The following is a 72,089-nucleotide window of genomic DNA, read 5'->3' as shown; positions in this document are numbered from 1 at the left end:
AGTAGAACACTGAAACAGTCAATTAAACCTGGTTTCCATCAATATCTTAGAGGACAACGCAAGTTAGGTCTGGGTTAGGTCTAAGATTTGCCCTCATCAGGATCACAGTTTAGCGTTTTTCACATACTTGTTGAACAGATCCTGGGATTTTTCTGGGTTGGATCACGAAGTAGTGTGGTACCACACTGAAACAGTCCATTAAACCTGGTTTCGCTCAATATTTTAGAGGATAACGCATGTTAGCTCTAGGTTAGGTCTGGGATTTGCTCTCATCAGGCTCATTCTTTCGCATATTTCTCATACTTGATGGCTAGATCCTGGGCGTTTTCTGGATTGCATCACGTAGTAATGTAGTACCACACTGAAACAGTCAATGAAACCTGGTTTCCATCAATATTTTAGAGGATAACGCAAGTTAAGTCTGGGATAGGTCTGGGATTTGACCTCATCAGACTCATACTTTCGCATTCTTCACATACTTGTTGAACGGATCCTGGGTTTTTTCTGGTTTGGATCACGTAGTAATGTGGGACCACACTGAAACAGTGGATTAAACCTGGTTTCGATCAATATTTTAGAGGATGACGCATGTTAGGTCTAGGTTAGGCCTGGGATTTTCCCTCATCAGACTCATACTTTCGCATTCTTCACATACTTGTTGTACGGATCCTGGGTTTTTTCTGGTTTCGATCAAGTAGTAATGTGGGGCCACACTGAAGCAGTCAAGTAAACCTGGTTTCGATCAATATTTTAGAGAATAATTCATGTTAGGTCTAGGTTAGGTCAGGGATTTGCTCTCATCAGGCTCATTCTTTCGCATATTTCTCATACATGTTGAACAGATACTGGGTTTTTTCTGGTTTGGATCACGTAGTAATGTGGGACCACACTGAAACAATCAATTAAACCTGATCTTGATAAATATTTTAGAGGATAACGCATGTTAGGTCTGGGTTAGGTCTAGGATTTGCTCTCATCAGGCTCATACTTTCGCATATTTCTCATACTTGACGGCTAGATCCTGGGCTTTTTCTGGATTGCATCACGTAGTAATGTAGTACCACACTGAAACAGTCAATGAAACCTGGTTTCCATCAATATTTTAGAGGACAACGCAAGTTAGGTCTAGGTAAGGCCTGAGATTTTCACTGATCAGACTCATACTTTCGCATTCTACACATACTTGTTGAACGGATCCTGGGTTTTTTCTAGTTTGGATCACGTAGTAATGTGGTACCACACTGAAACATTCAATTAAACCTGGTCTTGATAAATATTTTAGAGGATAACGCAAGTTAGGTCTGGGATAGGTCTGGGATTTTCACTCATCAGACTCATACTATCGCATTCTTCACATACTTGTTGGACGGATCCTGGGTTTTTTCTAGTTTGGATCACGTAGTAATGTGGTACCACACTGAAACATTCAATTAAACCTGGTCTTGATAAATATTTTAGAGGATAACGCAAGTTAGGTCTGGGATAGGTCTAGGATTTGCCCTCATCACGCTCTTACTTTCGCATATTTCTCATACTTCATGGCTAGATCCTGGGCTAATTTTGGATTGAATCACGTAGTAAAGTGGTACCACACTGAAACATTCAATGAAACCTGGTCTGGATAAATATTTTAGAGGTTAACGCATCTTAGGTCTGGGTTAGGTCTAAGATATGCACTCATCAGGCTCACAGTTTAGCGTTTTTCACATACTTGTTGAACAGATCCTGGGTTTTTTCTGGTTTGGATCACATAGTAATGTGGTACCACACTGAAACAGTCAATGAAACTTGGTTTCCATCAGTATTTTAGAGGACAACGCAAGTTAGGTCTAGGTAAGGCCTGAGATTTTCACTGATCAGACTCATACTTTCGCATTCTTCACATACTTGTTGAACGGATCCTGGGTTTTTTCTGGTTTTGATCACGTAGTAATGAGGTACCACAATGAAACATTCAATTAAACCTGGTCTTGATAAAAATTTTACAGAATAACGCATGTTAGGTCTGGGTTAGGTCTAGTATTTGCCCTCATCAGGCTCATGCTTTCGCATATTTCTCATACTTCATGGCTAGATCCTGGGCTATTTCTGGATTGGATCACGTAGTAATGTGGTACCACACTGAAACAGTCAATTAAACCTGGTTTTGATCAATATTTTAGAGAATAATTCATGTTAGGTCTAGGTTAGGTCTGGGATTTGCTCTCATCAGGCTCATTCTTTCGTATATTTCTCATACTTGATGGCTAGATCCTGGGCTTTTTCTGGACTGCATCACGTAGTAATGAAGTACAACACTGAAACAGGCAATTAAACCTGGTTTCCATCAATATTTTAGAGGACAACGCATGTTAGGTCTAGGTTAGGCCTGGGATTTGCCCTCATCAGGGTCACACTGTCGCAGTTTTAACATACCTGTTGAACGGATCCTGGGTTTTTTCTGGTTTGGTTCATGTAGTAATGTGGTACCACACTGAAACATTCAATTAAACCTGGTCTTGATAAATATTTTAGAGTATAACGCATGTTAGGTTTGGGTTAGGTCTAGGATTTGCCCTCATCAGGCTCATACTATCGCATTCTTCACATACTTGTTGGACGGATCCTGGGTTTTTTCTGGATTGCATCACGTAGTAATGTAGTACCACACTGAAACAGTCAATGAAACCTGGTTTCCATCAATATTTTAGAGGACAACGCAAGTTAGGTCTAGGTAAGGCCTGAGATTTTCACTGATCAGACTCATACTTTCGCATTCTACACATACTTGTTGAACGGATCCTGGGTTTTTTCTGGTTTTGATCACGTAGTAATGAGGTACCACAATGAAACATTCAATTAAACCTGGTCTTGATAAAAATTTTACAGAATAACGCGTGTTAGGTTTGGGTTAGGTCTAGGATTTGCCCTCATCAGGCTCATGCTTTCGCATATTTCTCATACTTCATGGCTAGATCCTGGGCTATTTCTGGATTGGATCACGTAGTAATGTGGTACCACACTGAAACAGTCAATTAAACCTGGTTTTGATCAATATTTTACAGAATAACGCAAGTTAGGTCTGGGAGAGGTCTAGGATTTGCTCTCATCAGGCTCATTCTTTCGCATATTTCTCATACTTGACGGCTAGATCCTGGGCTTTTTCTGGATTGCATCACGTAGTAATGTAGTACCACACTGAAACAGTCAATGAAACCTGGTTTCCATCAATATTTTAGAGGACAACGCAAGTTAGGTCTAGGTAAGGCCTGAGATTTTCACTGATCAGACTCATACTTTCGCATTCTACACATACTTGTTGAACGGATCCTGGGTTTTTTCTAGTTTGGATCACGTAGTAATGTGGTACCACACTGAAACATTCAATTAAACCTGGTCTTGATAAATATTTTAGAGGATAACGCAAGTTAGGTCTGGGATAGGTCTAGGATTTGCCCTCATCACGCTCTTACTTTCGCATATTTCTCATACTTCATGGCTACAGATCCTGGGCTAATTTTGGATTGAATCACGTAGTAAAGTGGTACCACACAGAAACATTCAATGAAACCTGGTCTGGATAAATATTTTAGAGGTTAACGCATCTTAGGTCTGGGTTAGGTCTAAGATATGCCCTCATCAGGCTCACAGTTTAGCGTTTTTCACATACTTGTTGAACAGATCCTGGGTTTTTTCTGGTTTGGATCACATAGTAATGTGGTACCACACTGAAACAGTCGATTAAACCAGGTTTCGATCAATATTTTTGAGGATAACGCATGTTAGGTCTAGGTTAGGCCTGGGATTTTCACTCATCAGACTCATACTTTCGCATTCTTCACATACTTGTTGAACGGATCCTGGGTTTTTTCTGGTTTGGATCACGTAGTAGTGTGGTACCACGCTGAAACAGTCCATTAAACCTGGTTTGGATCAATATTTTAGAGGATAACGCATGTTAGGTCTAGGTTAGGTCTGGGATTTTCACTCATCAGACTCATACTATCGCATTCTTCACATACTTGTTGGACGGATCCTGGGTTTTTTCTGGTTTGGATCACGTAGTAATGTGGTACCATACTGAAACAGTCGATTAAACCTGGTTTCGATCAATATTTTAGAGGATAACGCATGTTAGGTCTAGGTTAGGTCTGGGATTTTCACTCATCAGACTCATACTATCGCATTCTTCACATACTTGTTGGACGGATCCTGGGTTTTTTCTGGTTTGGATCACGTAGTAATGTGGTACCATACTGAAACAGTCGATTAAACCAGGTTTCGATCAATATTTTAGAGGATAACGCATGTTAGGTCTAGGTTAGGCCTGGGATTTTCACCCATCAGACTCATACTTTCGCATTCTTCACATACTTGTTGAACGGATCCTGGGTTTTTTCTGGTTTTGATCACGTAGTAATGAGGTACCACAATGAAACATTCAATGAAACCTGGTCTGGATAAATATTTTAGAGGATATCGCATCTTAGGTCTGGGTTAGGTGTAAGATTTGCCCTCGTCAGGCTCACAGTTTAGCGTTTTTCACATACTTGTTGAACAGATCCTGGGATTTTTCTGGTTTGGATCACGAAGTAGTGTGGTACCACACTGAAACAGTCCATTAAACCTGGTTTCGCTCAATATTTTAGAGGATAACGCATGTTAGCTCTATGTTAGGTCTGGGATTTGCTCTCATCAGGCTCATTCTTTCGCATATTTCTCATACTTGATGGCTACATCCTGGGCGTTTTCTGGATTGCATCACGTAGTAATGTAGTACCACACTGAAACAGTCAATGAAACTTGGTTTCCATCAGTATTTTAGAGGACAACGCAAGTTAGGTCTAGGTAAGGCCTGAGATTTTCACTGATCAGACTCATACTTTCGCATTCTTCACATACTTGTTGAACGGATCCTGGGTTTTTTCTGGTTTTGATCACGTAGTAATGAGGTACCACAATGAAACATTCAATTAAACCTGGTCTTGATAAAAATTTTACAGAATAACGCGTGTTAGGTTTGGGTTAGGTCTAGGATTTGCCCTCATCAGGCTCATACTATCGCATATTTCTCATACTTCATGGCTAGATCCTGGGCTGTTTCTGGATTGTATCACGTAGTAATGTGGTACCACGCTGAAACAGTCGATTAAACCTGGTTTCGATCAATATTTTAGAGGATAACGCAAGTTATGTCTGGGATAGGTCTGGGATTTGACCTCATCAGACTCATACTTTCGCATTCTTCACATACTTGTTGAACGGATCCTGGGTTTTTTCTGGTTTGGATCACGTAGTAATGTGGGACCACACTGAAGCAGTCAAGCATACCTGGTGTCGATCAATATTTTAGAGAATAATTCATGTTAGGTCTAGGTTAGGCCTGGGATTTGCTCTCATCAGGCTCATTCATTCGCATATTTCTCATACTTGATGGCTAGCTGCTGGGCTTTTTCTGGATTGCATCACGTAGTAATGAAGTACAACACTGAAACAGGCAATTAAACCTGGTTTCCATCAATATTTTAGAGGACAACGCATGTTAGGTCTAGGTTAGGCCTGGGATTTGCTCTCATCAGGGTCACACTGTCGCAGTTTTAACATACCTGTTGAACGGATCCTGGGTTTTTTCTGGTTTGGTTCATGTAGTAATGTGGTACCACACTGAAACATTCAATTAAACCTGGTCTTGATAAATATTTTAGAGTATAACGCATGTTAGGTTTTGGTTAGGTCTAGGATTTGCCCTCATCAGGCTCATACTATCGCATATTTCTCATACTTCATGGCTAGATCCTGGGCTGTTTCTGGATGGTATCACGTAGTAATGTGGTACCACGCTGAAACAGTCGATTAAACCTGGTTTCGATCAATATTTTAGAGGATAACGCAAGTTATGTCTGGGATAGGTCTGGGATTTGACCGCATCAGACTCATACTTTCGCATTCTTCACATACTTGTTGAACGGATCCTGGGTTTTTTCTGGTTTGGATCACGTAGTAATGTGGGACCACACTGAAGCAGTCAAGCATACCTGGTGTCGATCAATATTTTAGAGAATAATTCATGTTAGGTCTAGGTTAGGCCTGGGATATGCTCTCATCAGGCTCATTCTTTCGCATATTTCTCATACTTGATGGCTAGCTGCTGGGCTTTTTCTGGATTGCATCACGTAGTAATGAAGTACAACACTGAAACAGTCAATTACACCTGGTTTCCATCAATATCTTAGAGGACAACGCAAGTTAGGTCTGGGATATGTCTGGGATTTGCCCTCATCAGGCTCATACTTTCGCGTTTTTCACACACTTGTTGAACAGATCCTGGGTTTTTTCTGGTTTGGATCACGTAGTAGTGTGGTACCACGCTGAAACAGTCCATTAAACCTGGTTTGGATCAATATTTTAGAGGATAACGCATGTTAGGTCTAGGTTAGGTCTGGGATTTTCACTCATCGGACTCATACTATCGCATTCTTCACATACTTGTTGGACGGATCCTGGGTTTTTTCTGGTTTGGATCACGTAGTAATGTGGTACCATACAGAAACAGTCGATTAAACCTGGTTTCGATCAATATTTTAGAGGATAACGCAAGTTAGGTCTGGGAGAGGTCTGGGATTTGACCTCATCAGACTCATACTTTCGCACACTTCACATACTCCTTGAACAGATCCTGGGTTATTTTCTGGTTTGGATCACATAGTAATGTGGTACCACACTGAAACCGTCGATTAAACCAGGTATCGATCAATATTTTAGAGGATAACGCATGTTAGGTCTAGGTTAGGCCTGGGATTTTCACCCATCAGACTCATACTTTCGCATTCTTCACATACTTGTTGAACGGATCCTGGGTTTTTTCTGGTTTGGATCAGGTAGTAATGTGGGACCACACTGAAACAGTCAAGTAAACCTGTTTTCGATCAATATTTTAGAGAATAATTCATGTTAGGTCTAGGATAGGTCTGGGCTAAGCTCTCATCAGGCTCATTCTTTCGCATATTTCTCATACATGTTGAACAGATCCTGGGTTTTTTCGGGTTTGGATCACGTAGTAATGAAGTAGAACACTGAAACAGTCAATTAAACCTGGTTTCCATCAATATCTTAGAGGACAACGCAAGTTAGGTCTGGGATAGGTCTGGGATTTGCCCTCATCAGGCTCATACTTTCGCATATTTCTCATACTTCATGGCTAGATCCTGGGCTATTTCTGGATTGGATCACGTAGTAAAGTGGTACCACACTGAAACATTCAATGAAACCTGGTCTGGATAAATATTTTAGAGGATAACGCATCTCAGGTCTGGGTTAGGTCTAAGATTTGCCCTCATCAGGATCACAGTTTAGCGTTTTTCACATACTTGTTGAACAGATCCTGGGATTTATCTGGGTTGGATCACGAAGTAGTGTGGTACCACACTGAAACAGTCCATTAAACCTGGTTTCGCTCAATATTTTAGAGGATAACGCATGTTAGCTCTAGGTTAGGTCTGGGATTTGCTCTCATCAGGCTCATTCTTTCGCATATTTCTCATACTTGATGGCTAGATCCTGGGCGTTTTCTGGATTGCATCACGTAGTAATGTAGTACCACACTGAAACAGTCAATGAAACCAGGTTTCCATCAATATTTTAGAGGACAACGCAAGTTAGGTCTAGGTAAGGCCTGAGATTTTCACTGAACAGACTCATACTTTCGCATTCTTCACATACTTGTTGAACGGATCCTGGGTTTTTTCTGGTTTTGATCACGTAGTAATGAGGTAGCACAATGAAACATTCAATTAAACCTGGTCTTGATAAAAATTTTACAGAATAACGCATGTTAGGTCTGGGTTAGGTCTAGGATTTGCCCTCATCAGGCTCATACTTTCGCATATTTCTCATACTTCATGGCTAGATCCTGGGCATTTTCTGGATTGTATCACGTAGTAATGTGGTACCACGTTGAAACAGTCGATTAAACCTGGTTTCGATCAATATTTTAGAGGATAACGCAAGTTAAGTCTGGGATAGGTCTGGGATTTGACCTCATCAGACTCATACTTTCGCATTCTTCACATACTTGTTGAACGGATCCTGGGTTTTTTCTGGTTTGGATCACGTAGTAATGTGGGCCACACTGAAGCAGTCAAGTAAACCTGGTTTCGATCAATATTTTAGAGAATAATTCATGTTAGGTCTAGGTTAGGTCAGGGATTTGCTCTCATCAGGCTCATTCTTTCGCATATTTCTCATACATGTTGAACAGATTCTGGGTTTTTTCTGGTTTGAATCACGTAGTAATGTGGGACCACACTGAAACAATCAATTAAACCTGATCTTGATAAATATTTTAGAGGATAACGCATGTTAGGTCTGGGTTAGGTCTAGGATTTGCTCTCATCAGGCTCATACTTTCGCATATTTCTCATACTTCATGGCTAGATCCTGGGCTGTTTCTGGATTGTATCACGCAGTAATGTGGTACCACGCTGAAACAGTCAATTAAACCTGGTTTCGATCAATATTTTAGAGGATAACGCAAGTTAGGTCTGGGATAGGTCTAGGATTTGCCCTCATCAGGCTCTTACTTTCGCATATTTCTCATACTTCATGGCTAGATCCTGGTCTATTTCTGGATTGGATCACGTAGTAAAGTGGTACCACACTGAAACAGTCAATTAAACCTGATCTTGATAAATATTTTAGAGGATAACGCATGTTAGGTCTGGGTTAGGTCTAGGATTTGCTCTCATCAGGCTCATACTTTCGCATATTTCTCATACTTCATGGCTAGATCCTGGGCTGTTTCTGGATTGTATCACGCAGTAATGTGGTACCACGCTGAAACAGTCAATTAAACCTGATCTTGATAAATATTTTAGAGGATAACGCATGTTAGGTCTGGGTTAGGTCTAGGATTTGCTCTCATCAGGCTCATTCTTTCGCATATTTCTCATACTTGACGGCTAGATCCTGGGCTTTTTCTGGATTGCATCACGTAGTAATGTAGTACCACACTGAAACAGTCAATGAAACCTGCTTTCCATCAATATTTTAGAGGACAACGCAAGTTAGGTCTAGGTAAGGCCTGAGATTTTCACTGATCAGACTCATACTTTCGCACCCTACACATACTTGTTGAACGGATCCTGGGTTTTTTCTAGTTTGGATCACGTAGTAATGTGGTACCACACTGAAACATTCAATTAAACCTGGTCTTGATAAATATTTTAGAGGATAACGCAAGTTAGGTCTGGGATAGGTCTAGGATTTGCCCTCATCACGCTCTTACTTTCGCATATTTCTCATACTTCATGGCTAGATCCTGGGCTAATTTTGGATTGAATCACGTAGTAAAGTGGTACCACACTGAAACATTCAATGAAACCTGGTCTGGATAAATATTTTAGAGGTTAACGCATCTTAGGTCTGGGTTAGGTCTAAGATATGCCCTCATCAGGCTCACAGTTTAGCGTTTTTCACATACTTGTTGAACAGATCCTGGGTTTTTTCTGGTTTGGATCACATAGTAATGTGGTACCACACTGAAACAGTCGATTAAACCAGGTTTCGATCAATATTTTTGAGGATAACGCATGTTAGGTCTAGGTTAGGCCTGGGATTTTCACTCATCAGACTCATACTTTCGCATTCTTCACATACTTGTTGAACGGATCCTGGGTTTTTTCTGGTTTGGATCACGTAGTAGTGTGGTACCACGCTGAAACAGTCCATTAAACCTGGTTTGGATCAATATTTTAGAGGATAACGCATGTTAGGTCTAGGTTAGGTCTGGGATTTTCACTCATCAGACTCATACTATCGCATTCTTCACATACTTGTTGGACGGATCCTGGGTTTTTTCTGGTTTGGATCACGTAGTAATGTGGTACCATACTGAAACAGTCGATTAAACCTGGTTTCGATCAATATTTTAGAGGATAACGCAAGTTAGGTCTGGGAGAGGTCTGGGATTTGTCCTCATCAGACTCATAGTTTCGCACACTTCACATACTCCTTGAACAGATCCTGGGTTATTTTCTGGTTTGGATCACATAGTAATGTGGTACCACACTGAAACAGTCGATTAAACCAGGTTTCGATCAATATTTTAGAGGATAACGCATGTTAGGTCTAGGTTAGGCCTGGGATTTTCACCCATCAGACTCATACTTTCGCATTCTTCACATACTTGTTGAACGGATCCTGGGTTTTTTCTGGTTTTGATCACGTAGTAATGAGGTACCACAATGAAACATTCAATGAAACCTGGTCTGGATAAATATTTTAGAGGATATCGCATCTTAGGTCTGGGTTAGGTGTAAGATTTGCCCTCGTCAGGCTCACAGTTTAGCGTTTTTCACATACTTGTTGAACAGATCCTGGGATTTTTCTGGTTTGGATCACGAAGTAGTGTGGTACCACACTGAAACAGTCCATTAAACCTGGTTTCGCTCAATATTTTAGAGGATAACGCATGTTAGCTCTATGTTAGGTCTGGGATTTGCTCTCATCAGGCTCATTCTTTCGCATATTTCTCATACTTGATGGCTACATCCTGGGCGTTTTCTGGATTGCATCACGTAGTAATGTAGTACCACACTGAAACAGTCAATGAAACTTGGTTTCCATCAGTATTTTAGAGGACAACGCAAGTTAGGTCTAGGTAAGGCCTGAGATTTTCACTGATCAGACTCATACTTTCGCATTCTTCACATACTTGTTGAACGGATCCTGGGTTTTTTCTGGTTTTGATCACGTAGTAATGAGGTACCACAATGAAACATTCAATTAAACCTGGTCTTGATAAAAATTTTACAGAATAACGCATGTTAGGTCTGGGTTAGGTCTAGGATTTGCCCTCATCAGGCTCATGCTTTCGCATATTTCTCATACTTCATGGCTAGATCCTGGGCTATTTCTGGATTGGATCACGTAGTAATGTGGTACCACACTGAAACAGTCAATTAAACCTGGTTTTGATCAATATTTTAGAGAATAATTCATGTTAGGTCTAGGTTAGGTCTGGGACTTGCTCTCATCAGGCTCATTCTTTCGTATATTTCTCATACTTGATGGCTAGATCCTGGGCTTTTTCTGGATTGCATCACGTAGTAATGAAGTACAACACTGAAACAGGCAATTAAACCTGGTTTCCATCAATATTTTAGAGGACAACGCATGTTAGGTCTAGGTTAGGCCTGGGATTTGCCCTCATCAGGGTCACACTGTCGCAGTTTTAACATACCTGTTGAACGGATCCTGGGTTTTTTCTGGTTTGGTTCATGTAGTAATGTGGTACCACACTGAAACATTCAATTAAACCTGGTCTTGATAAATATTTTAGAGTATAACGCATGTTAGGTTTGGGTTAGGTCTAGGATTTGCCCTCATCAGGCTCATACTATCGCATATTTCTCATACTTCATGGCTAGATCCTGGGCTGTTTCTGGATTGTATCACGTAGTAATGTGGTACCACGCTGAAACAGTCGATTAAACCTGGTTTCGATCAATATTTTAGAGGATAACGCAAGTTATGTCTGGGATAGGTCTGGGATTTGACCGCATCAGACTCATACTTAAGCATTCTTCACATACTTGTTGAACGGATCCTGGGTTTTTTCTGGTTTGGATCACGTAGTAATGTGGGACCACACTGAAGCAGTCAAGCATACCTGGTGTCGATCAATATTTTAGAGAATAATTCATGTTAGGTCTAGGTTAGGCCTGGGATTTGCTCTCATCAGGCTCATTCTTTCGCATATTTCTCATACTTGATGGCTAGCTGCTGGGCTTTTTCTGGATTGCATCACGCAGTAATGAAGTACAACACTGAAACAGTCAATTAAACCTGGTTTCCATCAATATCTTAGAGGACAACGCAAGTTAGGTCTGGGATATGTCTGGGATTTGCCCTCATCAGGCTCATACTTTCGCATTCTTCACATACTTGTTGAACGGATCCTGGGTTTTTTCTGGTTTGGATCACGTAGTAATGTGGTACCATACTGAAACAGTCGATTAAACCTGGTTTCGATCAATATTTTAGAGGATAACGCAAGTTAGGTCTAGGTTAGGCCTGGGATTTTCACCCATCAGACTCATACTTTCGCATTCTTCACATACTTGTTGAACGGATCCTGGGTTTTTTCTGGTTTGGATCAGGTAGTAATGTGGGACCACACTGAAACAGTCAAGTAAACCTGTTTTCGATCAATATTTTAGAGAATAATTCATGTTAGGTCTAGGATAGGTCTGGGCTAAGCTCTCATCAGGCTCATTCTTTCGCATATTTCTCATACATGTTGAACAGATCCTGGGTTTTTTCGGGTTTGGATCACGTAGTAATGAAGTAGAACACTGAAACAGTCAATTAAACCTGGTTTCCATCAATATCTTAGAGGACAACGCAAGTTAGGTCTGGGATAGGTCTGGGATTTGCCCTCATCAGGCTCATACTTTCGCATATTTCTCATATTTCATGGCTAGATCCTGGGCTATTTCTGGATTGGATCACGTAGTAAAGTGGTATCACACTGAAACATTCAATGAAACCTGGTCTGGATAAATATTTTAGAGGATAACGCATCTCAGGTCTGGGTTAGGTCTAAGATTTGCCCTCATCAGGATCACAGTTTAGCGTTTTTCACATACTTGTTGAACAGATCCTGGGATTTTTCTGGGTTGGATCACGAAGTAGTGTGGTACCACACTGAAACAGTCCATTAAACCTGGTTTCGCTCAATATTTTAGAGGATAACGCATGTTAGCTCTAGGTTAGGTCTGGGATTTGCTCTCATCAGGCTCATTCTTTCGCATATTTCTCATACTTGATGGCTAGATCCTGGGCGTTTTCTGGATTGCATCACGTAGTAATGTAGTACCACACTGAAACAGTCAATGAAACCAGGTTTCCATCAATATTTTAGAGGACAACGCAAGTTAGGTCTAGGTAAGGCCTGAGATTTTCACTGAACAGACTCATACTTTCGCATTCTTCACATACTTGTTGAACGGATCCTGGGTTTTTTCTGGTTTTGATCACGTAGTAATGAGGTAGCACAATGAAACATTCAATTAAACCTGGTCTTGGTAAAAATTTTACAGAATAACGCATGTTAGGTCTGGGTTAGGTCTAGGATTTGCCCTCATCAGGCTCATACTTTCGCATATTTCTCATACTTCATGGCTAGATCCTGGGCTTTTTCTGGATTGTATCACGTAGTAATGTGGTACCACGTTGAAGCAGTCGATTAAACCTGGTTTCGATCAATATTTTAGAGGATAACGCAAGTTAAGTCTGGGATAGGTCTGGGATTTGACCTCATCAGACTCATACTTTCGCATTCTTCACATACTTGTTGAACGGATCCTGGGTTTTTTCTGGTTTGGATCACGTAGTAATGTGGGACCACACTGAAACAGTGGATTAAACCTGGTTTCGATCAATATTTTAGAGGATGACGCATGTTAGGTCTAGGTTAGGCCTGGGATTTTCCCTCATCAGACTCATACTTTCGCATTCTTCACATACTTGTTGTACGGATCCTGGGTTTTTTCTGGTTTCGATCAAGTAGTAATGTGGGGCCACACTGAAGCAGTCAAGTAAACCTGGTTTCGATCAATATTTTAGAGAATAATTCATGTTAGGTCTAGGTTAGGCCTGGGATTTTCCCTCATCAGACTCATACTTTCGCATTCTTCACATACTTGTTGTACGGATCCTGGGTTTTTTCTGGTTTCGATCAAGTAGTAATGTGGGGCCACACTGAAGCAGTCAAGTAAACCTGGTTTCGATCAATATTTTAGAGGATAACGCATGTTAGGTCTGGGTTAGGTCTAGGATTTGCTCTCATCAGGCTCATACTTTCGCATATTTCTCATACTTCATGGCTAGATCCTGGGCTGTTTCTGGATTGTATCACGCAGTAATGTGGTACCACGCTGAAACAGTCAATTAAACCTGGTTTCGATCAATATTTTAGAGGATAACGCAAGTTAGGTCTGGGATAGGTCTAGGATTTGCCCTCATCAGGCTCTTACTTTCGCATATTTCTCATACTTCATGGCTAGATCCTGGTCTATTTCTGGATTGGATCACGTAGTAAAGTGGTACCACACTGAAACAGTCCATGAAACCTGGTTTCGATCAATATTTCAGAGGATAACGCATGTTAGGTCTGGGTTAGGTCTAGGATTTGCCCTTATCTGGCTCATATTTTCGCATTTTTCGCATACTCGTTGGCCAGATCCGGGGCTTTTCTGGTTTGGATCACGTAGTAATGTGGTACCACACTGAAACAGTCAATTAAACCTGGTTTCGATCAATATTTTAGAGAATAATTCATGTTAGGTCTAGGTTAGGTCTGGGATTTGCTCTCATCAGGCTCATTCTTTCGCATATTTCTCATACTTGATGGCTAGATCCTGGGCTTTTTCTGGATTGCATCACGTAGTAATGAAGTACAACACTGAAACAGTCAATTAAACCTGGTTTCGATCAATATTTTAGTGGATAACGCAAGTAAGGTCTGGGAGAGGTCTGGGATTTGCCCTCATCAGGCTCATACTTTCGCGTTTTTCACATACTTGTTGAACTGATCCTGGGTTTTTTCTGGTTTGGATCACGTAGTAGTGTGGTACCACACTGAAGCAGTCCATTAAACCTGGTTTGGATCAATATTTTAGAGGATAACGTATGTTAGGTTTGGGTTAGGCCTGGGATTTGCGCTCAACAGGGTCATACTTTCGCAGTTTTAACATGCATGTTGACCTGATCGAGGGTTTTTCCTGCTTTGGATCACGTAGTAAAGTGGTACCACAACGAAAACAGTCAATTAAACCTGGTTTCGATCATTATTTTAGGTGATAACGCAAGTTAGGTCTGGGATTGGTTTGGGATTAGCCCTCATCAGACTCATACTTTCGCACACTTCACATACTCGTTGACAAGATCCTGGGTTTTTTCTGGTTTGGATCACGTATTAATATGGTACCACACTGAAACAGTCGATTAAACCTGGTTTCGATTAATATTTTTGAGGATAACGCATGTTAGGTCTGGGATAGGTCTGGGATTTGCCCTCATCAGGCTCATTGTTTCGCAGTTATAACATGCATGTTGACCTGATCGAGGGTTTTTTCTGCTTTGGATCAGGTAGTAAAGTGGTACCACACTAAAACAGGCAATTAAACCTGGTTTCGATCAATATTTTAGAGGATAACGAAAGTTATGTCTAGTTTAGGTCTGGGATTTGCCCTCATCAGACTCATACTTTCGCATACTTCACATACTTGTTGAACAGATCCTGGGTTTTTTCTGGTTTGGATCACGTAGTAATGTGGTACCACACTGAAACAGTCGATTAAACCTGGTTTCGATCAATATTTTTGAGGATAACGCATGTTAGGTCTAGGTTAGACCGAGGATTTTCACTCATCAGACTCATACTTTCGCATTCTTCACATACTTGTTGAAAGGATCCTGGGTTTTTACAGGTTTGGATCACGTAGTAATGTGGTACCACTCTGAAACAGTCAATTAAACCTGGTTTCGATCAATAGTTTAGAGAATAATTCATGTTAGGTCTAGGTTAGGTCTGGGATTTCCTCTCATCAGGCTCATTCTTTCGCATATTTCTCATAGTTGATGGCTAGATCCTGGGCTTTTTCTGGATTGCATCACGTAGTAATGTAGTACAACACTGAAACAGTCAATTAAACCTGGTTTCCATTAATATTTTAGAGGACAGCGCATGTTAGGTCTAGGTTAGGCCTGGGATATGCCCTCATCAGGGTCATACTTTCGCAGTTTTAACATACATGTTGACCTGATCGAGGGTTTTTTCTGCTTTGGATCACGTAGTAAAGTGGTACCACACTGAAGCAGTCCATTAAACCTGGTTTGGATCAATATTTTAGAGGATAACGCATGTTAGGTTTGGGTTAGGTCAAGGATTTGACCTCATCAGGCTCATACTTTCGCATATTTCTCATACTTCATGGCTAGATCCTGGGCTGTTTCTGGATTGTATCACGTAATAATGCGGTACCACGCTGAAACAGTCAATTAAACCTGGTTTCGATCAATATTTTAGAGAATAATTCATGTTAGGTCTATGTTAGGTCTGGCATTTGCTCTCATCTGGCTCATTCTTTCGCATATTTCTCATACTTGATGGCTAGATCCTGGGTTTTTTCTGGCTTGAATCACGTGGTAATGTGGTATCACACTGAAACAGTCCATGAAACCTGGTTTCGATCAATATTTCAGAGGATAACGCATGTTAGGTCTGGGTTAGGTCTAGGATTTGCCCTTATCTGGCTCATATTTTCGCATTTTTCGCATACTCGTTGACCTGATCGAGGGTTTTTTCTGCTTTGGATCACGTAGTAAAGTGGTACCACACTGAAGCAGTCCATTAAACCTGGTTTGGATCAATATTTTAGAGGATAACGCATGTTAGGTTTGGGTTAGGTCAAGGATTTGCCCTCATCAGGCTCATACTTTCGCATATTTCTCATACTTCATGGCTAGATCCTGGGCTATTTCTGGATTGGATCACGTAGTAATGTGGTACCACACTGAAACAGTCAAATAAACCTGGTTTCGATCAATATTTTAGAGAATAATTCATGTTAGGTCTATGTTAGGTCTGGCATTTGCTCTCATCTGGCTCATTCTTTCGCATATTTCTCATACTTGATGGCTAGATCCTGGGTTTTTTCTGGCTTGAATCACGTGGTAATGTGGTATCACACTGAAACAGTCCATGAAACCTGGTTTCGATCAATATTTCAGAGGATAACGCATGTTAGGTCTGGGTTAGGTCTAGGATTTGCCCTTATCTGGCTCATATTTTCGCATTTTTCGCATACTCGTTGGCCAGATCCGGGGCTTTTTCTGGTTTGGATCACGTAGTAATGTGGGACCACACTGAAACAATCAATTAAACCTGGTCATGATAAATATTTTAGAGGATAACGCATGTTAGGTCTGGGTTAGGTCTAGGATTTGCCCTCGTCAGGCTCATACTTTCGCATATTTCTCATACTTCATGGCTAGATCCTGGGCTATTTCTGGATTGGATCACGTAGTAATGTGGTACCACACTGAAACAGTCAAATAAACCTGGTTTCGATCAATATTTTAGAGGATAACGCAAGTTAGGTCTGGGATAGGTCTGGGATTTGCCCTCGTCAGGCTCATACTTTCGCGTTTCTCACATACTTGTTGAACTGATCCTGGGTTTTTTCTGGTTTGGATCACGTAGTAATGTGGGACCACACTGAAACAGTCGATTAAACCTGGTTTCGATCAATATTTTTGAGGACAACGCATGTTAGGTCTAGGTTAGGCCGGGGATTTTCACTCATCAGACTCATACTTTCGCATTCTTCACATACTTGTTGAACGGAGCCTGTGTTTTTACTGGTTTGGATCACGTAGTAATGTGGTACAACACTGAAACATTCAATTAAACCTGGTCTTGATAAATATTTTAGAGGATAACGCATGTTAGGTCTGAGTTAGGTCTAGGATTTGCCCCCGTCAGGCTCATACTTTCGCATATTTCTCATACTTCATGGCTGGATCCTGGGCTATTTCTGGATTGGATCACCTAGTAATGTGGTACCACACTGAAACAGTCAATTAAACCTGGTTTTGATCAATATTTTAGAGAATAATTCTTGTAAGGTCTAGGTTAGGTCTGGGATTTGCTCTCATCAGGCTCATTCTTTCGCATATTTCTCATACTTGATGGATAGATCCTGGGCTTTTTCTGGATTGCATCACGTAGTAATGAAGTACAACGCTGAAACAGTCGATTAAACCTGGTTTCGATCAATATTTTTGAGGACAACGCATGTTAGGTCTAGGTTAGGCCGGGGATTTTCACTCATCAGACTCATACTTTCGCATTCTTCACATACTTGTTGAACGGGTCTTGGGTTTTTTCTGGTGTGTATCACGTAGTAATGTGTTACCACACTGAAACAATCAATTAAACCTGGTCTTGATAAATATTTTATAGGATAACGTAGATTTGGTCTGGGTTAGGTCTAGGATTTTCCCTCATCAGGCTCATTCTTTCGCATATTTCTCATACTTGATGGCTAGATCCTGGGCTTTTTCTGGATTGCATCACGTAGTAATGAAGTACAACACTGAAACAGTCAATTAAACCTGGTTTCTATCAATATTTCAAAGGACAAAGCATGTCAGGTCTAGGTTAGGCCTGGGATTTGCCCTCATCAGGGTCATACTTTCGCAGTTTTAACATACATGTTGACCTGATCGAGGGTTTTTTCTGCTTTGAATCACGTAGTAAAGTGGTACCACACTGATGCAGTCCATTAAACTTGGTTTGGATGAATATTTTAGAGGATAACGCATGTTAGGTTTGGGTTTGGTCTAGGATATGCCCTCATCAGGCTCATACTTTCGCATATTTCTCATACTTCATGGCTAGATCCTGGGCTGTTTCTGGATTGTATCGCGTAGTAATGTGGTACCACGCTGAAACAGTAAATTAAACCTGTTTTCGATCAATATTTTAGAGGATAACGCAAGTTAGGTCTGGGATAGGTCTGGGATTCGCCCTCATCAGGCTCATACTTTCGCGTTTTTCACATACTTGTTGAACTGATCCTGGGTTTTTTCTGGTTTGGATCACGTAGCAATGTGGTACCACACCGAAACAGTCGATTAAACCTGGTTTCGATCAATATTTTAGAGGATAACGCAAGTTAGGTCTGGGATAGGTCTGGGATTTGCCCTCATCAGGCTCATACTTTCGCGTTTCTCACATACTTGTTGAACGGGTCTTGGGTTTTTTCTGGTGTGTATCACGTAGTAATGTGTTACCACACTGAAACAATCAATTAAACCTGGTCTTGATAAATATTTTATAGGATAACGCATGTTAGGTCTGGGTTAGGTCTAGGATTTGCCCTTATCTGGCTCATATTTTCGCATTTTTCGCATACTCGTTGGCCAGATCCGGGGCTTTTTCTGGTTTGGATCACGTAGTAATGTGGTACCACACTGAAACAGTCAATTAAACCTGGTTTCGATCAATATTTTAGAGAATAATTCATGTTAGGTCTAGGTTAGGTCTGGGATTTGCTCTCATCAGGCTCATTCTTTCGCATATTTCTCATACTTGATGGCTAGATCCTGGGCTTTTTCTGGATTGCATCACGTAGTAATGAAGTACAACACTGAAACAGTCAATTAAACCTGGTTTCGATCAATATTTTAGTGGATAACGCAAGTAAGGTCTGGGAGAGGTCTGGGATTTGCCCTCATCAGGCTCATACTTTCGCACACTTCACATACTCGTTGAACAGATCCTGGGTTATTTTCTGGTTTGGATCACATAGTAATGTGGTACCACACTGAAACAGTCGATTAAACCAGGTTTCGATCAATATTTTTGAGGATAACGCATGTTAGGTCTAGGTTAGGCCTGGGATTTTCACTCATCAGACACATACCTTCGCATTCTTCACATACTTGTTGAACGGATCCTGGGTTTTTTCTGGTATGGATCACGTAGTAATGTGGGAACACACTGAAACATTCAATTAAACCTGGTGTTGATAAATGTTTTAGAGGATAACGCATGTTAGGTTTCGGTTAGGTCTAGGATTTGCCCTCATCAGGCTCATACTTTCGCATATTTCTCATACTTCATGGCTAGATCCTAGGCTTTTTCTGGATTGCATCCCGTAGTAATGAAGTACAACACTGAAACAGTCGATTAAACCAGGTTTCGATCAATATTTTTGAGGATAACGCAAGTTAGGTCTGTGATAGGTCTGGGATTTGCCCTCATCATGCTCATACTTTCGCGTTTTTCACATACCTGTTGAACAGATCCTGGGTTTTTTCCGGTTTGTGTCACGTAGTAGTGTGGTACCACACTGATACAGTCGATTAAACCTGGTTTCGTTCAATATTTTTGGGGATAACGCATGTTAGGTCTAGGTTAGGCCGTGGATTTTCACTCATCAGACTCATACTTTCGCATTCTTCACATACTTGTTGAACGGATCCTGGGTTTTTACTGGTTTGGTTCACGTAGTAATGTGGTACCACACTGAAACATTCAATTAAACCTGGTCTTGATAAATATTTTAGAGGATAACGCATGGTAGGTTTGGGTTAGGTCTAGGATTTGCCCTCATCAGGCTCATACTTTCGCATATTTCTCATTCTTCATGGCTAGATCCTGGGCTTTTTCTGGATTGCATCACGTAGTAATGAAGTACAACACTGAAACAGTCAATTTAACCTGGTTTCCATCAATATCTGAGAGGACAACGCAAGTTAGGTCTGGGATAGGTCTGGGATTTGCCCTCATCAGGCTCACACTTTCGCGTTTTTCACATACTTGTTGAACAGATCCTGGGTTTTTTCAGGTTTGGGTCAGGTAGTAGTGTGGTACCACACTGAAACAGTCGATTAAACCTGGTTTCGATCAATATTTTTGAGGATAACGCATGTTAGGTCTAGGTTAGGACGGGGATTTTCACTCATCAGACTCATACTTTCGCATTCTTCACATACTTGTTGAACGGATCCTGGGTTTTTACTGGTTTGGATCACGTAGTAATGTGGTACAACACTGAAACATTCAATGAAACCTGGTTTCGATCAATATTTTTGGGGATAACGCATGTTATGTCTAGGTTAGGACAGGGATTTTCACTCATCAGACTCATACTCTCGCGTTTTTCACATACTTGTTGAACAGATCCTGGGTTTTTTCAGGTTTGGGTCACGTAGTAGTGTGGTACCACACTGAAACAGTCGATTAAACCTGGTTTCGATCAATATTTTAGAGGATAACGCAAGTTAGGTCTGGGATAGGTCTGGGATTCGCCCTCATCAGGCTCATACTTTCGCGTTTTTCACGTACTTGTTAAACTGATCCTGGGTTTTTTCTGGTTTGTATCACGTAGCAGTGTGGTACCACACTGAGACAGTCGATTAAACCTGGTTTCGATCAATATTTTAGAGGATAACGCAAGTTTGGTCAGGGATAGGTCTGGGATTTGCCCTCATCAGGCTCATACTTTCGCGTTTTTCACATACTTGTTGAACAGATCCTGGGTTTTTTCTGGTTTGGGTCACGTAGTAATGTGGTACCACACTGAAACAGTCGATTAAACCAGGTTTCGATCAATAATTTTGAGGATAACGCATGTTAGGTCTAGGTTAGGCCTGGGATTTTCACTCATCAGACTCATACTTTCGCGTTCTTCACATACTTGTTGAACGGATCCTGAGTTTTTTTGGTTTGGATCACGTAGTAATGTGGGACCACACTGAAACAGTCAATTAAACCTGGTCATGATAAATATTTTAGAGGATAACGCATGTTAGGTCTGGGTTAGGTCTAGGATTTGCCCCCATCAGGCTCATACTTTCGCACATTTCTCATACTTCATGGCTGGATCCTGGGCTATTTCTGGATTGGATCACCTAGTAATGTGGTACCACACTGAAACAGTCAATGAAACCTGGTTTTGATCAATATTTTAGAGAATAATTCTTGAAAGGTCTAGGTTAGGTCTGGGATTTGCTCTCATCAGGCTCATTCTTTCGCATATTTCTCATACTTGATGGATAGATCCTGGGCTTTTTCTGGATTGCATCACGTAGTAATGAAGTACAACACTGAACCAGTCAATTAAGCCTGGTTTGCATCAATGTTTTAGAGGACAACGCATGTTAGGTCTGGGATAGGTCTGGGATTTGCCCTCATCAGGCTCATGCTTTCGCAGTTTTAACATACATGTTGACCTGATCGAGGGTTTTTTCTGCTTTGCATCACGTAGTAAAGTGGTACCACACTGAAGCAGTCCATTAAACCTGGTTTCGATCAATGTTTTAGAGGACAACGCATGTTAGGTCTGGGATAGGTCTGGGATTTGCCCTCATCAGGCTCATACTTTCGCATTCTTCACATACTTGTTGAGCAGATCCTGGGTGTTTTCTGGTTTGCATCACGTAGTAATGTGGGCCCACTCTGAAACAATCAATTAAACCTGGTCTTGATAAATATTTTACAGAATAATTCATGTTAGTTCTAGGTTAGGTCGGGGATTTGCTCTCATCAGGCTCATTCTTTCGCATTTTTCTCATACTTGATGGCTAGATCCTGGACTTTTTCTGGAGTGCACCACGTAGTAATGTGGTACCACACTGAAACAGGCAATTAAACCTGGTTTCCATCAATATTTTAGAGCACAACGCATGTTAGGTCTGGGATAGGCCTGGGATTTGCCCTCATCAGGGTCATGCTTTCGCAGTTTTAACATACATGTTGACCTGATCCAGGGTTTTTTCTGCTTTGCATCACGTAGTAAAGTGGTACCACACTGAAGCAGTCCATTAAACCTGGTTTGGATCAATATTTTAGAGGATAACGCATGTTAGGTTTGGGTTAGGTCTAGGATTTGCCCTCATCAGGCTCATACTTTCGCATATTTCTCACACTTCATGGCTAGATCCTGGGCTGTTTCTGGATTGTATCACGTAGTAATGCGGTACCACGCTGAAACAGTCAATTAAACCTGGTTTCGATCAATATTTTAGAGGATAACGCAGGTTAGGTCTGGGATAGGTCTGGGATTCGCCCTCATCAGGCTCATACCTTCGCGTTTTTCACGTACTTGTTGAACTGATCCTGGGTTTTTTCTGGTTTGGATCACGTAGCAATGTGGTACCACACTGAGACAGTCGATTAAACCTGGTTTCGATCAATATTTTAGAGGATAACGCAAGTTTGGTCAGGGATAGGTCTGGGATTTGCCCTCATCAGGCTCATACTTTCGCGTTTTTCACATACTTGTTGAACAGATCCTGGGTTTTTTCAGGTTTGGGTCACGTAGTAGTGTGGTACCACACCGAAACAGTCGATTAAACCTGGTTTCGATCAATATTTTTGAGGATAACGCATGTTAGGTCTAGGTTAGGCCGGGGATTTTCACTCATCAGACTCATACTTTCGCATTCTTCACATACTTGTTGAACGGATCCTGGGTTTTTACTGGTTTGGGTCACGTAGTAATGTGGTACAACACTGAAACATTCAACGAAACCTGGCTTCGATCAATATTTTTGGGGATAACGCATGTTAGGTCTAGGTTAGGCCGTGGATTTTCACTCATCAGACTCATACTTTCGCATTCTTCATATACTTGTTGAACGGCTCCTGTGTTTTTTCTGGTTTGGTTCACGTAGTAATGTGGTACCACACTGAAACATTCAATTAAACCTGGTTTCCGTCAATATTTTAGAGCACAACGCATGTTAGGTCTGGGATAGGCCTGGGATTTGCCCTCATCAGGGTCATGCTTTCGCAGTTTTAACATACATGTTTACCTGATCGAGGGTTTTTTCTGCTTTGCATCACGTAGTAAAGTGGTACCACACTGAAGCAGTCCATTAAACCTGGTTTGGATCAATATTTTAGAGGATAACGCATGTTAGGTTTGGGTTAGGTCTAGGATTTGCCCTCATCAGGCTCATACTATCGCATATTTCTCATACTTCATGGCTAGATCCTGGGCTGTTTCTGGATTGTATCACGTAGTAATGCGGTACCACGCTGAAACAGTCAATTAAACCCCGTTTCGATCAATATTTTAGAGGATAACGCAAGTTAGGTCTGGGATAGGTCTGGGATTTGCCCTCATCAGGCTCATACTTTCGCGTTTTTCACGTACTTGTTGAACTGATCCTGGGTTTTTTCTCGTTTGCATCACGTAGTAAAGTGGTACCACACTGAAGCAGTCCATTAAACCTGGTTTGGATCAATATTTTAGAGGATAACGCATGTTAGGTTTGGGTTAGGTCTAGGATTTTCCCTCATCGGGCTCATACTTTCGCATATTTCTCATACTTCATGGCTAGATCCTGGGCTGTTTCTGGATTGTATCACGTAGTAATGCGGTACCACACTGAAACAGTCAATTAAACCTGGTTTCGATCAATATTTTAGAGGATAACGCAAGTTAGGTCTGGGATAGGTCTGGGATTTGCCCTCATCAGGCTCATACTTTCGCGTTTTTCACGTACTTGTTGAACTGATCCTGGGTTTTTTCTGGTTTGGATCACGTAGTAATGTGGGACCACACTGAAACAGTCAATTAAACCTGGTCATGATAAATATTTTAGAGGATAACGCATGTTAGGTCTGGGTTAGGTCTAGGCTTTGCCCTCGTCAGGCTCATACTTTCGCATGTTTCTCATACTTCATGGCTAGATCCTGGGCTATTTCTGGATTGGACACGTAGTAATGTGGTACCACGCTGAAATAGTCAATTAAAACTGGTTTCGATCAATATTTTAAAGGATAACGCAAGTTAGGTCTGGGATAGGTCTGGGATTTGCCCTCACCAGGCTCATACTTTCGCGTTTTTCACATACTTGTTGAACAGATCCTGGGTTTTTTCTGGTTTGGTTCATGTAGTAATGTGGTACCACACTGAAACAGTCGATTAAACCAGGTTTCGATCAATATTTTTGAGGATAACGCATGTTAGGTCTAGGTTAGGCCTGGGATTTTCACTCATCAGACACATGCTTTCGTATTCTTCACATACTTGTTGAACGGATCCTGGGTTTTTTCTGGTTTGGATCACGTAGCAATGTGGTGCCACACTGAGACTGTCGATTAAACCTGGTTTCGATCAATATTTTAGAGGATAACGCAAGTTTGGTCTGGGATAGGTCTGGGATTTGCCCTCATCAGGCTCATACTTTCGCGTTTTTCACATACTTGTTGAACAGACCCTGGGTTTTTTCTGGTTTGGGTCACGTAGTAATGTGGTACCACACTGAAACAGTCGATTAAACCAGGTCTCGATCAATAATTTTGAGGATAACGCATGTTAGGTCTAGGTTAGGCCTGGGATTTTCACTCATCAGACTCATACTTTCGCGTTCTTCACATACTTGTTGAACGGATCCTGGGTTTTTTCTGGTTTGGATCACGTAGTGATGTGGGACCACACTGAAACAGTCAATTAAACCTGGTCATGATAAATATTTTAGAGGATAACGCATGTTAGGTCAGGGTTAGGTCGAGGCTTTGCCCTCGTCAGGCTCATACTTTCGCATGTTTCTCATACTTCATGGCTAGATCCTCGGCTATTTCTGGATTGGACACATAGTAATGTGGTACCACACTGAAACAGTCAATTAAACCTGGTTTCGATCAATATTTTAGAGGATAACGCAAGTTAGGTCTGGGATAGGTCTGGGATTTGCCCTCATCAGGCCCATACTTTCGCGTTTTTCACATACTTGTTGAACAGATCCTGGGTTTTTTCTGGTTTGGGTCATGTAGTAATGTGGTACCACACTGAAAGAGTCGATTAAACCAGGTTTCGATCAATATTTTTGAGGATAACGCATGTTAGGTCTAGGTTAGGCCTGGGATTTTCACTCATCAGACACATGCTTTCGTATTCTTCACATACTTGTTGAACGGATCCTGGGTTTTCTCGTGTTTGGATCACATAGTAATGTGGGACCACACTGAAACAGTCAATTAAACCTGGTTTCGACCAATATTTTAGAGAATAATTCATGTCAGTTCTAGGTTAGGTCTGGGATTTGCTCTCATCAGGCTCATTCTTTCGCATATTTCTCATACTTGATGGCTAGTTCCTGGGCTATTTCTGGATTGCATCACGTAGTAATGAAGTGCAACAATGAAACAGTCAATTAAACCTGGTTTCCATCAATATCTTAGAGAACAACGCAAGTTAGGTCTGGGATAGGTCTGGGATTTGCCCTCATCAGGCTCATACTTTCGCGTTTTTCACATACTTGTTGAACAGATCCTGGGTTTTTTCAGGTTTGGGTCACGTAGTAATGTGGTACCACACTGAAACAGTCGATTAAACCAGGTTTCGATGAATATTTTTGAGGATAACGCATGTTAGGTCTAGGTTAGGTCTGGGATTTTCACTCATCAGACTCATACATTCGCATTCTTCACATACTTGTTGAACGGATTCTGGGTTTTTTCTGGTTTGGATCACGTAGCAATGTGGTACCACACTGAAACAGTCCATTAAACCCGGTTTCGATCAATATTTTAGAGGATAACGCAAGTTAGGTCTGGGATAGGTCTGGGATTCGCCCTCATCAGGCTCATACATTCGCATGTTTCTCATACTTGATGGCTAGATCTTGGGTTTTTTCCGGTTTGGGTCACGTAGTAGTGTGGTACCACACTGATACAGTCGATTAAACCTGGTTTCGAACAATATTTTTTAGGATAACGCATGATAGGTCTAGGTTAGGCCGGGGATTTTCACTCTTCAGACTCATACTTTCGCAATCTTCACATACTTGTTGAACGGATCCTGGGTTTTTACTGGTTTGGATCACGTAGTAATGTGGTACCACACTGAAACATTCAATTAAACCTGGTCTTGATAAATATTTTAGAGGATAACGCATGTTAGGTCTGGGATAGGTCTGGGATTTGCCCTCATCAGGGTCATTCTTTCGCATTATTCTCATACTTGATGGCTAGATCCTGGACTTTTTCTGGATTGCACCACGTAGTAATGTGGTACCACACTGAAACAGTCAATTAAACCTGGTTTCCATCAATATTTTAGAGCACAACGCAAGTTAGGTCTGGGATAGGTCTGGGATTCGCCCTCATCAGGCTCATACTTTCGCGTTTTTCACGTACTTGTTGAACTGATCCTGGGTTTTTTCTGGTTTGCATCATGTAGTATAGTGGTACCACACTGAAGCAGTCCATTAAACCTGGTTTGGATCAATATTTTAGAGGACAACGCATGTTAGGTTTGGGTTAGGTCTAGGATTTTCCCTCATCAGGCTCATACCTTCGCATATTTCTCACACTTCATGGCTAGATCCTGGGCTTTTTCTGGATTGCATCACGTAGTAATGAAGTACAACACTGAAACAGTCAATTTAACCTGGTTTCCATCAATATCTGAGAGGACAACGCAAGTTAGGTCTGGGATAGGTCTGGGATTTGCCCTCATCAGGCTCATACTTTCGCGTTTTTCACATACTTGTTGAACAGATCCTGGGTTTTTTCAGGTTTGGGTCACGTAGTAATGTGGTACCACACTGAAACAGTCGATTAAACCTGGTTTCGATCAATATTTTTCAGGACAACGCATGTTAGGTCTAGGTTAGGCCGGGGATTTTCACTCATCAGACTCATACTTTCGCATTCTTCACATACTTGTTGAACGGATCCTGTGTTTTTACTGGTTTGGATCACGTAGTAATGTGGTACAACACTGAAACATACAATTAAACCTGGTCTTGATAAATATTTTAGAGGATAGCGAATGTTAGGTCTGGGTTAGGTCTAGGATTTGCCCCCATCAGGCTCATACTTTCGCATATTTCTCATACTTCATGGCTGGATCCAGGGCTATTTCTGGATTGGATCACCTAGTAATGTGGTACCACACTGAAACAGTCAATTAAACCTGGTTTCGATCAATATTTTAGAGGATAAGGCAAGTTAGGTCTGGGATAGGTCTGGGATTTGCCCTCATCAGGCTCATACTTTCGCGTTTTTCACATACTTGTTGAACAGATCCTGGGTTTTTTCTGGTTTGTGTCATGTAGTAATGTGGTACCACACTGAAACAGTCGATTAAACCAGGTTTCGATCAATATTTTTGAGGATAACGCATGTTAGGTCTAGGTTAGGCCTGGGATTTTCACTCATCAGACACATGCTTTCGTATTCTTCACATACTTGTAGAACGGATCCTGGGTTTTTTCTGGTTTGGATCACGTAGCAATGTGGTACCACACTGAGACAGTCGATTAAACCTGGTTTCGATCAATATTTTAGAGGATAACGCAAGTTTGGTCTGGGATAGGTCTGGGATTTTCACTCATCAGACACATGCTTTCGTATTCTTCACATACTTGTTGAACGGATCCTGGGTTTTTTCTGGTTTGGATCACGTAGTAATGTGGGACCACACTGAAACAGTCAATTAAACCTGGTTTCGACCAATATTTTAGAGAATAATTCATGTTAGGTCTAGGTTAGGTCTGGGATTTGCTCTCATCAGGCTCATTCTTTCGCATATTTCTCATACTTGATGGCTAGATCCTGGGCTATTTCTGGATTGCTTCACGTAGTAATGAAGTGCAACAATGAAACAGTCAATTAAACCTGGTTTCCATCAATATCTTAGAGGACATCGCAAGTTAGGTCTGGGATAGGTCTGGGATTTGCCCTCATCAGGCTCATACTTTCGCCTTTTTCACATACTTGTTGAACAGATCCTGGGTTTTTTCTGGTTTGAATCACGTAGTAGTGTGGCACCACACGGAAACAGTCCATCAAACCTGATTTGGATCAATATTTTAGAGGATAACGTATGTTAGGTCTAGGTTAGGTCTGGGATTTTCACTCATCAGACTCATACTTTCGCATTCTTCACATACTTGTTGAACGGATCCTGGGTTTTTTTCTGGTTTGGATCACGTAGTAATGTGGAACCACACTGAAACAATCAATTAAACATGGTCTTGATAAATATTTTAGAGGATAACGCATGTTAGGTCTGGGATGGGTCTGGGATTTGCCCCCATCGGACTCATACTTTCGCACACTTCACATACTCGTTGAACAGATCCTGGGTTATTTTCTGGTTTGGATCACATAGTAATGTGGTACCACACTGAAACATTCGATTAAACCAGGTTTCGATGAATATTTTTGAGGATAACGCATGTTAGGTCTAGGTTAGGTGTGGGATTTTCACTCATCAGACTCATACCTTCGCATGCTTCACATACCTGTTGAACGGATCCTGGGTTTTTACTAGTTTGGATGACGTAGTAATGAAGTGCAACACTGAAACAGTCAATTAAACCTGGTTTCCATCAATATTTTAGAGGACAACGCATGTTAGGTCTAGGTTAGGCCTGGGATTTGCCCACATCAGGGTCATACTTTCGCAGTTTTAACATATATGTTGACCTTATCGAGGGTTTTTTCTGCTTTGGATCACGCAGTAAAGTGGTACCAAACTGAAACGGTCCATTAAACCTGGCTTGGATCAATATTTTAGAGGATAACGCATGTTAGGTCTAGGTTAGCCCTGGGATTTTCACTCATCAGACTCATACTTTAGCATTCTTCACATACTTGTTGAACAGATACAGGGTTTTTTCTGGTTTGGTTCACGTAGTAATGTGGTACCACACTGAAACATTCAATTAAACCTAGTCTTGATAAATATTTTAGAGGATAACGCATGGTAGGTTTGGGTTAGGTCTTGGATTTGCCCTCATCAGGCTCATACTTTCGCATATTTCTCATACTTCATGGCTAGACCCTGGGCTGTTTCTGGATTGTATCACGTAGTAATGTGGTACCACGCTGAAACAATCAATTAAACCTGATTTCGATCAATATTTTAGTGGATAACGCAAGTTAGGTCTGGGATAGGTCTGGGATTCGCCCTCATCAGGCTCATACTTTCGCATATTTCTCATACTTGATGGCTAGATCCTGGGTTTTTTCCGGTTTGGGTCACGTAGTAGTGTGGTACCACACTGAAACAGTCGATTAAACCTGGTTTCGAACAATATTTTTTAGGATAACGCATGTTAGGTCTAGGTTAGCCCTGGGATTTTCACTCATACTTTAGCATTCTTCACATACATGTTGAACAGATACAGGGTTTTTTCTGGTTTGGTTCACGTAGTAATGTGGTACCACACTGAAACATTCAATTAAACCTGGTCTTGATAAATATTTTAGAGGTTAACGCATGTTAGCTCTGGGATAGTTCTGGGATTTGCCCTCATCAGACTCATACTTTCGCACACTTCACATACTCGTAGAACAGATCCTGGGTTATTTTCTGGTTTGGATCACATAGTAATGTGGTACCACACTGAAACAGACGATTAAACCAGATTTCGATCAATATTTTTGAGGATAACGCATGTTAGGTCTAGGTTAGGCCGGGGTTTTTCACTCATCACACTCATACTTTCGCATTCTTCACATAGTTGTTGAACGGATCCTGGGTTTTTACTGGTTTGGATCACGTAGTAACGAAGTGCAACACTGAAACAGTCAATTAAACCTGGTTTCCATCAATATTTTAGAGAATAATTCATGTTAGGTCTAGGTTAGGTCTGGGATTTGCTCTCATCAGGCTCATTCTTTCGCATATTTCTCATACTTGATGGCTAGATCCTGGGCTTTTTCTGGATTGCATCACGTAGTAATGAAGAACAACACTGAAACAGTCGATTAAACCTGGTTTCCATCAATATCTTAGAGGACAACGCAAGTTAGGTCTTGGGTAGGTCTGGGATTTGCCCTCATCAGGCTCATACTTTCGCGTTTTTCACATACTTGTTGAACAGATCCTGGGTTTTTTCCGGTTTGGGTCACGTAGTAGTGTGGTACCACACTGAAACAGTCCATTAAACCTGGTTTGGATCAATATTTTAGAGGATAACGCATGTTAGGTCTAGGTTAGGTCTGGGATTTTCACTCATCAGACTCATACTTTCGCATTCTTCAGATACTTTTTGAACGGATCCTGGGTTTTTACTGGTTTGGATCACGTAGTAATGTGGTACCACACTGAAACATTCAATTAAACCTGGTCTTGATAAATATTTTAGAGGATGACGCATGTTAGGTCTGGGTTAGGTCTAGGATTTGCCTCCATCAGGCTCATACTTTCGCATATTTCTCATACTTCATGGCTGGATCCTGGGCTATTTCTGGATTGGGTCACGTAGTAATGTGGTACCTCCCTGAAACAATCAATTAAACCTGGTCATGATAAGTATTTTAGAGAATAATTCATGTTAGGTCTAGGTTAGGTCTGGGATTTGCTCTCATCAGACTCATACTTTCGCATTCTTCACATACTTTTTGAACGGATCCTGGGTTTTCTCTGGTTTGGATCACGTAGTAATGTGGGACCACACTGAAACAATCAATTAAACCTGGTATTGATAATTATTTTAGAGGATAACGCATGTTAGGTCTGGGATAGGTCTGGGATTTGCCCTCATCAGACTCATACTTTCGCACACTTCACATACTCGTTGAACAGATCCTGGGTTATTTTCTGGTTTGGATCACATAGTAATGTGGTACCACACTGAAACAGTCGAATAAACCAGGTTTCGAGGATAACGCATGTTAGGTCTAGGTTAGGCCGGGGTTTTTCACACATCAGACTCATACTTTCGCATTCCTCACATACTTGTTGTACGGATCCTGGGTTTTAACTGGTTTGGATTACGTAGTAATGTGGTACCACACTGAAACATTCAATTAAACCTGGTCTTGATAAATATTTTAGAGGATGACGCATGTTAGGTCTGGGTTAGGTCTAGGATTTGCCCCCATCAGGCTCATACTTTCGCATATTTCTCATACTTTATGGCTGGATCCTGGGCTATTTCTGGATTGGATCACGTAGTAATGTGGTACCACACTGAAATTGTCAATTAAACCTGGTTTTGATCAATATTTTAGAGAATAATTCGTGTTATGTCTAGGTTAGGTCTGGGATTTGCTCTCATCAGGCTCATTCTTTCGCATATTTCCCATACTTGATGGCTAGATCCTGGGCTTTTTCTGGATTGCATCACGTAGTAATGAAGTACAAAACTGAAACAGTCAATTAAACCTGGTTTCCATCAATATCATAGAGGACAACGCAAGTTAGGTCAGGGATAGGTCTGGGATTTGCCCTCAACAGGCTCACACTTTCGCGTTTTTCACACACTTGTTGAACAGATCCTGGGTTTTTTCCGGTTTGGGGCACGTAGTAGTGTGGTACCACACTGAAACAGTCGATTAAACCTGGTTTCGATCAATAGTTTTGAGGATAACGCATGTTAGGTCTAGGTTAGGCCGGGGATTTTCACTCATCAGACTCATACTTTCGCATTCTTCACATACTTGTTGAACGGATCCTGGGTTTTTTCTGGTTTGGATCACGTAGTAATGTGGGACCACACTGAAGCAGTCAATTACACCTGGTTTCGATCAATGTTTTGGAGAATATTTCATGTTAGGTCTAGGTTAGGTCTGGGATTTGCTCTCATCAGGCTCATTCTTTCGCATATTTCTCATACTTGATGGCTAGATCCTGGGCTTTTTCTGGATTGCATCACGTAGTAATGAAGTACAACACTGAAACAGTCAATTAAACCTGCTTTCCATCAATATCTTAGAGGACAACGCAAGTTAGGGCTGGGAGAGGTCTGGGACTTGCTCTCATCAGGCTCATACTTTCGCGTTTTTCACATACTTGTTGAACAGATCCTGGGTTTTTTCTGGTTTGGATCACGTAGTAATGTGGGACCACACTGAAACAATCAATTAAACCTGGTCATGATAAATATTTTAGAGGATAGCGCATGTTAGGTCTAGGTTAGGTCTGGGATTTTCACTCATCAGACTCATACTTTCGCATTCTTCACATACTTTCTGAACGGATCCTGGGTTTTTTCTGGTTTGGATCACGTAGTAATGTGGGATCACACTGAAACAACCAATTAAACCTGGTATTGATAAATATTTTAGAGGATAACGCATGTTAGGTCTGGGATAGGTCTGGGATTTGCCCTCATCAGACTCATACTTTCGCACACTCCAGATACTCGTTGAACAGATCCTGGGTTATTTTCTGGTTTGGATCACATAGTAATGTGGTACCTCACTGAAGCAGTCGATTAAACCTGGTTTCGATCAATGTTTTGCAGAATATTTCACGTTAGGTCTAGGTTAGGTCTGGGATTTGCTCTCAGCAGGCTCTTTCTTTCGCATATTTCTCATACTTCATGACTAGATCCTGGGCTGTTTCTGGATTGTATCACGTAGTAATGTGGTACCACGCTGAAACAGTCAATTAAAACTGGTTTCGATCAATATTTTAGAGGATAACGCATGTTAGGTCTAGGTTAGGCCTGGGATTTTCACTCATCAGACTCATACTTTCGCGTTCCTCACATGCTTGTTGAACAGATCCTGGGTTTTTTCTGGTTTGGATCACGTAGTAGTGTGGCACCACACGGAAACAGTCCATCAAACCTGGTTTCGATCAATATTTTTGAGGATAACGCATGTTAGGTCTAGGTTAGGCCTGGGATTTTCACTCATCAGACACATGCTTTCGTATTCTTCACATACTTGTTGAACGGATCCTGGGTTTTTTCTGGTTTGGATCACGTAGTAATGTGGGACCACACTGAAACAGTCAATTAAACCTGGTTTCGACCAATATTTTGAAGAATAATTCATGTTAGTTCTAGGTTAGGTCTGGGATTTGCTCTCATCAGGCTCATTCTTTCGCATATTTCTCATACTTGATGGCTAGATCCTGGGCTATTTCTGGATTGCTTCACGTAGTAATGAAGTGCAACAATGAAACAGTCAATTAAACCTGGTTTCCATCAATATCTTAGAGGACAACGCAAGTTAGGTCTGGGATAGGTCTGGGATTTGCCCTCATCAGGCTCATACTTTCGCCTTTTTCACATACTTGTTGAACAGATCCTGGGTTTTTTCTGGTTTGAATCACGTAGTAGTGTGGCACCACACGGAAACAGTCCATCAAACCTGATTTGGATCAATATTTTAGAGGATAACGTATGTTAGGTCTAGGTTAGGTCTGGGATTTTCACTCATCAGACTCATACTTTCGCATTCTTCACATACTTGTTGAACGGATCCTGGGTTTTTTTCTGGTTTGGATCACGTAGTAATGTGGAACCACACTGAAACAATCAATTAAACATGGTCTTGATAAATATTTTAGAGGATAACGCATGTTAGGTCTGGGATGGGTCTGGGATTTGCCCCCATCGGACTCATACTTTCGCACACTTCACATACTCGTTGAACAGATCCTGGGTTATTTTCTGGTTTGGATCACATAGTAATGTGGTACCACACTGAAACATTCGATTAAACCTGGTCTTGATAAATATTTTAGAGGACAACGCATGTTAGGTCTAGGTTAGGCCTGGGATTTGCCCACATCAGGGTCATACTTTCGCAGTTTTAACATATATGTTGACCTGATCGAGGGTTTTTTCTGCTTTGGATCACGCAGTAAAGTGGTACCAAACTGAAACAGTCCATTAAACCTGGCTTGGATCAATATTTTAGAGGATAACGCATGTTAGGTCTAGGTTAGCCCTGGGATTTTCACTCATCAGACTCATACTTTAGCATTCTTCACATACTTGTTGATCAGATACAGGGTTTTTTCTGGTTTGGTTCACGTAGTAATGTGGTACCACACTGAAACATTCAATTAAACCTGGTCTTGATAAATATTTTAGAGGATAACGCATGTTAGCTCTGGGATAGTTCTGGGATTTGCCCTCATCAGACTCATACTATCGCACACTTCACATACTCGTTGAACAGATCCTGGGTTATTTTCTGGTTTGGATCACATAGTAATGTGGTACCACACTGAAACAGACGATTAAACCAGATTTCGTTCAATATTTTTGAGGATAACGCATGTTAGGTCTAGGTTAGGCCGGGGTTTTTCACTCATCACACTCATACTTTCGCATTCTTCACATAGTTGTTGAACGGATCCTGGGTTTTTACTGGTTTGGATCACGTAGTAACGAAGTGCAACACTGAAACAGTCAATTAAACCTGGTTTCGATCAATATTTTAGAGAATAATTCATGTTAGGTCTAGGTTAGGTCTGGGATTTGCTCTCATCAGGCTCATTCTTTCGCATATTTCTCATACTTGATGGCTAGATCCTGGGCTTTTTCTGGATTGCATCACGTAGTAATGAAGTACAACACTGAAACAGTCGATTAAACCTGGTTTCCATCAATATCTTAGAGGACAACGCAAGTTAGGTCTGGGATAGGTCTGGGATTTGCCCTCATCAGGCTCATACTTTCGCCTTTTTCACATACTTGTTGAACAGATCCTGGGTTTTTTCTGGTTTGAATCACGTAGTAGTGTGGCACCACACGGAAACAGTCCATCAAACCTGATTTGGATCAATATTTTAGAGGATAACGTATGTTAGGTCTAGGTTAGGTCTGGGATTTTCACTCATCAAACTCATACTTTCGCATTCTTCACATACTTGTTGAACGGATCCTGGGTTTTTTTCTGGTTTGGATCACGTAGTAATGTGGAACCACTCTGAAACAATCAATTAAACATGGTCTTGATAAATATTTTAGAGGATAACGCATGTTAGGTCTGGGATGGGTCTGGGATTTGCCCCCATCGGACTCATACTTTCGCACACTTCACATACTCGTTGAACAGATCCTGGGTTATTTTCTGGTTTGGATCACATAGTAATGTGGTACCACACTGAAACATTCGATTAAACCAGGTTTCGATGAATATTTTTGAGGATAACTCATGTTAGGTCTAGGTTAGGTCTGGGATTTTCACTCATCAGACTCATACTTTCGCATGCTTCACATACCTGTTGAACGGATCCTGGGTTTTTACTAGTTTGGATGACGTAGTAATGAAGTGCAACACTGAAACAGTCAATTAAACCTGGTCTTGATAAATATTTTAGAGGACAACGCATGTTAGGTCTAGGTTAGGCCTGGGATTTGCCCACATCAGGGTCATACTTTCGCAGTTTTAACATATATGTTGACCTGATCGAGGGTTTTTTCTGCTTTGGATCACGCAGTAAAGTGGTACCAAACTGAAACAGTCCATTAAACCTGGCTTGGATCAATATTTTAGAGGATAACGCATGTTAGGTCTAGGTTAGCCCTGGGATTTTCACTCATCAGACTCATACTTTAGCATTCTTCACATACTTGTTGATCAGATACAGGGTTTTTTCTGGTTTGGTTCACGTAGTAATGTGGTACCACACTGAAACATTCAATTAAACCTGGTCTTGATAAATATTTTAGAGGATAACGCATGTTAGCTCTGGGATAGTTCTGGGATTTGCCCTCATCAGACTCATACTTTCGCACACTTCACATACTCGTTGAACAGATCCTGGGTTATTTTCTGGTTTGGATCACATAGTAATGTGGTACCACACTGAAACAGACGATTAAACCAGATTTCATTCAATATTTTTGAGGATAACGCATGTTAGGTCTAGGTTAGGCCGGGGTTTTTCACTCATCACACTCATACTTTCGCATTCTTCACATAGTTGTTGAACGGATCCTGGGTTTTTACTGGTTTGGATCACGTAGTAACGAAGTGCAACACTGAAACAGTCAATTAAACCTGGTTTCGATCAATATTTTAGAGAATAATTCATGTTAGGTCTAGGTTAGGTCTGGGATTTGCTCTCATCAGGCTCATACTTTCGCGTTTTTCACATACTTGTTGAACAGATCCTGGGTTTTTTCCGGTTTGGGTCACGTAGTAGTGTGGTACCACACTGAAACAGTCCACTAAACCTGGTTTGGATCAATATTTTAGAGGATAACGCAAGTTAGGTCTGGGATAGGTCTGGGATTCGCCCTCATCAGGCACATACATTCGCATATTTCTCATACTTGATGGCTAGATCCTGGGTTTTTTCCGGTTTGGGTCACGTAGTAGTGTGGTACCACACTGATACAATCAATTAAACCTGGTTTTGATAAATATTTTAGAGAACAACGCATGTTAGGTCAGGCTTAGGTCTAGGATTTGTCCTCATCAGGCTCATACTTTCGCATATTTCCCATACTTCATGGCTAGATCCTGGGCTGTTTCTGGATTGCATCACGTAGTAATGAAGTACAACACTGAAACAGTCAATTAAACCTGGTCTTGATAAATATTTTAGAGGATAACGCATGTTAGGTCTGGGATAGGTCTGGGATTTGCCCTCATCAGACTCATACTCTCGCACACTTCACATACTCGTTGAACAGATCCTGGGTTATTTTCTGGTTTGGATCACATAGTAATGTGGTACCACACTGAAACAGTCCACTAAACCTGGTTTGGATCAATATTCTAGAGGATAACGCATGTTAGGTCTAGGTTAGGCCTCGGATTTGGCCTCATCAGGGTCATACTTTCGCAGTTTTAACATACATGTTGACCTAATCGAGGGTTTTTTCTACTTTGGATCACGTAGTAAAGTGGTACCACACTAAAACAGTCAATTCAACCTGGTTTCGATTAATATTTTAGAGGATAACGCAATTTATGTCTGGGATAGGTCTGGGATTTGCCCTCATCAGGCTCATACTTTCGCGTTTTTCACATACTTGTTGAACGGGTCTTGGGTTTTTTTCTGGTGTGGATCACGTAGTAATGTGGTACCACACTGAAACAATCAATTAAACCTGGTCTTGATAAATATTTTAGAGGCTAACGCATAGTAGGTTTGGGTTAGGTCTAGGATTTGCCCACATCAGGCTCATACTTTCGCATATTTCTCATACTTCATGGCTAGATCCTGGGCTTTTTCTGGATTGGATCACGTAGTAATGAAGTACAACACTGGAACAGTCAATTTAACCTGGTTTCCATCAATATCTGAGAGGACAACGCAAGTTAGGTCTGGGATAGGTCTGGGATTTGCCCTCATCAAGCTCACACTTTCGCGTTTTTCACATACTTCTTGAACAGATCCTGGGTTTTTTCAGGTTTGGGTCACGTAGTAGTGTGGTACCACACTGAAACAGTCGATTAAACCTGGTTTCGATCAATATTTTTGAGGATAACGCATGTTAGGTCTAGGTTAAGCCGGGGATTTTCACTCATCAGACTCATACTTTCGCATTCTTCACATACTTGTTGAACGGATCCTGGGTTTTTACTGGTTTGGATCACGTAGTAATGTGGTACAACACTGAAACATTGAATTAAACCTGATTTCGATCAATATTTTTGGGGATAACGCATGTTAGGTCTGAGTTAGGTCTAGGATTTGCCCCCGTCAGGCTCATACTTTCGCATATTTCTCATACTTCATGGCTGGATCCTGGGCTATTTCTGGATTGGATCACCTAGTAATGTGGTACCACACTGAAACAGTCAATTAAACCTGGTTTTGATCAATATTTTAGAGAATAATTCTTGTAAGGTCTAGGTTAGGTCTGGGATTTGCTCTCATCAGGCTCATTCTTTCGCATATTTCTCATACTTGATGGATAGATCCTGGGCTTTTTCTGGATTGCATCACGTAGCAATGAAGTACAACGCTGAAACAGTCAATTAAACCTGGTTTCCATCAATGTCTTAGAGGACAACGCATGTTAGGTCTGGGATAGGTCTGGGATTCGCCCTTATCAGGCTCATACTTTCGCGTTTCTCACATACTTGTTGAACGGGTCTTGGGTTTTTTCTGGTGTGTATCACGTAGTAATGTGTTACCACACTGAAACAATCAATTAAACCTGGTCTTGATAAATATTTTATAGGATAACGTAGATTTGGTCTGGGTTAGGTCTAGGATTTGCCCTCATCAGGCTCATACTTTCGCATATTTCTCATACTTCATGGCTGGATCCTGGGCTATTTCTGGATTGGATCACGTAGTAATGTGGTACCACACTGAAACAGTCAATTAAACCTGGTTTCGATCAATATTTTAGAGAATAATTCATGTTAGGTCTAGGTTAGGTCTGGGATTTGCTCTCATCGGGCTCATTCTTTCGCATATTTCTCATACTTGATGACTTGATCCTGGGCTTTTTCTGGATTGCATCACGTAGTAATGAAGTACAACACTGAAACAGTCAATTAAACCTGGTTTCTATCAATATTTCAAAGGACAAAGCATGTCAGGTCTAGGTTAGGCCTGGGATTTGCCCTCATCAGGGTCATACTTTCGCAGTTTTAACATACATGTTGACCTGACCGAGGGTTTTTTCTGCTTTGAATCACGTAGTAAAGTGGTACCACACTGAAGCAGTCCATTAAACTTGGTTTGGATGAATATTTTAGAGGATAACGCATGTTAGGTTTGGGTTTGGTCTAGGATATGCCCTCATCAGGCTCATACTTTCGCATATTTCTCATACTTCATGGCTTGATCCTGGGCTGTTTCTGGATTGTATCGCGTAGTAATGTGGTACCACGCTGAAACAGTAAATTAAACCTGGTCTTGATAAATATTTTAGAGGACAACGCATGTTAGGTCTAGGTTAGGCCTGGGATTTGCCCACATCAGGGTCATACTTTCGCAGTTTTAACATATATGTTGACCTGATCGAGGGTTTTTTCTGCTTTGGATCACGCAGTAAAGTGGTACCAAACTGAAACAGTCCATTAAACCTGGCTTGGATCAATATTTTAGAGGATAACGCATGTTAGGTCTAGGTTAGCCCTGGGATTTTCACTCATCAGACTCATACTTTAGCATTCTTCACATACTTGTTGATCAGATACAGGGTTTTTTCTGGTTTGGTTCACGTAGTAATGTGGTACCACACTGAAACATTCAATTAAACCTGGTCTTGATAAATATTTTAGAGGATAACGCATGTTAGCTCTGGGATAGTTCTGGGATTTGCCCTCATCAGACTCATACTTTCGCACACTTCACATACTCGTTGAACAGATCCTGGGTTATTTTCTGGTTTGGATCACATAGTAATGTGGTACCACACTGAAACAGACGATTAAACCAGATTTCATTCAATATTTTTGAGGATAACGCATGTTAGGTCTAGGTTAGGCCGGGGTTTTTCACTCATCACACTCATACTTTCGCATTCTTCACATAGTTGTTGAACGGATCCTGGGTTTTTACTGGTTTGGATCACGTAGTAACGAAGTGCAACACTGAAACAGTCAATTAAACCTGGTTTCGATCAATATTTTAGAGAATAATTCATGTTAGGTCTAGGTTAGGTCTGGGATTTGCTCTCATCAGGCTCATACTTTCGCGTTTTTCACATACTTGTTGAACAGATCCTGGGTTTTTTCCGGTTTGGGTCACGTAGTAGTGTGGTACCACACTGAAACAGTCCACTAAACCTGTTTTGGATCAATATTTTAGAGGATAACGCAAGTTAGGTCTGGGATAGGTCTGGGATTCGCCCTCATCAGGCTCATACATTCGCATATTTCTCATACTTGATGGCTAGATCCTGGGCTTTTTCTGGATTGCATCACGTAGTAATGAAGTACAACACTGAAACAGTCGATTAAACCTGGTTTCCATCAATATCTTAGAGGACAACGCAAGTTAGGTCTTGGATAGGTCTGGGATTTGCCCTCATCAGGCTCATACTTTCGCGTTTTTCACATACTTGTTGAACAGATCCTGGGTTTTTTCCGGTTTGGGTCACGTAGTAGTGTGGTACCACACTGAAACAGTCCACTAAACCTGGTTTGGATCAATATTTTAGAGGATAACGCAAGTTAGGTCTGGGATAGGTCTGGGATTCGCCCTCATCAGGCACATACATTCGCATATTTCTCATACTTGATGGCTAGATCCTGGGTTTTTTCCGGTTTGGGTCACGTAGTAGTGTGGTACCACACTGATACAATCAATTAAACCTGGTTTTGATAAATATTTTAGAGAACAACGCATGTTAGGTCAGGCTTAGGTCTAGGATTTGTCCTCATCAGGCTCATACTTTCGCATATTTCCCATACTTCATGGCTAGATCCTGGGCTGTTTCTGGATTGCATCACGTAGTAATGAAGTACAACACTGAAACAGTCAATTAAACCTGGTCTTGATAAATATTTTAGAGGATAACGCATGTTAGGTCTGGGATAGGTCTGGGATTTGCCCTCATCAGACTCATACTCTCGCACACTTCACATACTCGTTGAACAGATCCTGGGTTATTTTCTGGTTTGGATCACATAGTAATGTGGTACCACACTGAAACAGTCCACTAAACCTGGTTTGGATCAATATTCTAGAGGATAACGCATGTTAGGTCTAGGTTAGGCCTCGGATTTGGCCTCATCAGGGTCATACTTTCGCAGTTTTAACATACATGTTGACCTAATCGAGGGTTTTTTCTACTTTGGATCACGTAGTAAAGTGGTACCACACTAAAACAGTCAATTCAACCTGGTTTCGATTAATATTTTAGAGGATAACGCAATTTATGTCTGGGATAGGTCTGGGATTTGCCCTCATCAGGCTCATACTTTCGCGTTTTTCACATACTTGTTGAACGGGTCTTGGGTTTTTTTCTGGTGTGGATCACGTAGTAATGTGGTACCACACTGAAACAATCAATTAAACCTGGTCTTGATAAATATTTTAGAGGCTAACGCATGGTAGGTTTGGGTTAGGTCTAGGATTTGCCCACATCAGGCTCATACTTTCGCATATTTCTCATACTTCATGGCTAGATCCTGGGCTTTTTCTGGATTGGATCACGTAGTAATGAAGTACAACACTGGAACAGTCAATTTAACCTGGTTTCCATCAATATCTGAGAGGACAACGCAAGTTAGGTCTGGGATAGGTCTGGGATTTGCCCTCATCAAGCTCACACTTTCGCGTTTTTCACATACTTGTTGAACAGATCCTGGGTTTTTTCAGGTTTGGGTCACGTAGTAGTGTGGTACCACACTGAAACAGTCGATTAAACCTGGTTTCGATCAATATTTTTGAGGATAACGCATGTTAGGTCTAGGTTAAGCCGGGGATTTTCACTCATCAGACTCATACTTTCGCATTCTTCACATACTTGTTGAACGGATCCTGGGTTTTTACTGGTTTGGATCACGTAGTAATGTGGTACAACACTGAAACATTCAATTAAACCTGGTTTCGATCAATATTTTTGGGGATAACGCATGTTAGGTCTGAGTTAGGTCTAGGATTTGCCCCCGTCAGGCTCATACTTTCGCATATTTCTCATACTTCATGGCTGGATCCTGGGCTATTTCTGGATTGGATCACCTAGTAATGTGGTACCACACTGAAACAGTCAATTAAACCTGGTTTTGATCAATATTTTAGAGAATAATTCTTGTAAGGTCTAGGTTAGGTCTGGGATTTGCTCTCATCAGGCTCATTCTTTCGCATATTTCTCATACTTGATGGATAGATCCTGGGCTTTTTCTGGATTGCATCACGTAGCAATGAAGTACAACGCTGAAACAGTCAATTAAACCTGGTTTCCATCAATGTCTTAGAGGACAACGCATGTTAGGTCTGGGATAGGTCTGGGATTCGCCCTTATCAGGCTCATACTTTCGCGTTTCTCACATACTTGTTGAACGGGTCTTGGGTTTTTTCTGGTGTGTATCACGTAGTAATGTGTTACCACACTGAAACAATCAATTAAACCTGGTCTTGATAAATATTTTATAGGATAACGTAGATTTGGTCTGGGTTAGGTCTAGGATTTGCCCTCATCAGGCTCATACTTTCGCATATTTCTCATACTTCATGGCTGGATCCTGGGCTATTTCTGGATTGGATCACGTAGTAATGTGGTACCACACTGAAACAGTCAATTAAACCTGGTTTCGATCAATATTTTAGAGAATAATTCATGTTAGGTCTAGGTTAGGTCTGGGATTTGCTCTCATCGGGCTCATTCTTTCGCATATTTCTCATACTTGATGACTTGATCCTGGGCTTTTTCTGGATTGCATCACGTAGTAATGAAGTACAACACTGAAACAGTCAATTAAACCTGGTTTCTATCAATATTTCAAAGGACAAAGCATGTCAGGTCTAGGTTAGGCCTGGGATTTGCCCTCATCAGGGTCATACTTTCGCAGTTTTAACATACATGTTGACCTGACCGAGGGTTTTTTCTGCTTTGAATCACGTAGTAAAGTGGTACCACACTGAAGCAGTCCATTAAACTTGGTTTGGATGAATATTTTAGAGGATAACGCATGTAAGGTTTGGGTTTGGTCTAGGATATGCCCTCATCAGGCTCATACTTTCGCATATTTCTCATACTTCATGGCTTGATCCTGGGCTGTTTCTGGATTGTATCGCGTAGTAATGTGGTACCACGCTGAAACAGTAAATTAAACCTGGTCTTGATAAATATTTTAGAGGACAACGCATGTTAGGTCTAGGTTAGGCCTGGGATTTGCCCACATCAGGGTCATACTTTCGCAGTTTTAACATATATGTTGACCTGATCGAGGGTTTTTTCTGCTTTGGATCACGCAGTAAAGTGGTACCAAACTGAAACAGTCCATTAAACCTGGCTTGGATCAATATTTTAGAGGATAACGCATGTTAGGTCTAGGTTAGCCCTGGGATTTTCACTCATCAGACTCATACTTTAGCATTCTTCACATACTTGTTGATCAGATACAGGGTTTTTTCTGGTTTGGTTCACGTAGTAATGTGGTACCACACTGAAACATTCAATTAAACCTGGTCTTGATAAATATTTTAGAGGATAACGCATGTTAGCTCTGGGATAGTTCTGGGATTTGCCCTCATCAGACTCATACTTTCGCACACTTCACATACTCGTTGAACAGATCCTGGGTTATTTTCTGGTTTGGATCACATAGTAATGTGGTACCACACTGAAACAGACGATTAAACCAGATTTCATTCAATATTTTAAAGGATAACGCATGTTAGGTCTAGGTTAGGCCGGGGTTTTTCACTCATCACACTCATACTTTCGCATTCTTCACATAGTTGTTGAACGGATCCTGGGTTTTTACTGGTTTGGATCACGTAGTAACGAAGTGCAACACTGAAACAGTCAATTAAACCTGGTTTCGATCAATATTTTAGAGAATAATTCATGTTAGGTCTAGGTTAGGTCTGGGATTTGCTCTCATCAGGCTCATACTTTCGCGTTTTTCACATACTTGTTGAACAGATCCTGGGTTTTTTCCGGTTTGGGTCACGTAGTAGTGTGGTACCACACTGAAACAGTCCACTAAACCTGTTTTGGATCAATATTTTAGAGGATAACGCAAGTTAGGTCTGGGATAGGTCTGGGATTCGCCCTCATCAGGCTCATACATTCGCATATTTCTCATACTTGATGGCTAGATCCTGGGCTTTTTCTGGATTGCATCACGTAGTAATGAAGTACAACACTGAAACAGTCGATTAAACCTGGTTTCCATCAATATCTTAGAGGACAACGCAAGTTAGGTCTTGGATAGGTCTGGGATTTGCCCTCATCAGGCTCATACTTTCGCGTTTTTCACATACTTGTTGAACAGATCCTGGGTTTTTTCCGGTTTGGGTCACGTAGTAGTGTGGTACCACACTGAAACAGTCCACTAAACCTGGTTTGGATCAATATTTTAGAGGATAACGCAAGTTAGGTCTGGGATAGGTCTGGGATTCGCCCTCATCAGGCACATACATTCGCATATTTCTCATACTTGATGGCAAGATCCTGGGTTTTTTCCGGTTTGGGTCACGTAGTAGTGTGGTACCACACTGATACAATCAATTAAACCTGGTTTTGATAAATATTTTAGAGAACAACGCATGTTAGGTCAGGCTTAGGTCTAGGATTTGTCCTCATCAGGCTCATACTTTCGCATATTTCCCATACTTCATGGCTAGATCCTGGGCTGTTTCTGGATTGCATCACGTAGTAATGAAGTACAACACTGAAACAGTCAATTAAACCTGGTCTTGATAAATATTTTAGAGGATAACGCATGTTAGGTCTGGGATAGGTCTGGGATTTGCCCTCATCAGACTCATACTTTCGCACACTTCACATACTCGTTGAACAGATCCTGGGTTATTTTCTGGTTTGGATCACATAGTAATGTGGTACCACACTGAAACAGTCCACTAAACCTGGTTTGGATCAATATTCTAGAGGATAACGCATGTTAGGTCTAGGTTAGGCCTCGGATTTGGCCTCATCAGGGTCATACTTTCGCAGTTTTAACATACATGTTGACCTAATCGAGGGTTTTTTCTACTTTGGATCACGTAGTAAAGTGGTACCACACTAAAACAGTCAATTCAACCTGGTTTCGATTAATATTTTAGAGGATAACGCAATTTATGTCTGGGATAGGTCTGGGATTTGCCCTCATCAGGCTCATACTTTCGCGTTTTTCACATACTTGTTGAACGGGTCTTGGGTTTTTTTCTGGTGTGGATCACGTAGTAATGTGGTACCACACTGAAACAATCAATTAAACCTGGTCTTGATAAATATTTTATAGGATAACGCATGTTAGGTCTGGGTTAGGTCTAGGATTTGCCCTCATCAGGCTCATACTTTCGCATATCTCTCATACTTCATGGTTGGATCCTGGGCAATATCTGGATTGGATCACGTAGTAATGTGGTACCACACTGAAACAGTCAATTAAACCTGGTTTCGATCAATATTTTAGAGAATAATTCATGTTAGGTCTAGGTTAGGTCTGGGATTTGCTCTCATCAGGCTCATTCTTTCGCATATTTCTCATACTTGATGGCTAGATCCTGGGCTTTTTCTGGATTGCATCACGTAGTAATGAAGTACAACACTGAAACAGTCAATTAAACCTGGTCTTGATAAATATTTTAGAGGACAACGCATGTTAGGTCTAGGTTAGGCCTGGGATTTGCGCTCATCAGGGTCATACTTTCGCAGTTTTAACATGCATGTTGACCTGATCGAGGGTTTTTCCTGCTTTGGATCACGTAGTAAAGTGGTACCACAACGAAAACAGTCAATTAAACCTGGTTTCGATCATTATTTTAGAGGATAACGCAAGTTAGGTCTGGGATTGGTTTGGGATTAGCCCTCATCAGACTCATACTTTCGCACACTTCACATACTCGTTGACAATATCCTGGGTTTTTTCTGGTTTGGATCACGTATTAATATGGTACCACACTGAAACAGTCGATTAAACCTGGTTCCGATTAATATTTTTGAGGATAGCGCATGTTAGGTCTGGGATAGGTCTGGGATTTGCCCTCATCAGGCTCATTCTTTCGCAGTTATAACATGCATGTTGACCTGATCGAGGGTTTTTTCTGCTTTGGATCACGTAGTAAAGTGGTACCACACTAAAACAGTCAATTAAACCTGGTTTCGATCAATATTTTAGAGGATAACGAAAGTTATGTCTAGTTTAGGTCTGGGATTAGCCCTTATCAGACTCATACTTTCGCATACTTCACATACTTGTTGAACAGATCCTGGGTTTTTTTCTGGTTTGGATCACGTAGTAATGTGGTACCACACTGAAACTGTCCATTAAACCTGGTTTCGATTAATATTTTTGAGGATAACGCATGTTAGGTCTAGGTTAGGCCGAGGATTTTCACTCATCAGACTCATACTTTCGCATTCTTCACATACTTGTTGAAAGGATCCTGGGTTTTTACTGGTTTGGATCACGTAGTAATGTGGTACCACACTGAAACAGTCAATTAAACCTGGTTTCGATCAATAGTTTAGAGAATAATTCATGTTAGGTCTAGGTTACGTCTGGGATTTGCTCTCATCAGGCTCATTCTTTCGCATATTTCTCATAGTTGATGGCTAGATCCTGGGCTTTTTCTGGATTGCATCACGTAGTAATGTAGTACAACACTGAAACAGACAATTAAACCTGGTTTCCATCAATATTTTAGAGGACAACGCATGTTAGATCTAGGTTAGGCCTGGGATATGCCCTCATCAGGGTCATACTTTCGCAGTTTTAACATACATGTTGACCTGATCGAGGGTTTTTACTGCTTTGGATCACGTAGTAAAGTGGTACCACACTGAAGCAGTCCATTAAACCTGGTTTGGATCAATATTTTAGAGGATAACGCATGTTAGGTTTGGGTTAGGTCAAGGATTTGCCCTCATCAGGCTCATACTTTCGCATATTTCTCATACTTCATGGCTAGATCCTGGGCTGTTTCTGGATTGTATCACGTAGTAATGCGGTACCACGCTGAAACAGTCAATTAAACCTGGTTTCGATCAATATTTTAGAGGATAACGCAAGTTAGGTCTGGGATAGGTCTGGGATTCGTCCTCATCAGGCTCATTCATTCGCGTTTTTCACATACTCGTTGAACTGATCCTGGGTTTTTTCTGGTTTGGATCACGTTGCAATGTGGTACCACACTGAAACAGTCGATTAAACCTGGTTTCGATCAATATTTTAGAGGATAACGCATGTTAGGTCTAGGTTAGGCCTGGGATTTTCACTCATCAGACTCATACTTTCGCATTATTCACATACTTGTTGAACGGCTCCTGTGTTTTTTCTGGTTTGGTTCACGTAGTAATGTGGTACCACACTGAAACATTAAATTAAACCTGGTCTTGATAAATATTTTAGAGGCTAACGCATGGTAGGTTTGGGTTAGGTCTAGGATTTGCCCACATCAGGCTCATATTTTCGCATATTTCTCATACTTCATGGCTAGATCCTGGGCTTTTTCTGGATTGGATCACGTAGTAATGAAGTACAACACTGGAACAGTCAATTTAACCTGGTGTCCATCAATATCTGAGAGGACAACGCAAGTTAGGTCTGGGATAGGTCTGGGATTTGCCCTCATCAAGCTCACACTTTCGCGTTTTTCACATACTTGTTGAACAGATCCTGGGTTTTTTCAGGTTTGGGTCACGTAGTAGTGTGGTACCACACTGAAACAGTCGATTAAACCTGGTTTCGATCAATATTTTTGAGGATAACGCATGTTAGGTCTAGGTTAAGCCGGGGATTTTCACTCATCAGACTCATACTTTCGCATTCTTCACATACTTGTTGAACGGATCCTGGGTTTTTACTGGTTTGGATCACGTAGTAACGAAGTGCAACACTGAAACAGTCAATTAAACCTGGTTTCGATCAATATTTTAGAGAATAATTCATGTTAGGTCTAGGTTAGGTCTGGGATTTGCTCTCATCAGGCTCATACTTTCGCGTTTTTCACATACTTGTTGAACAGATCCTGGGTTTTTTCCGGTTTGGGTCACGTAGTAGTGTGGTACCACACTGAAACAGTCCACTAAACCTGTTTTGGATCAATATTTTAGAGGATAACGCAAGTTAGGTCTGGGATAGGTCTGGGATTCGCCCTCATCAGGCTCATACATTCGCATATTTCTCATACTTGATGGCTAGATCCTGGGCTTTTTCTGGATTGCATCACGTAGTAATGAAGTACAACACTGAAACAGTCAATTAAACCTGGTTTCTATCAATATTTCAAAGGACAAAGCATGTCAGGTCTAGGTTAGGCCTGGGATTTGCCCTCATCAGGGTCATACTTTCGCAGTTTTAACATACATGTTGACCTGACCGAGGGTTTTTTCTGCTTTGAATCACGTAGTAAAGTGGTACCACACTGAAGCAGTCCATTAAACTTGGTTTGGATGAATATTTTAGAGGATAACGCATGTTAGGTTTGGGTTTGGTCTAGGATATGCCCTCATCAGGCTCATACTTTCGCATATTTCTCATACTTCATGGCTTGATCCTGGGCTGTTTCTGGATTGTATCGCGTAGTAATGTGGTACCACGCTGAAACAGTAAATTAAACCTGGTCTTGATAAATATTTTAGAGGACAACGCATGTTAGGTCTAGGTTAGGCCTGGGATTTGCCCACATCAGGGTCATACTTTCGCAGTTTTAACATATATGTTGACCTGATCGAGGGTTTTTTCTGCTTTGGATCACGCAGTAAAGTGGTACCAAACTGAAACAGTCCATTAAACCTGGCTTGGATCAATATTTTAGAGGATAACGCATGTTAGGTCTAGGTTAGCCCTGGGATTTTCACTCATCAGACTCATACTTTAGCATTCTTCACATACTTGTTGATCAGATACAGGGTTTTTTCTGGTTTGGTTCACGTAGTAATGTGGTACCACACTGAAACATTCAATTAAACCTGGTCTTGATAAATATTTTAGAGGATAACGCATGTTAGCTCTGGGATAGTTCTGGGATTTGCCCTCATCAGACTCATACTTTCGCACACTTCACATACTCGTTGAACAGATCCTGGGTTATTTTCTGGTTTGGATCACATAGTAATGTGGTACCACACTGAAACAGACGATTAAACCAGATTTCATTCAATATTTTTGAGGATAACGCATGTTAGGTCTAGGTTAGGCCGGGGTTTTTCACTCATCACACTCATACTTTCGCATTCTTCACATAGTTGTTGAACGGATCCTGGGTTTTTACTGGTTTGGATCACGTAGTAACGAAGTGCAACACTGAAACAGTCAATTAAACCTGGTTTCGATCAATATTTTAGAGAATAATTCATGTTAGGTCTAGGTTAGGTCTGGGATTTGCTCTCATCAGGCTCATACTTTCGCGTTTTTCACATACTTGTTGAACAGATCCTGGGTTTTTTCCGGTTTGGGTCACGTAGTAGTGTGGTACCACACTGAAACAGTCCACTAAACCTGTTTTGGATCAATATTTTAGAGGATAACGCAAGTTAGGTCTGGGATAGGTCTGGGATTCGCCCTCATCAGGCTCATACATTCGCATATTTCTCATACTTGATGGCTAGATCCTGGGCTTTTTCTGGATTGCATCACGTAGTAATGAAGTACAACACTGAAACAGTCGATTAAACCTGGTTTCCATCAATATCTTAGAGGACAACGCAAGTTAGGTCTTGGATAGGTCTGGGATTTGCCCTCATCAGGCTCATACTTTCGCGTTTTTCACATACTTGTTGAACAGATCCTGGGTTTTTTCCGGTTTGGGTCACGTAGTAGTGTGGTACCACACTGAAACAGTCCACTAAACCTGGTTTGGATCAATATTTTAGAGGATAACGCAAGTTAGGTCTGGGATAGGTCTGGGATTCGCCCTCATCAGGCACATACATTCGCATATTTCTCATACTTGATGGCTAGATCCTGGGTTTTTTCCGGTTTGGGTCACGTAGTAGTGTGGTACCACACTGATACAATCAATTAAACCTGGTTTTGATAAATATTTTAGAGAACAACGCATGTTAGGTCAGGCTTAGGTCTAGGATTTGTCCTCATCAGGCTCATACTTTCGCATATTTCCCATACTTCATGGCTAGATCCTGGGCTGTTTCTGGATTGCATCACGTAGTAATGAAGTACAACACTGAAACAGTCAATTAAACCTGGTCTTGATAAATATTTTAGAGGATAACGCATGTTAGGTCTGGGATAGGTCTGGGATTTGCCCTCATCAGACTCATACTCTCGCACACTTCACATACTCGTTGAACAGATCCTGGGTTATTTTCTGGTTTGGATCACATAGTAATGTGGTACCACACTGAAACAGTCCACTAAACCTGGTTTGGATCAATATTCTAGAGGATAACGCATGTTAGGTCTAGGTTAGGCCTCGGATTTGGCCTCATCAGGGTCATACTTTCGCAGTTTTAACATACATGTTGACCTAATCGAGGGTTTTTTCTACTTTGGATCACGTAGTAAAGTGGTACCACACTAAAACAGTCAATTCAACCTGGTTTCGATTAATATTTTAGAGGATAACGCAATTTATGTCTGGGATAGGTCTGGGATTTGCCCTCATCAGGCTCATACTTTCGCGTTTTTCACATACTTGTTGAACGGGTCTTGGGTTTTTTTCTGGTGTGGATCACGTAGTAATGTGGTACCACACTGAAACAATCAATTAAACCTGGTCTTGATAAATATTTTATAGGATAACGCATGTTAGGTCTGGGTTAGGTCTAGGATTTGCCCTCATCAGGCTCATACTTTCGCATATCTCTCATACTTCATGGTTGGATCCTGGGCAATATCTGGATTGGATCACGTAGTAATGTGGTACCACACTGAAACAGTCAATTAAACCTGGTTTCGATCAATATTTTAGAGAATAATTCATGTTAGGTCTAGGTTAGGTCTGGGATTTGCTCTCATCAGGCTCATTCTTTCGCATATTTCTCATACTTGATGGCTAGATCCTGGGCTTTTTCTGGATTGCATCACGTAGTAATGAAGTACAACACTGAAACAGTCAATTAAACCTGGTTGCGATCAATATTTTAGAGGATAACGCAAGTTAGGTCTGGGACAGGTCTGGGATTTGCCCTCATCAGGCTCATACTTTCGCGTTTTTCACATACTTGTTGAACTGATCCTGGGTTTTTTCTGGTTTGGATCACGTAGTAGTGTGGTACCACACTGAAAAAGTCCATTAAACCTGGTTTGGATCAATATTTTAGAGGATAACGTATGTTAGGTTTGGGTTAGGCCTGGGATTTGCGCTCATCAGGGTCATACTTTCGCAGTTTTAACATGCATGTTGACCTGATCGAGGGTTTTTCCTGCTTTGGATCACGTAGTAAAGTGGTACCACAACGAAAACAGTCAATTAAACCTGGTTTCGATCATTATTTTAGAGGATAACGCAAGTTAGGTCTGGGATTGGTTTGGGATTAGCCCTCATCAGACTCATACTTTCGCACACTTCACATACTCGTTGACAAGATCCTGGGTTTTTTCTGGTTTGGATCACGTATTAATATGGTACCACACTGAAACAGTCGATTAAACCTGGTTCCGATTAATATTTTTGAGGATAGCGCATGTTAGGTCTGGGATAGGTCTGGGATTTGCCCTCATCAGGCTCATTCTTTCGCAGTTATAACATGCATGTTGACCTGATCGAGGGTTTTTTCTGCTTTGGATCACGTAGTAAAGTGGTACCACACTAAAACAGTCAATTAAACCTGGTTTCGATCAATATTTTAGAGGATAACGAAAGTTATGTCTAGTTTAGGTCTGGGATTAGCCCTTATCAGACTCATACTTTCGCATACTTCACATACTTGTTGAACAGATCCTGGGTTTTTTTCTGGTTTGGATCACGTAGTAATGTGGTACCACACTGAAACTGTCCATTAAACCTGGTTTCGATTAATATTTTTGAGGATAACGCATGTTAGGTCTAGGTTAGGCCGAGGATTTTCACTCATCAGACTCATACTTTCGCATTCTTCACATACTTGTTGAAAGGATCCTGGGTTTTTACTGGTTTGGATCACGTAGTAATGTGGTACCACACTGAAACAGTCAATTAAACCTGGTTTCGATCAATAGTTTAGAGAATAATTCATGTTAGGTCTAGGTTACGTCTGGGATTTGCTCTCATCAGGCTCATTCTTTCGCATATTTCTCATAGTTGATGGCTAGATCCTGGGCTTTTTCTGGATTGCATCACGTAGTAATGTAGTACAACACTGAAACAGACAATTAAACCTGGTTTCCATCAATATTTTAGAGGACAACGCATGTTAGATCTAGGTTAGGCCTGGGATATGCCCTCATCAGGGTCATACTTTCGCAGTTTTAACATACATGTTGACCTGATCGAGGGTTTTTACTGCTTTGGATCACGTAGTAAAGTGGTACCACACTGAAGCAGTCCATTAAACCTGGTTTGGATCAATATTTTAGAGGATAAAGCATGTTAGGTTTGGGTTAGGTCAAGGATTTGCCCTCATCAGGCTCATACTTTCGCATATTTCTCATACTTCATGGCTAGATCCTGGGCTGTTTCTGGATTGTATCACGTAGTAATGCGGTACCACGCTGAAACAGTCAATTAAACCTGGTTTCGATCAATATTTTAGAGGATAACGCAAGTTAGGTCTGGGATAGGTCTGGGATTCGTCCTCATCAGGCTCATTCATTCGCGTTTTTCACATACTCGTTGAACTGATCCTGGGTTTTTTCTGGTTTGGATCACGTTGCAATGTGGTACCACACTGAAACAGTCGATTAAACCTGGTTTCGATCAATATTTTAGAGGATAACGCATGTTAGGTCTAGGTTAGGCCTGGGATTTTCACTCATCAGACTCATACTTTCGCATTATTCACATACTTGTTGAACGGCTCCTGTGTTTTTTCTGGTTTGGTTCACGTAGTAATGTGGTACCACACTGAAACATTAAATTAAACCTGGTCTTGATAAATATTTTAGAGGCTAACGCATGGTAGGTTTGGGTTAGGTCTAGGATTTGCCCACATCAGGCTCATACTTTCGCATATTTCTCATACTTCATGGCTAGATCCTGGGCTTTTTCTGGATTGGATCACGTAGTAATGAAGTACAACACTGGAACAGTCAATTTAACCTGGTTTCCATCAATATCTGAGAGGACAACGCAAGTTAGGTCTGGGATAGGTCTGGGATTTGCCCTCATCAAGCTCACACTTTCGCGTTTTTCACATACTTGTTGAACAGATCCTGGGTTTTTTCAGGTTTGGGTCACGTAGTAGTGTGGTACCACACTGAAACAGTCGATTAAACCTGGTTTCGATCAATATTTTTGAGGATAACGCATGTTAGGTCTAGGTTAAGCCGGGGATTTTCACTCATCAGACTCATACTTTCGCATTCTTCACATACTTGTTGAACGGATCCTGGGTTTTTACTGGTTTGGATCACGTAGTAATGTGGTACAACACTGAAACATTCAATTAAACCTGGTTTCGATCAATATTTTTGGGGATAACGCATGTTAGGTCTGAGTTAGGTCTAGGATTTGCCCCCGTCAGGCTCATACTTTCGCATATTTCTCATACTTCATGGCTGGATCCTGGGCTATTTCTGGATTGGATCACCTAGTAATGTGGTACCACACTGAAACAGTCAATTAAACCTGGTTTTGATCAATATTTTAGAGAATAATTCTTGTAAGGTCTAGGTTAGGTCTGGGATTTGCTCTCATCAGGCTCATTCTTTCGCATATTTCTCATACTTGATGGATAGATCCTGGGCTTTTTCTGGATTGCATCACGTAGCAATGAAGTACAACGCTGAAACAGTCAATTAAACCTGGTTTCCATCAATGTCTTAGAGGACAACGCATGTTAGGTCTGGGATAGGTCTGGGATTCGCCCTTATCAGGCTCATACTTTCGCGTTTCTCACATACTTGTTGAACGGGTCTTGGGTTTTTTCTGGTGTGTATCACGTAGTAATGTGTTACCACACTGAAACAATCAATTAAACCTGGTCTTGATAAATATTTTATAGGATAACGTAGATTTGGTCTGGGTTAGGTCTAGGATTTGCCCTCATCAGGCTCATACTTTCGCATATTTCTCATACTTCATGGCTGGATCCTGGGCTATTTCTGGATTGGATCACGTAGTAATGTGGTACCACACTGAAACAGTCAATTAAACCTGGTTTCGATCAATATTTTAGAGAATAATTCATGTTAGGTCTAGGTTAGGTCTGGGATTTGCTCTCATCGGGCTCATTCTTTCGCATATTTCTCATACTTGATGACTTGATCCTGGGCTTTTTCTGGATTGCATCACGTAGTAATGAAGTACAACACTGAAACAGTCAATTAAACCTGGTTTCTATCAATATTTCAAAGGACAAAGCATGTCAGGTCTAGGTTAGGCCTGGGATTTGCCCTCATCAGGGTCATACTTTCGCAGTTTTAACATACATGTTGACCTGACCGAGGGTTTTTTCTGCTTTGAATCACGTAGTAAAGTGGTACCACACTGAAGCAGTCCATTAAACTTGGTTTGGATGAATATTTTAGAGGATAACGCATGTTAGGTTTGGGTTTGGTCTAGGATATGCCCTCATCAGGCTCATACTTTCGCATATTTCTCATACTTCATGGCTTGATCCTGGGCTGTTTCTGGATTGTATCGCGTAGTAATGTGGTACCACGCTGAAACAGTAAATTAAACCTGGTTTCGATCAATATTTTAGAGGATAACGCAAGTTAGGTCTGGGATAGGTCTGGGATTCGCCCTCATCAGGCTCATACTTTCGCGTTTTTCACATACTTGTTGAACTGATCCTGCGTTATTTTCTGGTTTGGATCACATAGTAATGTGGTACCACACTGAAACAGTCGATTAAACCAGGTTTCGATCAATATTTTTGAGGATAACGCATGTTAGGTCTAGGTTAGGCCTGGGATTATCACTCATCAGACACATACCTTCGCATTCTTCACATACATGTTGAACGGATCCTGGGTTTTTTCTGGTATGGATCACGTAGTAATGTGGGAACACACTGAAACATTCAATTAAACCTGGTCTTGATAAATATTTTAGAGGATAACGCATGTTAGGTTTCGGTTAGGTCTAGGATTTGCCCTCATCAGGCTCATACTTTCGCATATTTCTCATACTTCATGGCTAGATCCTAGGCTTTTTCTGGATTGCATCACGTAGTAATGAAGTACAACACTGAAACAGTCGATTAAACCAGGTTTCGATGAATATTTTTGAGGATAACGCAAGTTAGGTCTGTGATTGGTCTGGGATTTGCCCTCATCATGCTCATACTTTCGCGTTTTTCACATACCTGTTGAACAGATCCTGGGTTTTTTCCGGTTTGTGTCACGTAGTAGTGTGGTACCACACTGATACAGTCGATTAAACCTGGTGTCGATCAATATTTTTGGGGATAACGCATGTTAGGTCTAGGTTAGGCCGTGGATTTTCACTCATCAGACTCATACTTTCGCATTCTTCACATACTTGTTGAACGGCTCCTGTTTTTTTTCTGGTTTGGTTCACGTAGTAATGTGGTACCACACTGAAACATTCAATTAAACCTGGTCTTGATAAATATTTTAGAGGATAACGCATGGTAGGTTTGGGTTAGGTCTAGGATTTGCCCTCATCAGGCTCATACTTTCGCATATTTCTCATACTTCATGGCTAGATCCTGGGCTTTTTCTGGATTGCATCACGTAGTAATGAAGTACAACACTGAAACAGTCAATTTAACCTGGTTTCCATCAATATCTGAGAGGACAACGCAAGTTAGGTCAAGGATAGGTCTGGGATTAGCCCTCATCAGGCTCACACTTTCGCAGTTTTAACATACATGTTGACCTGATCGAGGGTTTTTTCTACTTTGGATACGTAGTAAAGTGGTACCACACTAAAACAGTCAATTCAACCTGGTTTCGATTAATATTTTAGAGGATAACGCAATTTATGTCTGGGATAGGTCTGGGATTTGCCCTCATCAGGCTCATACTTTCGCGTTTTTCACATACTAGTTGAACGGGTCTTGGGTTTTTTTCTGGTGTGGATCACGTAGTAATGTGGTACCACACTGAAACAATCAATTAAACCTGGTCTTGATAAATATTTTATAGGATAACGCATGTTAGGTCTGGGTTGGGTCTAGGATTTGCCCTCATCAGGCTCATACTTTCGCATATCTCTCATACTTCATGGTTGGATCCTGGGCAATTTCTGGATTGGATCACGTAGTAATGTGGTACCACACTGAAACAGTCGATTAAACCTGGTTTCGATCAATATTTTAGAGAATAATTCATGTTAGGTCTGGGATTTGCTCTCATCTGGCTCATTCTTTCGCATATTTCTCATACTTGATGGCTAGATCCTGGGTTTTTTCTGGCTTGAATCACGTGGTAATGTGGTATCACACTGAAACAGTCGATTAAACCAGGTTTCGATCAATATTTTTGAGGATAACGCATGTTAGGTCTAGGTTAGGCCTGGGATTTTCACTCATCAGACTCATACTTTCGCATTCTTCACATACTTGTTGAACTGATCCTGGGTTTTTTCTGGTTTGGATCACGTAGTAGTGTGGTACCACACTGAAACAGTCCATTAAACCTGGTTTGGATCAATATATTAGAGGATAACGTGTGTTAGGTTTGGGTTAGGCCTGGGATTTGCGCTCATCAGGGTCATACTTTCGCAGTTTTAAGATGCATGTTGACCTGATCGAGGGTTTTTCTGCTTTGGATCACGTAGTAAAGTGGTACCACAACGAAAACAGTCAATTAAACCTGGTTTCGATCATTATTTTAGAGGATAACGCAAGTTAGGTCTAGGATTGGTTTGGAATTAGCCCTCATCAGACTCATACTTTCGCACACTTCACATACTCGTTGACAAGATCCTGGGTTTTTTCTGGTTTGGATCACGTATTAATATGGTACCACACTGAAACAGTCGATTAAACCTGGTTTCGATTAATATTTTTGAGGATAACGCATGTTAGGTCTGGGATAGGTCAAGGATTTGACCTCATCAGGCTCATACTTTCGCATATTTCTCATACTTCATGGCTAGATCCTGGGCTGTTTCTGGATTGTATCACGTAATAATGCGGTACCACGCTGAAACAGTCAATTAAACCTGGTTTCGATCAATATTTTAGAGAATAATTCATGTTAGGTCTAGGTTAGGTCTGGGATTTGCTCTCATCTGGCTCATTCTTTCGCATATTTCTCATACTTGATGGCTAGATCCTGGGTTTTTTCTGGCTTGAATCACGTGGTAATGTGGTATCACACTGAAACAGTCCATGAAACCTGGTTTCGATCAATATTTCAGAGGATAACGCATGTTAGGTCTGGGTTAGGTCTAGGATTTGCCCTTATCTGGCTCATATTTTCGCATTTCTCGCATACTCGTTGGCCAGATCCGGGGCTTTTTCTGGTTTGGATCACGTAGTAATGTGGGACCACACTGAAACAGTCGATTAAACCTGGTTTCGATCAATATTTTTGAGGACAACGCATGTTAGGTCTAGGTTAGGCCGGGGATTTTCACTCATCAGACTCATACTTTCGCATTCTTCACATACTTGTTGAACGGAGCCTGTGTTTTTACTGGTTTGGATCACGTAGTAATGTGGTACAACACTGAAACATTCAATTAAACCTGGTCTTGATAAATATTTTAGAGGATAACGCATGTTAGGTCTGAGTTAGGTCTAGGATTTGCCCCCGTCAGGCTCATACTTTCGCATATTTCTCATACTTCATGGCTGGATCCTGGGCTATTTCTGGATTGGATCACCTAGTAATGTGGTACCACACTGAAACAGTCAATTAAACCTGGTTTTGATCAATATTTTAGAGAATAATTCTTGTAAGGTCTAGGTTAGGTCTGGGATTTGCTCTCATCAGGCTCATTCTTTCGCATATTTCTCATACTTGATGGATAGATCCTGGGCTTTTTCTGGATTGCATCACGTAGTAATGAAGTACAACGCTGAAACAGTCGATTAAACCTGGTTTCGATCAATATTTTTGAGGACAACGCATGTTAGGTCTAGGTTAGGCCGGGGATTTTCACTCATTAGACTCATACTTTCGCATTCTTCACATACTTGTTGAACGGGTCTTGGGTTTTTTCTGGTGTGCATCACGTAGTAATGAAGTACAACACTGAAACAGTCAATTAAACCTGGTTTCTATCAATATTTCAAAGGACAAAGCATGTCAGGTCTAGGTTAGGCCTGGGATTTGCCCTCATCAGGGACATACTTTCGCAGTTTTAACATACATGTTGACCTGATCGAGGGTTTTTTCTGCTTTGAATCACGTAGTAAAGTGGTACCACACTGATGCAGTCCATTAAACTTGGTTTGGATGAATATTTTAGAGGATAACGCATGTTAGGTTTGGGTTTGGTCTAGGATATGCCCTCATCAGGCTCAAACTTTCGCATATTTCTCATACTTCATGGCTAGATCCTGGGCTGTTTCTGGATTGTATCGCGTAGTAATGTGGTACCACGCTGAAACAGTAAATTAAACCTGTTTTCGATCAATATTTTAGAGGATAACGCAAGTTAGGTCTGGGATAGGTCTGGGATTCGCCCTCATCAGGCTCATACTTTCGCGTTTTTCACATACTTGTTGAACTGATCCTGGGTTTTTTCTGGTTTGGATCACGTAGCAATGTGGTACCACACCGAAACAGTCGATTAAACCTGGTTTCGATCAATATTTTAGAGGATAACGCAAGTTAGGTCTGGGATAGGTCTGGGATTTGCCCTCATCAGGCTCATACTTTCGCGTTTTTCACATACTTGTTGTACAGATCGTGGGCTTTTTCTGGTTTGGATCACGTAGTAATGTGGTACCACACTGAAACAGTCAATTAAACCTGGTTTCGATCAATATTTTAGAGAATAATTCATGTTAGGTCTAGGCTAGGTCTGGGATTTGCTCTCATCAGGCTCATTCTTTCGCATATTTCTCATACTTGATGGCTAGATCCTGGGCTTTTTCTGGATTGCATCACGTAGTAATGAAGTACAACAGTGAAACAGTCAATTAATCCTGGTTTCCATCAATATCTTAGAGGACAACGCAAGTTAGGTCTGGGATAGGTCTGTGATTTGCCCTCATCAGGCTCATACTTTCGCACACTTCACATACTCGTTGAACAGATCCTGGGTTATTTTCTGGTTTGGATCACATAGTAATGTGGTACCACACTGAAACAGTCGATTAAACCAGGTTTCGATCAATATTTTTGAGGATAACGCATGTTAGGTCTAGGTTAGGCCTGGGATTTTCACTCATCAGACACATACCTTCGCATTCTTCACATACTTGTTGAACGGATCCTGGGTTTTTTCTGGTATGGATCACGTAGTAATGTGGGAACACACTGAAACATTCAATTAAACCTGGTCTTGATAAATGTTTTAGAGGATAACGCATGTTAGGTTTCGGTTAGGTCTAGGATTTGCCCTCATCAGGCTCATACTTTCGCATATTTCTCATACTTCATGGCTAGATCCTGGGCTTTTTCTGGATTGCATCACGTAATAATGAAGTACAACACTGAAACAGTCAATTTAACCTGGTTTCCATCAATATCTGAGAGGACAACGCAAGTTAGGTCTGGGATAGGTCTGGGATTTGCCCTCATCATGCTCATACTTTCGCGTTTTTCACATACTTGTTGAACAGATCCTGGGTTTTTTCAGGTTTGGGTCACGTAGTAGTGTGGTACCACACTGAAACAGTCGATTAAACCTGGTTTCGATCAATATTTTAGAGGATAACGCAAGTTAGGTCTGGGATAGGTCTGGGATTCGCCCTCATCAGGCTCATACTTTCGCGTTTTTCACGTACTTGTTGAACTGATCCTGGGTTTTTTCTGGTTTGTATCACGTAGCAATGTGGTACCACACTGAGACAGTCGATTAAACCTGGTTTCGATCAATATTTTAGAGGATAACGCAAGTTTAGTCAGGGATAGGTCTGGGATTTGCCCTCATCAGGCTCATACTTTCGCGTTTTTCACATACTTGTTGAACAGATCCTGGGTTTTTTCTGGTTTGGGTCACGTAGTAATGTGGTACCACACTGAAACAGTCGATTAAACCAGGTTTCGATCAATAATTTTGAGGATAACGCATGTTAGGTCTAGGTTAGGCCTGGGATTTTCACTCATCAGACTCATACTTTCGCGTTCTTCACATACTTGTTGAACGGATCCTGAGTTTTTTTGGTTCGGATCACGTAGTAATGTGGGACCACACTGAAACAGTCAATTAAACCTGGTCATGATAAATATTTTAGAGGATAACGCATGTTAGGTCTGGGTTAGGTCTAGGATTTGCCCCCATCAGGCTCATACTTTCGCACATTTCTCATACTTCATGGCTGGATCCTGGGCTATTTCTGGATTGGATCACCTAGTAATGTGGTACCACACTGAAACAGTCAATGAAACCTGGCTTTAATCAATATTTTAGAGAATAATTCTTGAAAGGTCTAGGTTAGGTCTGGGATTTGCTCTCATCAGGCTCATTCTTTCGCATATTTCTCATACTTGATGGATAGATCCTGGGCTTTTTCTGGATTGCATCACGTAGTAATGAAGTACAACACTGAACCAGTCAATTAAACCTGGTTTGCATCAATGTTTTAGAGGACAACGCATGTTAGGTCTGGGATAGGTCTGGGATTTGCCCTCATCAGGCTCATACTTTCGCGTTTTTCACATACTTGTTGAGCAGATCCTGGGTTTTTTCTGCTTTGCATCACGTAGTAAAGTGGAACCACACTGAAGCAGTCCATTAAACCTGGTTTGGATCAATATTTTAGAGGATAACGCATGTTAGGTTTGGGTTAGGTCTAGGATTTGCCCTCATCAGGCTCATACTTTCGCATATTTCTCATACTTCATGGCTAGATCCTGGGCTGTTTCTGGATTGTATCACGTAGTAATGCGGTACCACGCTGAAACAATCAATTAAACCTGGTTTCGATCAATGTTTTAGAGGACAACGCATGTTAGGTCTGGGATAGGTCTGGGATTTGCCCTCATCAGGCTCATACTTTCGCATTCTTCACATACTTGTTGAGCAGATCCTGGGTGTTTTCTGGTTTGCATCACGTAGTAATGTGGTACCACGCTGAAACAGTCAATTAAACCTCGTTTCGATCAATATTTTAGAGGATAACGCAAGTTAGGTCTGGGATAGTTCTGGGATTCGCCCACATCAGGCTCATACTTTCGCGTTTTTCACGTACTTGTTGAACAGATCCTGGGTTTTTTCTGGTTTGGGTCATGTAGTAATGTGGTACCACACTGAAGCAGTCCATTAAACCTGGTTTGGATCAATATTTTAGAGGATAACGCATGTTAGGTTTGGGTTAGGTCTAGGATTTGCCCTCATCAGGCTCATACTTTCGCATATTTCTCATACTTCATGGCTAGATCCTGGGCTGTTTCTGGATTGTATCACGTAGTAATGCGGTACCACGCTGAAACAGTCAATTAAACCTGGTTTCGATCAATGTTTTAGAGGACAACGCATGTTAGGTCTGGGATAGGTCTGGGATTTGCCCTCATCAGGCTCATACTTTCGCATTCTTCACATACTTGTTGAGCAGATCCTGGGTGTTTTCTGGTTTGCATCACGTAGTAATGTGGGCCCACTCTGAAACAATCAATTAAACCTGGTCTTGATAAATATTTTAGAGAATAATTCATGTTAGTTCTAGGTTAGGTCTGGGATTTGCTCTCATCAGGCTCATTCTTTCGCATTTTTCTCATACTTGATGGCTAGATCCTGGACTTTTTCTGGATTGCACCACGTAGTAATGTGGTACCACACTGAAACAGGCAATTAAACCTGGTTTCCATCAATATTTTAGAGCACAACGCATGTTAGGTCTGGGATAGGCCTGGGATTTGCCCTCATCAGGGTCATGCTTTCGCAGTTTTAACATACATGTTGACCTGATCCAGGGTTTTTTCTTTTTTGCATCACGTAGTAAAGTGGTACCACACTGAAGCAGTCCATTAAACCTGGTTTGGATCAATATTTTAGAGGATAACGCATGTTAGGTTTGGGTTAGGTCTAGGATTTGCCCTCATCAGGCTCATACTTTCGCATATTTCTCATACTTCATGGCTAGATCCTGGGCTGTTTCTGGATTGTATCACGTAGTAATGCTGTACCACGCTGAAACAGTCAATTAAACCTGGTTTCGATCAATATTTTAGAGGATAACGCAAGTTAGGTCTGGGATTCGCCCTCATCAGGCTCATACTTTCGCGTTTTTCACGTACTTGTTGAACTGATCCTGGGTTTTTTCTGGTTTGTATCACGTAGCAATGTGGTACCACACTGAGACAGTCGATTAAACCTGGTTTCGATCAATATTTTAGAGGATAACGCAAGTTTGGTCAGGGATAGGTCTGGGATTTGCCCTCATCAGGCTCATACTTTCGCGTTCTTCACATACTTGTTGAACGAATCCTGGGTTATTACTGGTTTGGATCACGTAGTAATCTGGTACAACACTGAAACATTCAACGAAACCTGGTTTCGATCAATATTTTTGGGGATAACGCATGTTAGGTCTAGGTTAGGCCGTGGATTTTCACTCATCAGACTCATACTTTCGCATTCTTCATATACTTGTTGAACGGCTCCTGTGTTTTTTCTGGTTTGGTTCACGTAGTAATGTGGTACCACACTGAAACATTCAATTAAACCTGGTTTCCGTCAATATTTTAGAGCACAACGCATGTTAGGTCTGGGATAGGCCTGGGATTTGCCCTCATCAGGGTCATGCTTTCGCAGTTTTAACATACATGTTGACCTGATCGAGGGTTTTTTCTGCTTTGCATCACGTAGTAAAGTGGTACCACACTGAAGCAGTCCATTAAACCTGGTTTGGATCAATATTTTAGAGGATAACGCATGTTAGGTTTGGGTTAGGTCTAGGATTTGCCCTCATCAGGCTCATACTTTCGCATATTTCTCATACTTCATGGCTAGATCCTGGGCTGTTTCTGGATTGTATCACGTAGTAATGCGGTACCACGCTGAAACAGTCAATTAAACCTCGTTTCGATCAATATTTTAGAGGATAACGCAAGTTTGGTCAGGGATAGGCCTGGGATTTGCCCTCATCAGGGTCATACTTTCGCGTTTTTCACGTACTTGTTAAACTGATCCTGGGTTTTTTCTCGTTTGCATCACGTAGTAAAGTGGTACCACACTGAAGCAGTCCATTAAACCTGGTTTGGATCAATATTTTAGAGGATAACGCATGTTAGGTTTGGGTTAGGTCTAGGATTTTCCCTCATCAGGCTCATACTTTCGCATATTTCTCATACTTCATGGCTAGATCCTGGGCTGTTTCTGGATTGTATCACGTAGTAATGCGGTACCACACTGAAACAGTCAATTAAACCTGGTTTCGGTCAATATTTTAGAGGATAACGCAAGTTAGGTCTGGGATAGGTCTGGGATTTGCCCTCATCAGGCTCATACTTTCGCGTTTTTCACGTACTTGTTGAACTGATCCTGGGTTTTTTCTGGTTTGGATCACGTAGTAATGTGGGACCACAACGAAACAGTCAATTAAACCTGGTCATGATAAATATTTTAGAGGATAACGCATGTTAGGTCTGGGTTAGGTCTAGGCTTTGCCCTCGTCAGGCTCATACTTTCGCATGTTTCTCATACTTCATGGCTAGATCCTGGGCTATTTCTGGATTGGACACGTAGTAATGTGGTACCACGCTGAAATAGTCAATTAAAACTGGTTTCGATCAATATTTTAAAGGATAACGCAAGTTAGGTCTGGGATAGGTCTGGGATTTGCCCTCACCAGGCTCATACTTTCGCGTTTTTCACATACTTGTTGAACAGATCCTGGGTTTTTTCTGGTTTGGGTCATGTAGTAATGTGGTACCACACTGAAACAGTCGATTAAACCAGGTTTCGATCAATATTTTTGAGGATAACGCATGTTAGGTCTAGGTTAGGCCTGGGATTTTCACTCATCAGACACATGCTTTCGTATTCTTCACATACTTGTTGAACGGATCCTGGGTTTTTTCTGGTTTGGATCACGTAGCAATGTGGTGCCACACTGAGACAGTCGATTAAACCTGGTTTCGATCAATATTTTAGAGGATAACGCAAGTTTGGTCTGGGATAGGTCTGGGATTTGCCCTCATCAGGCTCATACTTTCGCGTTTTTCATATACTTGTTGAACAGATCCTGGGTTTTTTCTGGTTTGGGTCACGTAGTAATGTGGTAGCACACTGAAACAGTCGATTAAACCAGGTCTCGATCAATAATTTTGAGGATAACGCATGTTAGGTCTAGGTTAGGCCTGGGATTTTCACTCATCAGACTCATACTTTCGCGTTCTTCACATACTTGTTGAACGGATCCTGGGTTTTTTCTGGTTTGGATCACGTAGTAATGTGGGACCACACTGAAACAGTCAATTAAACCTGGTTTCGACCAATATTTTAGAGAATAATTCATGTTAGTTCTAGGTTAGGTCTGGGATTTGCTCTCATCAGGCTCATTCTTTCGCATATTTCTCATACTTGATGGCTAGATCCTGGGCTATTTCTGGATTGCTTCACGTAGTAATGAAGTGCAACAATGAAACAGTCAATTAAACCTGGTTTCCATCAATATCTTAGAGGACATCGCAAGTTAGGTCTGGGATAGGTCTGGGATTTGCCCTCATCAGGCTCATACTTTCGCCTTTTTCACATACTTGTTGAACAGATCCTGGGTTTTTTCTGGTTTGAATCACGTAGTAGTGTGGCACCACACGGAAACAGTCCATCAAACCTGATTTGGATCAATATTTTAGAAGATAACGTATGTTAGGTCTAGGTTAGGTCTGGGATTTTCACTCATCAGACTCATACTTTCGCATTCTTCACATACTTGTTGAACGGATCCTGGGTTTTTTTCTGGTTTGGATCACGTAGTAATGTGGAACCACACTGAAACAATCAATTAAACATGGTCTTGATAAATATTTTAGAGGATAACGCATGTTAGGTCTGGGATGGGTCTGGGATTTGCCCCCATCGGACTCATACTTTCGCACACTTCACATACTCGTTGAACAGATCCTGGGTTATTTTCTGGTTTGGATCACATAATAATGTGGTACCACACTGAAACATTCGATTAAACCAGGTTTCGATGAATATTTTTGAGGATAACGCATGTTAGGTCTAGGTTAGGTCTGGGATTTTCACTCATCAGACTCATACCTTCGCATGCTTCACATACCTGTTGAACGGATCCTGGGTTTTTACTAGTTTGGATGACGTAGTAATGAAGTGCAACACTGAAACAGTCAATTAAACCTGGTTTCCATCAATATTTTAGAGGACAACGCATGTTAGGTCTAGGTTAGGCCTGGGATTTGCCCACATCAGGGTCATACTTTCGCAGTTATAACATATATGTTGACCTTGTCGAGGGTTTTTTCTGCTTTGGATCACGCAGTAAAGTGGTACCAAACTGAAACAGTCCATTAAACCTGGCTTGGATCAATATTTTAGAGGATAACGCATGTTAGGTCTAGGTTAGCCCTGGGATTTTCACTCATCAGACTCATACTTTAGCATTCTTCACATACTTGTTGAACAGATACAGGGTTTTTTCTGGTTTGGTTCACGTAGTAATGTGGTACCACACTGAAACATTCAATTAAACCTGGTCTTATAAATATTTTAGAGGATAACGCATGGTAGGTTTGGGTTAGGTCTTGGATTTGCCCTCATCAGGCTCATACTTTCGCATATTTCTCATACTTCATGGCTAGACCCTGGGCTGTTTCTGGATTGTATCACGTAGTAATGTGGTACCACGCTGAAACAATCAATTAAACCTGATTTCGATCAGTATTTTAGTGGATAACGCAAGTTAGGTCTGGGATAGGTCTGGGATTCGCCCTCATCAGGCTCATACTTTCGCATATTTCTCATACTTGATGGCTAGATCCTGGGTTTTTTCCGGTTTGGGTCACGTAGTAGTGTGGTACCACACTGAAACAGTCGATTAAACCTGGTTTCGAACAATATTTTTTAGGATAACGTATGTTAGGTCTAGGTTAGCCCTGGGATTTTCACTCATACTTTAGCATTCTTCACATACTTGTTGAACAGATACAGGGTTTTTTCTGGTTTGGTTCACGTAGTAATGTGGTACCACACAGAAACATTCAATTAAACCTGGTCTTGATAAATATTTTAGAGGATAACGCATGTTAGCTCTGGGATAGTTCTGGGATTTGCCCTCATCAGACTCATACTTTCGCACACTTCACATACTCGTTGAAGAGATCCTGGGTTATTTTCTGGTTTGGATCACATAGTAATGTGGTACCACACTGAAACGGACGATTAAACCAGATTTCGATCAATATTTTTGAGGATAACGCATGTTAGGTCTAGGTTAGGCCGGGGTATTTCACTCATCACACTCATACTTTCGCATTCTTCACATAGTTGTTGAACGGATCCTGGGTTTTTACTGGTTTGGATCACGTAGTAACGAAGTGCAACACTGAAACAGTCAATTAAACCTGGTTTCCATCAATATTTTAGAGAATAATTCATGTTAGGTCTAGGTTAGGTCTGGGATTTGCTCTCATCAGGCTCATTCTTTCGCATATTTCTCATACTTGATGGCTAGATCCTGGGCTTTTTCTGGATTGCATCCCGTAGTAATGAAGTACAACACTGAAACAGTCGATTAAACCTGGTTTCCATCAATATCTTAGAGGACAACGCAAGTTAGGTCTTGGATAGGTCTGGGATTTGCCCTCATCAGGCTCATACTTTCGCGTTTTTCACATACTTGTTGAACAGATCCTGGGTTTTTTCCGGTTTGGGTCACGTAGTAGTGTGGTACCACACTGAAACAGTCCACTAAACCTGGTTTGGATCAATATTTTAGAGGATAACGCAAGTTAGGTCTGGGATAGGTCTGGGATTCGCCCTCATCAGGCTCATACATTCGCATATTTCTCATACTTGATGGCTAGATCCTGGGTTTTTTCCGGTTTGGGTCACGTAGTAGTGTGGTACCACACTGATACAATCAATTAAACCTGGTTTTGATAAATATTTTAGAGAACAACGCATGTTAGGTCAGGCTTAGGTCTAGGATTTGTCCTCATCAGGCTCATACTTTCGCATATTTCTCATACTTCATGGCTAGATCCTGGGCTGTTTCTGGATTGCATCACGTAGTAATGAAGTACAACACTGAAACAGTCAATTAAACCTGGTCTTGATAAGTATTTTAGAGGATAACGCATGTTAGGTCTGGGATAGGTCTGGGATTTGCCCTCATCAGACTCATACTTTCGCGTTCTTCACATACTTGTTGAACGAATCCTGGGTTATTACTGGTTTGGATCACGTAGTAATCTGGTACAACACTGAAACATTCAACGAAACCTGGTTTCGATCAATATTTTTGGGGATAACGCATGTTAGGTCTAGGTTAGGCCGTGGATTTTCACTCATCAGACTCATACTTTCGCATTCTTCATATACTTGTTGAACGGCTCCTGTGTTTTTTCTGGTTTGGTTCACGTAGTAATGTGGTACCACACTGAAACATTCAATTAAACCTGGTTTCCGTCAATATTTTAGAGCACAACGCATGTTAGGTCTGGGATAGGCCTGGGATTTGCCCTCATCAGGGTCATGCTTTCGCAGTTTTAACATACATGTTGACCTGATCGAGGGTTTTTTCTGCTTTGCATCACGTAGTAAAGTGGTACCACACTGAAGCAGTCCATTAAACCTGGTTTGGATCAATATTTTAGAGGATAACGCATGTTAGGTTTGGGTTAGGTCTAGGATTTGCCCTCATCAGGCTCATACTTTCGCATATTTCTCATACTTCATGGCTAGATCCTGGGCTGTTTCTGGATTGTATCACGTAGTAATGCGGTACCACGCTGAAACAGTCAATTAAACCTCGTTTCGATCAATATTTTAGAGGATAACGCAAGTTTGGTCAGGGATAGGCCTGGGATTTGCCCTCATCAGGGTCATACTTTCGCGTTTTTCACGTACTTGTTAAACTGATCCTGGGTTTTTTCTCGTTTGCATCACGTAGTAAAGTGGTACCACACTGAAGCAGTCCATTAAACCTGGTTTGGATCAATATTTTAGAGGATAACGCATGTTAGGTTTGGGTTAGGTCTAGGATTTTCCCTCATCAGGCTCATACTTTCGCATATTTCTCATACTTCATGGCTAGATCCTGGGCTGTTTCTGGATTGTATCACGTAGTAATGCGGTACCACACTGAAACAGTCAATTAAACCTGGTTACGGTCAATATTTTAGAGGATAACGCAAGTTAGGTCTGGGATAGGTCTGGGATTTGCCCTCATCAGGCTCATACTTTCGCGTTTTTCACGTACTTGTTGAACTGATCCTGGGTTTTTTCTGGTTTGGATCACGTAGTAATGTGGGACCACAACGAAACAGTCAATTAAACCTGGTCATGATAAATATTTTAGAGGATAACGCATGTTAGGTCTGGGTTAGGTCTAGGCTTTGCCCTCGTCAGGCTCATACTTTCGCATGTTTCTCATACTTCATGGCTAGATCCTGGGCTATTTCTGGATTGGACACGTAGTAATGTGGTACCACGCTGAAATAGTCAATTAAAACTGGTTTCGATCAATATTTTAAAGGATAACGCAAGTTAGGTCTGGGATAGGTCTGGGATTTGCCCTCACCAGGCTCATACTTTCGCGTTTTTCACATACTTGTTGAACAGATCCTGGGTTTTTTCTGGTTTGGGTCATGTAGTAATGTGGTACCACACTGAAACAGTCGATTAAACCAGGTTTCGATCAATATTTTTGAGGATAACGCATGTTAGGTCTAGGTTAGGCCTGGGATTTTCACTCATCAGACACATGCTTTCGTATTCTTCACATACTTGTTGAACGGATCCTGGGTTTTTTCTGGTTTGGATCACGTAGCAATGTGGTGCCACACTGAGACAGTCGATTAAACCTGGTTTCGATCAATATTTTAGAGGATAACGCAAGTTTGGTCTGGGATAGGTCTGGGATTTGCCCTCATCAGGCTCATACTTTCGCGTTTTTCACATACTTGTTGAACAGATCCTGGGTTTTTTCTGGTTTGGGTCACGTAGTAATGTGGTAGCACACTGAAACAGTCGATTAAACCAGGTCTCGATCAATAATTTTGAGGATAACGCATGTTAGGTCTAGGTTAGGCCTGGGATTTTCACTCATCAGACTCATACTTTCGCGTTCTTCACATACTTGTTGAACGGATCCTGGGTTTTTTCTGGTTTGGATCACGTAGTAATGTGGGACCACACTGAAACAGTCAATTAAACCTGGTTTCGATCAATATTTTAGAGGATAACGCAAGTTAGGTCTGGGATAGGTCTGGGATTTGCCCTCATCAGGCCCATACTTTCGCGTTTTTCACATACTTGTTGAACAGATCCTGGGTTTTTTCCGGTTTGGGTCACGTAGTAATGTGGTACCACACGGAAACAGTCCATCAAACCTGGTTTCGATCAATATTTTTGAGGATAACGCATGTTAGGTCTAGGTTAGGCCTGGGATTTTCACTCATCAGACACATGCTTTCGTATTCTTCACATACTTGTTGAACGGATCCTGGGTTTTTTCTGGTTTGGATCACGTAGTAATGTGGGACCACACTGAAACAGTCAATTAAACCTGGTTTCGACCAATATTTTAGAGAATAATTCATGTTAGTTCTAGGTTAGGTCTGGGATTTGCTCTCATCAGGCTCATTCTTTCGCATATTTCTCATACTTGATGGCTAGATCCTGGGCTATTTCTGGATTGCTTCACGTAGTAATGAAGTGCAACAATGAAACAGTCAATTAAACCTGGTTTCCATCAATATCTTAGAGGACATCGCAAGTTAGGTCTGGGATAGGTCTGGGATTTGCCCTCATCAGGCTCATACTTTCGCCTTTTTCACATACTTGTTGAACAGATCCTGGGTTTTTTCTGGTTTGAATCACGTAGTAGTGTGGCACCACACGGAAACAGTCCATCAAACCTGATTTGGATCAATATTTTAGAAGATAACGTATGTTAGGTCTAGGTTAGGTCTGGGATTTTCACTCATCAGACTCATACTTTCGCATTCTTCACATACTTGTTGAACGGATCCTGGGTTTTTTTCTGGTTTGGATCACGTAGTAATGTGGAACCACACTGAAACAATCAATTAAACATGGTCTTGATAAATATTTTAGAGGATAACGCATGTTAGGTCTGGGATGGGTCTGGGATTTGCCCCCATCGGACTCATACTTTCGCACACTTCACATACTCGTTGAACAGATCCTGGGTTATTTTCTGGTTTGGATCACATAATAATGTGGTACCACACTGAAACATTCGATTAAACCAGGTTTCGATGAATATTTTTGAGGATAACGCATGTTAGGTCTAGGTTAGGTCTGGGATTTTCACTCATCAGACTCATACCTTCGCATGCTTCACATACCTGTTGAACGGATCCTGGGTTTTTACTAGTTTGGATGACGTAGTAATGAAGTGCAACACTGAAACAGTCAATTAAACCTGGTTTCCATCAATATTTTAGAGGACAACGCATGTTAGGTCTAGGTTAGGCCTGGGATTTGCCCACATCAGGGTCATACTTTCGCAGTTATAACATATATGTTGACCTTGTCGAGGGTTTTTTCTGCTTTGGATCACGCAGTAAAGTGGTACCAAACTGAAACAGTCCATTAAACCTGGCTTGGATCAATATTTTAGAGGATAACGCATGTTAGGTCTAGGTTAGCCCTGGGATTTTCACTCATCAGACTCATACTTTAGCATTCTTCACATACTTGTTGAACAGATACAGGGTTTTTTCTGGTTTGGTTCACGTAGTAATGTGGTACCACACTGAAACATTCAATTAAACCTGGTCTTATAAATATTTTAGAGGATAACGCATGGTAGGTTTGGGTTAGGTCTTGGATTTGCCCTCATCAGGCTCATACTTTCGCATATTTCTCATACTTCATGGCTAGACCCTGGGCTGTTTCTGGATTGTATCGCGTAGTAATGTGGTACCACGCTGAAACAATCAATTAAACCTGATTTCGATCAGTATTTTAGTGGATAACGCAAGTTAGGTCTGGGATAGGTCTGGGATTCGCCCTCATCAGGCTCATACTTTCGCATATTTCTCATACTTGATGGCTAGATCCTGGGTTTTTTCCGGTTTGGGTCACGTAGTAGTGTGGTACCACACTGAAACAGTCGATTAAACCTGGTTTCGAACAATATTTTTTAGGATAACGTATGTTAGGTCTAGGTTAGCCCTGGGATTTTCACTCATACTTTAGCATTCTTCACATACTTGTTGAACAGATACAGGGTTTTTTCTGGTTTGGTTCACGTAGTAATGTGGTACCACACAGAAACATTCAATTAAACCTGGTCTTGATAAATATTTTAGAGGATAACGCATGTTAGCTCTGGGATAGTTCTGGGATTTGCCCTCATCAGACTCATACTTTCGCACACTTCACACACTCGTTGAAGGGATCCTGGGTTATTTTCTGGTTTGGATCACATAGTAATGTGGTACCACACTGAAACGGAGGATTAAACCAGATTTCGATCAATAGTTTTGAGGATAACGCATGTTAGGTCTAGGTTAGGCCGGGGTATTTCACTCATCACACTCATACTTTCGCATTCTTCACATAGTTGTTGAACGGATCCTGGGTTTTTACTGGTTTGGATCACGTAGTAACGAAGTGCAACACTGAAACAGTCAATTAAACCTGGTTTCCATCAATATTTTAGAGAATAATTCATGTTAGGTCTAGGTTAGGTCTGGGATTTGCTCTCATCAGGCTCATTCTTTCGCATATTTCTCATACTTGATGGCTATATCCTGGGCTTTTTCTGGATTGCATCACGTAGTAATGAAGTACAACACTGAAACAGTCGATTAAACCTGGTTTCCATCAATATCTTAGAGGACAACGCAAGTTAGGTCTTGGATAGGTCTGGGATTTGCCCTCATCAGGCTCATACTTTCGCGTTTTTCACATACTTGTTGAACA

Source organism: Colletes latitarsis, unplaced genomic scaffold, assembly GCF_051014445.1.
Source record: "Colletes latitarsis isolate SP2378_abdomen unplaced genomic scaffold, iyColLati1 scaffold0006, whole genome shotgun sequence".
Lineage (NCBI taxonomy): Eukaryota > Metazoa > Arthropoda > Insecta > Hymenoptera > Colletidae > Colletes > Colletes latitarsis.
Note: the sequence above shows the minus strand (reverse complement) of the source record.